Source organism: Pomacea canaliculata, linkage group LG7 (genome assembly GCF_003073045.1).
Source record: "Pomacea canaliculata isolate SZHN2017 linkage group LG7, ASM307304v1, whole genome shotgun sequence".
Lineage (NCBI taxonomy): Eukaryota > Metazoa > Mollusca > Gastropoda > Architaenioglossa > Ampullariidae > Pomacea > Pomacea canaliculata.
The window spans coordinates 22,433,003-22,502,121 of record NC_037596.1 but is presented as its reverse complement, the minus strand read 5'-3'; the positions used below and the strand labels follow the sequence as shown (position 1 = coordinate 22,502,121).

The window sequence follows — 69,119 nt, the reverse complement described above, 5'->3', positions numbered from 1 at the left end:
ATTATCAACTGGGAAATACTTGATTAGTAATATTTAAAATTCAAGCTAAATGATTATTAGATTATAATGGCTCTTTCTTCTTTATCTTTCGTATAGTGGTAGACTTCTGACACCGAGCTAGAAGGAACACAGTTAAAGGGAGGCAACTGTTACCGTAAGGTTTGTGCGTAAGAGCTACTTCCCTTAGATTATGTTCGGCTTGGTTCTTTAGTTAGCTGTGACAATTACTGTCCATAGGTTTCTAATCAGAATTACTTTAGTCTGTGGTGTGACTTACGTTTTATGCAACTTCAAAACTAAAGATAGAAAAATAAGTGGAATATTCAAATTTGTGAAAATGGCTGGAAAGGGCTTGAACCTGAAACAAGACAAAGAAAAGATTATGATTAAATAAATCATATTCCATTTATCGATCAATAATTATGATGATGATTTCTCTGTAAGTCTGGTATAAATTTGTCTCTTAAGTTTATTCCACAAATTCATGTCACGGGGCGCGCTGCTTGTGAATAAATTTGTGTATATACGTTTGTGCAAGACTTTTAAAGGGACGCTACTTTTGGCACCCTTTTGATTGAACATACAATGAGATTACCTCCCTTACATTAGGTGCCTGCAGTGCTACCTTGTGCAATTTTTGCTAGTGAGAAAGAATTTAAAACAAGGACGTTTATAATTACGAGTCCGTGATTAAACAATATAAACTTTGTTAGCATGTGGGACAGTGATTACTTTTGGCCAATGACTAAGAACACGTGGTCCAGTCATAATCCATTTTTATGTATTTTGTCTGTGTTAGTGTATCTGCAAATTATTTTCCGAAGGATATGGCTGAGTTTTAACATTTAATTCTACTGGTGAATTTACTTGTGTTACCTCTACCAAGAAGGCCAAAGCTTACTACTGACACAGACTGACGAAGTTTTTGGGTAGTAGAAGTAGGCTGCGATATTTCTATCCGCCAGCTCATAAAATACAGAGTAGCGTTATTTGACACTAACCTGTTCTGTGCTGTTCAACCTGTTTAAGGTCGTTATGTATTCTCTACGCATGCCCCCAACTGCCGGAGCAAATGAGTAACTTCACTGAAATGGGGGCTTGTGTCATGCAGTTACTTTACCGTCACAGGCCGCAGTGCCACGCACTTACCTGCCGACCCGCACTGGCTCCGCTGCAAGGTTGCGCCTACTGTCACGACAGAAGGATGTGCTGACAACAGCAGACGTGAAGAAGATTAACAATCTCAGTCTCAGGTTCACTCTTTCCGCCTTTACCCCCACCCCGCTGTCTATCCCTCCCATCCTATCCAACAAATCCACAACCCACCCATCCGCCTCCCCTTGTCTCCCCAGTGACTCTCAGCAAGTAATTAGTACTCAGATGGCAAGGTTCCCCTCTCCCCCCTTCCCGTAACTTCGGGTCCCTCCCAAAGACGACAAAGGTCATGGAAGGAGGAGGTCACCTTCGCAATGGGGACAAGAGATTTCCTCCCTCACCTGTCAGGTGTCGCCACTTCCTACAGACCGGTCCCCAGAACGTCCACCTTACAACTGCCTTTACGCCCTCCAGACTTTTCTATTGAGTGTCGAGGTCAAAGTCCTTCACCTTTGTGGTATGTTCAAGTGAAGAGAGACAGACATGCCAGCAAAAGTTATTTTAGAGATTTAAACTTTTTTGGTTTGTAAAAAGGAACACCCGGAGCAAGGTGCGGTCGAGCCGGGCAAGATGGTGGTGGGGAGAGATGGTGGTGACGGTAGTGGGACAGTAGCTGCGACTGACGTGAAGATAATTAGGTGACGTACAGCTGTGGCACAGTCGGGGATGGTGCAAGCAGTGCCGCTCACATTCATGCCAGTTCAGGGATAACGAACATTTGTCGGTTGCTTGGTGGTGCGCGTACTGCTGGTGGTGGTGGTGGGAGAGCGGTAGCGTCACGTGACCAGGTCGAATACGAGCATCGCCCTACTGCCATAGTTCCACCGCGTGCCTGTGACGTCACCAGCTGCACTCGTCTAACTTTTGATTCGTTTTTTAAAACAGCTTCATGCACGACAGTCTGTTTGTGTGTGTGAGATAGAGAGAAAGAGAATTGTGAATGATAGAGGAAGGAAAAAGGATTTATTGATACTTCGATGTTATATAGTAATAGTTGTTGTTTTTTTCTCTCCCTCCCTCCCTCGCGCGCTTGTGTGTATTCCCTCTCGTGTGTATGCATGGGTGGGATTGTGTGTGTGTATAGCGTGAATGTTTTCCACTGTTGTATATATTCATTAGTCTGCAGTGTTTGGCGGTCGTAGAGTTGGTCACCAGCGATTAATTATTGTGGCGAGAGTGTGGTTTCCTCCGCGGCACAATATAACATCAATTAACACACAAGACGAAAAAAAACAAGTATTAATCCAACAATGGATACACACGGCGAGAGACAACGCCATTACAGTAATGGATACACAAGATGAGATATAGCACTAATCTCTTAATGGATTCACAAGTGAAAAATAAAACCAGTCTGATAATGATACACAAGGGGAGAAATAACACACAATGTTGACACTCTTTAAGTTGCACTAGTCCATATCGTCAAGCATACTAAGTTACATATCATGTCACTAACACAGTGACATCTGAATGCTGTGCAACTAGGATGGCAGTGAGTACAGTGTGCAGTGATGGCAGTGTCTGAGTGTCAGGCTGTTAGCTGTGACAGTTACTGCCAATAGGTGTCAATCGTGTGTCTAAACCTACTGTGTCACCTTACATCTGTTATTTGATGATATTATTAGTATTATTTCTAGATGTATGCTTTCAAAGAGCTGAATATTTTGTCTATTCCAGTTGGAGAATCACTTCTCATTTATTGTAAACTTCCATCTCCTTTTTAATGTAAAGTGTGACAATAAATTATAAAATGTTCACGATTTTATGATTTTAAACCTGATTTTACAATTCAGTTTGATGAAAGGCTATGACACACAGCGCTGAAATGAATAGTATGGTCTTTCTGTTCGCGGCAGGTGGAAAGCAAAAGGTCAACATTTACAGCTCGGATAAAAATTTTTTTTAAAAAGTCTGCTGAGTTTCTGTGTGAAAAAAAAAAATGTGTACATTATTCAAAAGGTTAGGACATCGGGTCCTCACACTTGAATGAAGCGGAAGTTCCTTCGTCTCGCCGTTTGTAAGTCAACACCGACTTGTAACAAACCATGAAGTCGACAGACAGTGTGCTTGGCTAACGAATGTTTTTTTTTTTTTTAAATTGTTTGGAAATGATGTTTAAACAAATGATGTTGTGTATGACGGAGCGATATTATTTCACAAGTATCGCAAACAGAAGTGCTGTCCTGGGGAGGGAAAACATAAAAATAACTATAAAATGTGGGTTCGTTAATATGTTTTGTTATTTATTTTTGTTTTTTATAGTTATAAGTATATAAATATTGGGTAAACATCATGTGCATCAGGTGCTGAGTTCTCTTTCCAGCTTGATCTCCTTGACTAACCAGGGCACAAAAGTACTGACTTGCATTAGTTTTTGTTTGTTCGTTCGTTTATTCCTAAAGCCTCTCTCTCTCTGTGAGCTCACACGTGTGTGTGTTGCGCGCATGCGTACTTTTGACCAGCGAGCAGGGCCAAGGATTCCTGGTTCCCGTGTAATTTGTGACAGACGTCAGAAAGATGCTCCCCCATGAGACAGGCTGATAAACCTGTGATCTCTGACCTGAACCCCACCCCCTTGTCCACCCTCCAGCTATAGTCCCCTGCTATCATGTAAAATACCTGTAACCTGTCTCTTCAAAGGAAAATACGAAGAAAGTCACCAGCAAGGGGCGTCACGGGTTACGACAAACATCGTTCGCTCTCTTTCTCTGTTACAGAGAGAAGGATGGGTGGAGTGGGGTGGGGAGGAGATTGTCTACTAACCTGTGTACTGACGGGATGGTTGGGGGGAGTGGATGGAGAGGAAAGAGAGTCTGTCCTACCTTGTGTACTGACGTCAGAGCTACCTGACCTTTACCGCCTATGCTCACTGTCACGTGACCGGACAATACCGTTGCTGTCCTATTTAATTCTCTTTTAATGTGAGCACAAACAACACACAGGTCAGCGGAGGCTGACACCATGGAAACTTGACTCTTGGAAATGGATACACAGTTTGCAAGTGCGAGAGCGTGAGAAATAAACGTCACCAAGCGAACAGGAGGAAATGGCTTTTACTACGTCTGTGGACGTCACCACGTAATGGAGAGCGAGCTCCTCTGGTCTGTTTACGTCCTCATAAAGAAACAGATTTTAGGGCGCTCTGGGGCCCTCGTTCTACTCAAATTCACTACCTAGGGACTAGCTTTTCAGTCGTCACTACTATAGGTGGATTAATTGATTTGTGTGAAATATGCACAGAACCTCCCTCTGTCCTATCAATACAAAACTGCGTCTCGTCCACCAGCCTTTTACTCGTCTCGTGGAATGCACTAATTTTCAAAAACTAGATAAAACTGGGTACAAGATATTCATTGCCAACATTTGAGGGAATATCTGACTTTTATTCTGTAGATACATGGATATAACTATCACCTTGCATAAAAAAAAGGCCAGCAACATATACACCCAGATTGAACATGGATACGGGTACGCAGAAAGGCTTCACCCAAACGCAACATCACGATCTTGACCTCAGTTATTTGTACTGACCTTTATCCAATTAAAGATAGTAAATGTTGGTAATATTAATAATACAGTGATGGACATCGTGGGTAGATTGGAGGAATGTGTAGTTTGTTATTCCCAGCGGACAAAGATGGGTTTTATTTTTTGTATCTTTATTTTTTTTAATGTTTCTTTATGTTATGTTTATTGTTGTTTTTTTTCCTTTCTCTGTCTCTTGTCTTTGTCGTCTTTTGTTTGCTCTATATACTTTTTCCTTCCATCTTTATCTTTTCTTCCTTTTGTTTTTCTGGTCTGCTTTCTTAGCTGCCGTGATTGAGCTTTAATTACTGACTCGGCGTAAAACACCATTCCTCCCTCCCCTTCTTTGCTTCCTTAATTCTTTGTTCGTTTATACATTTTGTCTTCGCCTTCTGTACTATATTCTTCACTTTTTGTTGTTGTTGTTGTTGTTGTTGTTGTTGCTTTTTTTTTCATTCTCTTGTTTTCTTTCGTTACTTCTTTGATTTGTGTCTTCCTTCTTTTTGTATTTGCTTATCTTACTTGTTTGTTACTTTGCTTTTCTTGTTTTTGTTCTTTATTTCTTTCTTTTATTTTCATTTCTTGCTCCTCGTTTTCATCTTTAGCTTTCTGTTGTTATTCTACAGTTTCTTTTTCTATTTTGTTGTTGTTGTTTGTTTTGTTTTTGTTTGTTTTTGTATTTTTGGTTGTTGTTTTTTGTTGTTGTTGTTTTTGCTTTTACTTTTATTCGTTTGCTTATTTTTGTTCTGTATTCTTTGTCCTATTTGTTTCTTTGATTTTTTGTGTATGTGGTTTTAACCTGCTATCTGACCAACCTATGAAATATATATAGCCAACACTAGACCTCGGCTAGTCTAGGGAGCACATGAGAAGAAGCAGGCAGGGATGTCTAGGTGTCAGTTCAATCTACCCACTGGCACTGGCACTGTCAAATTCTTATCAGAGGGTCACTGAGCGTTTCTTGCTCCATTTACCACTTTGACCCTTACCTACCTCCATGCGGACCCCAAAGGAAATCGATCCTTGCCCCTTTAGAAGTCTATGACAGAGGAAAAGGTATAGCCGCGAGAAGCTCCTTTCACACCTTGATGTGGACATGTGATACCGGGAGACTTAAAATTAATTAGCCGTGTAAACCACGCGGCCCTGAGACCTGTAAAGGCTACAGTGACGTCAGAGGAACAGAAACTTGCTGATGCGTCAGACTACCCCCGACCCCGCCCCTCACCTGGCGCCCTCGCCACAGCGCGAGGTGTGAGATCGACGTCAGACGGGTCTCGCGTGTCCGAAGTGTTGTCCACAACTGTCGCCCTTAATTTGTTTGTGACGTCAGTCGACCTCTGCTGCGAGATGGTGACGTTGCATGGCACCTTCGTCCTGCCTGTGACGTCACTTCCTTATCAGCACTTGAGCAGATGTTTTAATCGATTGCGTCAGCGGGAGTTCAAATGGAGTCAAGGACAGGGACAGAAAAAGCACTCGTTACACTCTCGTTTTAAAGGCTGACCCAAGCTCAAACATGTAAGTGTAAAATATAGAACGCAGTCCTTGTTTTTCACAGCTGTGATTTTTTTATTTATCTTATTGTATTTATTAATCCAGGGTACTGTCTGCGTCCTACACTGCAGAAGAAGATGAAGGAACGAGTGAATTGACCTAAATTCTAAATTCTGACCTCATTTAACAAAAGCCACCGTGAGAATTCCAGGAAACGAAGCATTGCCATAGTGAACCTTCTCTAGAAGGTCAGAATAATGATGTTTGTCTCTCCCCACATTTTGGCCAGTGAGCAATGAACCGATCAGTCATTTGTACAAAAACATGAAAATAATCATAAAAATAATCCGCACTTCAGTTTGCCTTTAAATGTGATTTACAGTTTTGTCTGCTTTTTGAGTCTTGGTGTTGCTCTTGTTTCTTCTGATTTTCTGGATCCTTTCTACATTATCGTCATCGCTCTACGTGTCACATGTCATGAATATCTGAATGAATATCTGACTGCATGGGTGTGTGTGCGTGTGTGTGTTTTAATATCGATATGATGCTGGGAGAAGAGCAACTGATGTTGTAGTGGACAGGCCGCCAACTGGGACACCTTCTGAGAACATTATTATTATTAACTCCATTGAACCATTTCTGTCCATTCTTCCAGTCCATTACCGACATTCTTCTGTGGATTTCTGTGTCTCTTCGCATGGACTTCAGGCATGAGGTTCGAGATTTCCGCTCTCCTCCACACGCAATCTTATTTCTCCGATATCAGCAAGAAGCTCATTATTTCTTTATTCCACAGAAGTGAATGAGATTTGTCTTGCCCTTCGATTTCCCGTCCACCCTCGCACTGCTTCGTCAGCGCCACCCCACCCACCCGGCTGATGAAAGTGATCTTCAAGTGTCTTCGTTGTCTTCCGCGACCTTCACCGAGGAATCGACCCTCGAAACATAAAGAGTTGGTGACTGGCATGGGGTGGAGGAGGAGGGGGATGTAGCAGAATTTAATCGCAATGAGTGCAAGAACTTTCTGCATCGACAGCAGAAAGTTGAAGATGGACATTCCTACCCTCAGGTCACCAGAATACAAGGTGCATGCACCGAGCCAGGAGGTCCTGGCAACTCTAAGAACCGAAGCAAGACAAGCAGCGATTATTAGACGAGTGCCCTCCGCTTAACCGCTTGACGGATCGCATGTCAACTTGCTAGGTCCAACGGTTTAGCCCAGGTCGAAGCAATTGAATTTCCAGTGCACTAGGTTAACGGCCTGGCATCCTGGGGTGGGTTTGGGAGGTTGGCTGTGGAGGTGTCGGGCATTAGGGCCATTTTGGGCCATTGGAAATCGATCTCCAACATGCTGGAGGCATTCAGTGGAAGCTCTGCCCGCGCGTGCGCACGAGGGAGGGGGAGAGAGAGCATCTGACTTTTTGCGCTGAGCCAAAGAATTTTTGTGGTGGAGGGTTAAGGGAGGAACGAATTTTGCTTTAAAAGGACGATGATTGGCAGGGAAGAGTCGATGGCTCTAGAGAAACTTTGACATAGGCGCAAAAATGGCGGCCAAGACGAGAGGTCATGACATCGCCTCGGAACACAGAATCTCTGACGTCATGACCTAGCTTTGCTCGCCATCCCCACCTTCTAGGCGAGGTCATGATGTCATCGCCCCATCAGACTAGTACAGGATGTCAACGTCACTACCTAGCTTCAGCCACCGTGTGAAACTGTTTGCCTTGCCCCCTACCGAGTCCTCGGGTCTCACAAACTTCCACCGAACGATTTACTGCTGAATCAGCACAACGGCCGGCGCGGGACGTGGGCCAGGATCAGTTTCGTCGCCATGTGAATTAATTACCCCGTCGACTGCATACCGCTCACCTAATTTGCGACGACTTTAGGGTTCTTTACCAGGGTGTAGGGTACCCTGCACCCGTCACCTCAGTCTGGAGACAGAAGCCAGGTGACCTCTGCAAAAAAGACACTAGTCTTCCTGCAGACATTAATTGCAAGCAGGGATTCGATCCTTCGGTGCATGATCTTTTGTGGGAGGCTGTGTTGGGCTGGGGAGTAGGGAGGTCATAGGTCACACTGCAGTCGTCGACAATCACCTGTTCGAAACATGGATCGTGTTGATTGGTCTGAATAAGTGATCTTGGAAGTTCACAGGACAAATAAAAGTCAAAGCTTATTCACAACCATTTTTGCGGGCACTGAAAACAAACAGGACACTGTATATTATTAATAACATCTGGGCATGCTCTATTTAGAAAACATTTATAATTAAAGAAAGAAAAAACGCTCGTTTGCCAAGTAAGTTATAGAACTTATCAGACAGACTGTCTTGTATTTACATCTTAATTTTCCTGTTTTCCCTTGTGATATTTTTGCACATCATTCTTATGAAGAGAATCAGATTCATCCGCACATTCCAATTCATCGAGAGCCACAAAACAAATATTTATAGTCACTCGTAGACTTTGTTTACCAGTCTGAGAAGACAAGGTTGCTGACGTTTGTCGAGTCCTCACGTGTAGGGGACAGGCAACTGCATCAAGGGTCAGGTAAGAGCAGGTCATATCCAAGGAAACGCCGACACGAGGGGAATGGGGAGACAGATGCTGCTGCCAGGCTGCTGCAGACGCATGTCGCTGCAAGTGACTGTGGGACGGCGGGCTGCACGTGGCACGCCCTATACACGAGCCTGCAGCAAGACTTCTGCCTCCTTGAATGCCCTCAGAAAAAGCGGACACCTGATTCCTCTCCTTTATTCCTCTCTATAGCATACAACTCTTTTCATTTTGAAGTCTTCTTCAATACATACAATGGCTTTTGAAAGATTATTTTTAAATGAACCCGGAATGACTTGCACTGCAACAACTCGCATTCCCTTGTAGCCGACAACCAACATATTCTATGCTCAATATATTTTTAGTAGTCTCCATTCATGGAGAATTTCTCCTAACTAGCAACATCCTATAAAAGACGAACCGAAAGGACGAATGAAGTCAACAAGCGCCTTAATTTCAATGAGGAACATGTTTATGCGCCATTGTATTGCAGCCCCGGGTAGGTACCCCCAATAAACAGTGCAGCTGTCTTCATGTCAAACATTAGGAGAAATGTAATATAGCAGAAGACACTTTGCTCGTGTTAATGGCTCTCTCAAATAATTCATTCACTTGTTTGTCTCAGGCTGTTTCTTTGTTTTCGTGCGATATTCTCACAACTGTCGTCAACTTCCTCGTAAACTGTGTCTGCTGGCAGGCCTGCTGAATGGCCTGTCTCACAACCACTGTATCAATTCTTGTCATTTGAATAAGCTCGTCGGTGGGTAATTTATTAATTAATTCACTGAATTCATTCAGATTTCCAGCTGGGAATTTTTTTTTTTAAAATTACTATAATGATAACAAGTACAGTGGAGATTACGATATCAACATGAACATTCCAAAACCACAATCTATAACATTTTTATATCTGGTTTAACTCGGTTAAACTGAGTAAAATAGTTATGTCAGACACATACCCGGGATGTGACCACCCAAACAACACACACGAGGGACTAACTACCAACATGTCCTTCCGATGAGTTGAAATCAGTTGGAAAGGTCGGCGCAGGGGGGACTTTCCCTAAAACTTCGAAAGAGGATTATATGGAGTCAGTGAGATGGAGTTGGGAATCAGGTGGAGTATCTCAATCTAAATTCAGCGATCAAAATTTTTTACCCTCTCGATGAGGTCGAAGGTACCTGAGTGATGTCTGTGTGTGTGTCAGTGTGGTTGTGTGTGTGTGTCAGTGTGTGTGTGTTACGCCGACACCGTACGACAAGGCCTTTACACCTGGAGCAGCAGTGTCAACAACAAGGAGCGAGCTTTGTGTTTGTTGAAAGCCTTAAAGTGGGCCTTGCACACATTTTTTTTAAAGCTGCTGCAGCGAAACAAGTCCCTTTCTCCTGGGCAGGAGCTATGGAGCGAGGGCAAGGAAATTCAAGATAAGGCGTCTTGTTTCCTAGGTTACACAACGGTGTCCAGCTGGCATCTGGTGTTCTTACATCGAGCTGTAGTTACGAAGCGGTGGCCAAGATGTCCAGCGTTTAAAAAAAAAATGTGTCCACGAGGGTCTAGGCATCACATTGTAACTTCGGTAACAAGACACTTGTTCTTGAGTTCCCGACTTTGCCCTGGGGAAGGACTTGCCCTCACTTTGCTGCTACTGCCCCAGGCCCCTCTGTCAGGGGGCAAGCGGGTCAGTTTCACGGGGAACTCTCTTCATGTCTATCTTTTATTAAAGGGGAAAAAATAGAAAGACGATTGCCAGCTTTCGATCGTGAGCTACACTTACTGACCTTTTCACACTTTCTCTATTTATCCTCTCGCTTTCTCTATCCTGGGTTGCCACATGATTACAGGTCCCTCGACCAGCTCTATGATGTCATCAACAGGTGCTGCCCACCTACCACGACCACATCACAGCCACGCCTGTCTCTGTAACAACCATCTCAGCCCGCGGTCCCTTCTTTAGCCTGTCATAGACCATCGTCTACTGGAGATGTCTGTCACTCTTTGTTATTACAGCAACAGGGGATAGCCGGGTGGTAAATGTACCACGTGTCATGGAGCAAGGGTAAGTTGTTGCCGTGGGCAGGGTCGCCGAGAGCCAGCCCGGGCCCCGGGACAGACGACCTCTCCGGGCCCCTTGTACTTGTAATCGTAAATCTCACGACAGGCCCAGTACCCCGAAATTGTATTCTACAGACTTGAAACTCAACTTCTGCATGTGTAATGCTTGGGTGTTCTGTCCTTAGACCTTTCTTTAAAAGAAAAAGAAAAGGAGAAGAAGAAAAAAAATCCACTGACCAAGGCCGGGCCCCCTTGACAGCCGCGGGCCCGGGTACACCAGACCCCCCCTGCCCCTCCCTCTCGTCAGGCCTGGCCGTGGGTAAATTAAAGGACCTATCTCCAGAGTTACGAATCAGTGTCCAGACTCCGTGGATGTTGCTTTACCCCTGTGATCGAAGTTATGAAACAGTGACAACTTTCCAGGGGTAAAATAAGAGAAGAAATATCCCCAGGGTTTAGAGTCCAGCGGTTCTCAACCTTTTACATGTGACGACCCCCCTGACGAACACCGGTACGTCCGCGACCCCCCTTCGCCAGCTAGGTCGGTGGAAGAGCGGGGGGGGGGGGGGGCCCTAGCTAACCTCGAACTCCGCGTCGAGGAAATCAATGCAATTCAACAACAGAAGAACAAAGTTCGTATCTGCAAGAAGTATAACTGTTAATGAAATTTTACTAAAGCAAATGCTGTGGTGCTAATAAATATTATTTTATTGGACACTCACTTTGATTAATGAGAAGGTTGAGCCTGCTTGCTGTTGCATAGAGAAGCGAACCTGTGTGCGATGTTCGTACCCACTGCTATTCGCAGCTCAGCCTCTGCGTCCACACGATTTCTGTATTGAGACTTCAGTGCTGCCAATGCTGAAAATCCTTGTTCACACATATATGAAGTTGAAAATGGCAGAAGAACTTTCATTGCTTTCTCAGAAAGGAGAGGATATTCACCGTTGATGCTAATCCAGAATGTTGGCACTGGTGTTGTTTGGAAGACCATTTTCAGGGATTGGTCACTCGAAAGGTCGATGAGCTTCTCTTCTTCTTGCGTGGACAACCCGCTTGTGCTAGGATCAGCCAGAAATGGATTACGAATCCAATCGTATTTAGTCACATCAATTTCAGCGAAATAATGCTGAAACCTTTCTTGCAGACCGTTTAGATGGGCAATAATTACTTTCTTCACCTGATCAAGATTCAAGTTAACGTCAGCCTTGCACTTACACAAGCACGGAAACATATCAAAAATATTTTCTTGGAGTATCTTCTGCGTCCACAACGAAATGTTCCGGACGAAAGCATTCATCTTGTCAGTTGTTTGTAATATGGTGGTGTCTTTCCCTTGTCTGGTCATGGCCTTCTGTCAGGGACCTATAGAGTACTAGGACTGAGCACGTGCGAATGAAAGGGTGTGAATGATGGACGTTTCCTGAATGCGTGCCTTTTAGATGTTTTTTTAAAAAAAAAGAGAGGTGTGACTGGAGAGGGAGAGGGGAGTCAGCGATGAGAGATTGGGGAAGAGAGAGGGCAAAAGGTGAGAGGATGGAGATTGGAGGCTTAATTGTTGAGAGGGGGATTGTGTTTTGAGTTTTGGAAGTGAGAAGTCACTGCATGCCGAGACAGTGTACTTGAATAGGGAGAAGAGATTTGGACTTTGATCGCCCTCACCACTCGGTTACACAATGTAAACTAATTTCACTAATACCAGTATAAGAAACATTTTTAAAAAATGACCTCCTTCGCGACCCCCTTGTAGGCACGTCGCGACCCCCCAGGGGGTCGCGCCCCACAGGTTGAGAACCGCTGGTTTAGACAGTCCGTAGCAACTACAGAGAAGAGAAGTTATCTCCTGATTTTTACCATCCTACTCCTAGGATAACAACATACCCTCATTCATGACTACGTCCACTTTTCCATGTACTTCTCCAGTTGACTCATCTGTTCAATGTAGAGGACAGGAGAAACAATTCTGAAGAAGGAGAAATGAGTATCTCCCCCCGCTATCTCACTCTCTCTCTCACCTTGTCCCAGAGTAAGTGCACCATCCTTCTAACACATCACTTTCCAACTCATGAAATAGTCCCAGGCTACATTAACCCTTTTTAAAATTCTGCCGCTTTGTTTACAACGTTTATAGGGCGTTTGTCTAGCCATCATCTTTTACACCAGTCAATATTTACCTACTCCATGTACTGCCCCCCCCCTTTTTTTTTTTTTTTTTGAAAATTGTCCTTCCCTGTGAAATCACACTGTACTTAGAATATTGAAAAACGCAAAGAGATGAGTTTGTAATCGTCTGATGCTCTCTTGTTGTTTATTGTCTGAGTTCCCTTTCTCCATGATCTTTTAGAAGTTTTTCTTTAGCGTCAGTTGTCGAGAGAGAAATCTACCCGTCTAATGTCCGTACCCGAGTCAAAGCCGAATATTCAGTCTGGCTTTGTCACCCCAACATCTTGACCGCAACCACATTCCACACTTACATAAATAATGGAAAGTTTCATGACCTCACTACTGAAGGCGCTAAGGACATTTCATGGACTGAAAAAAACAAAACAAAACAAAAACAAACAAACAGATGTAAACAAAACAAGCTAAAAAATAAAATTCGTAGGGTTGGAGACACTGTTGCAGACACACCCCACGGTTCCAGAGTCTCGCCTGCTTCTTGAGAAGCTGTAAGCTAGCCCTATCACCACCTCACTTGAATGAGGAATGCAGTAGAAGAGGTTGTTAAAGGGGTAGGGGTGGGGAGGGTACCCCTTCATCAGGGCCAGACAGTGCAGCGGCTGTTGGAGGGCGCTTTGGTCAGGGCGAGGGGCCAACTGACGTCATGCTGTACGTACGTTGAAACCTTTTGGTCTCGGCTATTTCTTTCTCTCTCTCATCCAGACGTTTAACTTTAGACCAACTTGACTGCCAGGGCTGTGGTCCCTAAATGAAATTCGCCATTATTATTTTGGCTTCTGCTCAAACCTTTTCTCTTTTTCTACTCGTCAAACATTTTCTTTATCCCCACCACCACACCTACCCTCTTCTTTCTCTATCTCTCTCTCCCCTCTGTGTTTCCCTCTTTCCATATATTTAACTTTCCCCATTCCTTCCCTCTTATTCTGTCTCCATTCTCTGTTCCCCACTTCTTCCATCGTTCCGTAACTCTCCTCCATTCTATCATTGATTTGTCGCGCTCTCTCTTTCTCGATTTTTCTGTCATTACTCTCACCACCATTTACCCAACGCTACCTATATCACTCCTCTGGTTCACTATCTCTATTATCATTTCCTCTCTCTCTCCTTCTTTGGCCCTTCCATCTCCCTGCCCCACTTCCCTGCATCTGCCCTTTCATTCTCATCGTTTTCTCCGCCATCCCGGCCTCTGCCTGACTTGCCAGGTCTTCTCCGGTGAAACTTTAATTCTCTTTCAAGTGTCTGTAATTGTCTTTCGAGGGTCTCTAATTCTCTTTCAAGTGTTGGTAATTTTCTGTCGGAATTTCGATGTCGCTTGTTCGGTCTGTCTGTACGTCCGATTTCTTACCTCCCCTATTCTCTCTTTATCCGCAAAAGAGGTTTTCTTTCTTTCTTTCTGTCTGTCTCTCTGTCTGTCTGTCCTTTGTGCTTGTATTCGCGCAGTTGATCGACTGTATGTATAATAACATCTATGTACATTGGAGTTCAGTCAATAGATTCCATGTGTGCGTGCCTGTATCTGTGTGCTTGCGTGTGTGCGTGTAAGTGTGCATCTGTGTGTGAATATACACTGCGACTTTGAATACCTACTATCAGTATTAACTATTTATAACTCCGTGTGTCACAGAACACGCTTTCTCGAAACGGAAAGCACGTGATCTAGAAAAAAATATTATGAAGATGTTACCTAATAAATTATTTCTTTACAAGCATGGGCATGCGATCAGGAATGATGGAATGGAAGAGGCTGCAATAGGAGGAGGGGGCCGACTGTCACGTGACTGCAGGCTCCAACAACCAAGGAAGATGCGAGTTCATCGTGGGCCCCGGCTGTCTGGTCGTCACGCCGCAAAAGCCTTCAGTGACTGGGTGCAAGATCCACCCGACTTTAATTAATTATCCAGAAACGACATGACCCGCAGTCCGCATCCACACAGACAAAAAAAAAAAGAAAAAAGCTTGTTTGATCAGTCTTTCTCGGTCAGGCGCCATACAAGCAAAAGTCAAAAGTTAAATATGGAAACAAGGTCGATTTTGCAAAATCGCAAAACAAGGCGATGTGGGTGGGGTGGGTGTTGGTCTGATTCAAGTGTTACCAAGGTTACAGCGGTCTGACAGATATATCTTCACCGACAAGAAATTCGATTTCCCCCATACACACGCACACACGCACACACACTGAATCACATCAACAATCCTGGCCAGGGGCTGCAAAAGGTCAGACCAAACCAGAATGGAACAACACAACGAAGCGTGACATTATGTCATAGGTCATAGGTCACGTGGTGGGTCATAAAGTCTCCATGTGAATGGCAGTCATACTCTATATGCATGAGAGTGAAGCATCATTCTGTATGAATGAGAATTATGTATAGCTCCGCATGAATGAGAAACATCTTTATATGCATGAGAACGATGTGTATCTGTGTGATCATCTATATGTTTGTTTGTTTGATATTTACCAGGGGCTTACTGCATGTTGAGATGTCTTGCGCCGATCAGATTTCTTCTAGGGTTGAGACAATAACTGTAATATATAAATATATAATAATAAAAGGTCCTGTGCCTGTCAGAAAACATCAGCAACCAAAGATCTTATCTTTCATTGGTGTGTCGACAGCCATGTCTTCTGTTCGTTCCTGGTGGGTTGGACAGTCCTGGGTGGAACATGGACTGAGTCTCCAATGGCAACCCAATACATTTCCTCGCAGGTCATTTCGCTGACTATTGTCTTGGCCTCAGCAAAGCTGAACTAAGGGGTCTCTCAGCTTCCCTCCACCCTCTTCACTTCCTTCTTGCCTGTCTGTCATCTGCCTCATTGCCAGGGATACTGCAATGAGAGGGAACCCACTGGAAGACTGTTTGTTCAGTAGATTGTTGCAAGCTGCTCAAGGCTGATGTCAGGGCATTAAGCTCATTGCTCCGGCTTTTGAGAAAGCTTCCAAGACTGACATAGCATCAATAAAGATGGAGACTTTGTTGTGAGTATTTTTTTCTGTGTTGCCATCGAGCATCTGAGCTGCAGTCCGTAGTGCTTCGGCCATATAAGTACTTGCCTATCAGGAGCTCACTGTGAAGTGTTTCTTCCATCTCTCACCTCGACCTCTTCCTGTGGCCTCCTCCTCCGATCCATGTGTATACCTGGGTGACTGGGTCCATGGTGGGCAAGCTTGTTTGGTGTGCTCCAGGGTGATCGCTTTCTACATCTGATTGAGTACATTTGATTAAGATGCCAGGGATGTTGTTTCTGCCATCTCTAAATTAAGTTGTTCTCTCTACCTTCTCTAGCTGTTTCTTTTCTGCTTAGATGAGAGCTTTTTCATTTATATTGTTTTGAATTAATCGTTTCTTCCCAAATTTTTTTTCATGTTTTTTTTTCCCTTATCATCCAGTTCATCTGTCATTTGCCTGACTTGCCTATGTTCTTCGCTTCTTTGTTTAATTTGTCCACATTTTTTTTTTTTTTTTTGTGCCTGATTGCCCTTCGTTCCTTACCAGGACCCTCTCAACAGAACTGTCCCTCCTCTAAATCTTTACAAAGTTGATAAAGCACCTTATTTTTAAAGCATTCAGCTGTATATAACATATGATACAGTCCCTGCCGCTGGCTGGCAATGACAAATATGACATTTAATGTCAAGACTTTTTGTTATATGACGAGGGACAGGATGATGGCGGCTCAAGGAGCTGTGTGGCCGCAAAGTGTCCTTTATTGTCCTCCTTGTCACCAAACCCTGCGACCTGAACAAGGTGTGCTACCCTGCACTTCTCCACCAAGAACCCTTTTATTCTGATACCCAGTCGTGTTCAGTAATTTACGGTTCTTGGCGAGTGAATGCAATTCACTGTATGACGAGTGTTCGTAGAGGGCCTTGTTCAAAAACGAGTCACGTGACATAAGAAACGCTTGACTGCTTTACCATCACTAGCTTCTTACAAAGCACAAAGCATGTCACCTGCTCAAAGGTTTGCATTTAGCTCCGTGTCTTACTGTCTCTGCTCTCTGTTGCAAGGGATCGAGGATCAGACATTCTTTGCATGCCTTAGTCCTGTGTACTGTTTGGTGCGTGCGCGCGTTGTTATGTATCTCCCTTAAATGTCTTAACAGAAACTTTTACCAAATTTGTCAACCAACGATGATGGTAAGGAAATCAATCTAATACTGATTGTCTATAGGAATGTAGGAATATTCTTTTGTGGCATTTCGCAAACCTCACGCTTATTGAAACAACGAAGCAGTGGTTGACGAAGTGCAAAGGCCGTGGCCTGGCTTGATTTACACTATTTACACTATTTACACTATTTACTGTTTGCCTAAGTCGTCTTGTCCAGTTGTCCCTGTCTCGTCCACCCAGTACATCGTGACAAAAGTTGGGTCCGGCAGATTACAGGCGGCTCAGACCTTCAGGGATGTTTGTGTAAGTCAGGAAACAGCACAAGAACAACTACAAAACGAAAAGCTTGCAACTGTTTCAAGACTGACGAAACTTCAAAACGAAAGACTTCAATGTCATATATTTTGAAGTCAATCAAAATTACAACAGGACTTTGGAATGAAACGCGCGTGCATTTTGACAAAGTGTTACATTGTTTAAAACAACACTTCCTTTATTTTATTCTATCCTTGTGATCCCCCGTGTTTAGGATTTGCAATAGTGGCGAGGTTAGCGTTAGTTGTGAGGACTGAATCCTGTTAACACACATAATCTGACACTGTGCACCCCGCATGCGCACACATGACCCTAGACCCGGGTGTGTGTGGGGGAGTGGGGGTGGGGAAGGTATCGTTCTCCCACCCTCGCCAGGTCCTATGTCGACACCCGAAGCCCCGCGTCATGTGAAAGGTGGAAGAATTGATATTAATCGCGCGCTAGCACCAAAAAATAAAAAGTGTCGCGGGGCGGGTAGCTTCCATTTAGGGTGAAAACGCCAGCGTTGGAGCGAAACGAAAGGGTGGATCGGGGTCTCTATCACGATGACACCAATGCTCCACGACGACGAAGCTGGTGTAGTTTGGTGGAGTCAATGGGGCGCAGAGAGAGAGAAGGATGGTGGAAGAGAGGCCCAGGGTTGTGGACTTAAAGTACTTTTCCCAGTGCAGTAGCCCTCGGCGACACTCTAGCGCAGGGGTGGGCAACTTCTCCGGTCGGCGGGCCGGATATGGGGAAATGAAGTCCTTGGCGGGCCAGATTACTGGATCAATACCTTAATCGCGTATTTATCTACATATGCAAGGAATAAATTGTGTTTAATGTAAAACTCCCTGGTGCAATCGACCTCTGCAACACGGTCACCCAATCTCTTCAGTAGACCAACTTTCTTTCCTGTCAAAGATGGACAACCATCCGTAGTACTACTGACCATTTTCTGCCATGGTAATTGCATTGTATTTTCCACACATCTAAAAATATCTTCTCCGGTAGTAGTGTCTTTCATTGATTCCATTGACAGCAATTCTTCTGTGATTTCAAAGTTTTCTGAAATGCCTCGTACAAAGATGAGCGACTGTGCAGTGTCATCGATGTCAGTGCTTTCATCCAATGCCAAGGAAAACAGCTGAAATGAAGGTACCCGCCTTTTCAGTTGTGATGTCAGGTCTTCACCAATTGCTTCAATGCGGCGAACCCCAGTTCTTCTCGACAAACTGACTTCTTCAAACTTCTTTCTTTGTTGTGGACAGACTTGATCAGCGACATCGAGCATGCACTTGTTGACAAATTCACCATCACTGAACGATTTGCTGTGCTTGGCAATGTTGTATGCGACCACAAACTGGCATGAATAGCAGCTTTCTGGGCTACTTTGGTTTTTACGAATACATTCTGCTGCTTTACAAGTTTTCTGTCCAGTTCTGTTGCTCTTTTTTGCCGGTCCGCTGCTGATAAAAACCTGCCATAGCCTGCCATAGCCTGCACGTTTCGTCGCATCATGGCGGCTACCGTTGTACTCTTTAAACACGGCAACACTTTCACTGCACAACAAACATACTGCTTTCTTGCCGACTTCTAAATCTAATTCTAACTGAAAACAAAGAACCAAAGAATAACTAACAGTCACTATTATTTGACGCAGTAAGCAAGTAATTAGTACATGTAGTGGGAGATTGCGGCAGAATGTGGCCGCGGGCCACATTATCATGTACGACCAGAAACAGTCTGCGGGCCAGTCAAAATCCCGTAGCGGGCCGGATCCGGCCCGCGGGCCGTATGTTGCCCACCCCTGCTCTAGCGGCAGTGCGGCCTGGTACCTTCATTTCATACCCTGAATAGCTCGCAATCGGGTATGTAGGTCCGTGAGCACGGCGAAGCACAACCTTCCAACCGGAAGTGACGTTCCCACCAATAGAAAAATGTTCAGACTCGACAGGCGGCTCTTCGATCTCCTGAGTGACGTCACGCAGACGAACCTAATGGATGACAGTGATGACTTCACTCGCTGGTTGGTGGGCTATTGTTTTACCCGTCGAATCAACAGTTGAGGCTACATCACGGCGATGATGATGACGACCACGGCAAGAATTTTGTAGTGGTGACACACGACGATAACGTTCATGATGACGGTTATGACGGGTGTCTTGGTATGACGAGCAGTCTTGCACGAGAGTTTTTATTTCGATCTTCGCACACGCATCAAGAAACCCTGTATCTATATTTCAGCAACTGATGAGAAATCCACAATTGCTATTGCTGCGAATCGAAAATGGCGACGCCAGCGTTCGTGCACTCCTGCCTACGACAGCAACGACAAACGTTCGCCATCGCCACTCGACACGTGGCGCTCGGAATTTCGAGCCGATCTGCTCTCGACATGATCAGTCGACTTTCCAATCTTCTCCTGTCAGATCTTCCTTCCAACGACCGCACGGTTTTTGCTGATGCCTGCATTTGCTCCACGAGGTCCTCACCCGCCCCGTGGTCATCCCCGCCAACAACCACGCAACACTCCATCAGCGGAGCCCGTGAGCTGGAATATTTATGAGTGTGACGGGTGCGCTCCCAGGAGAAGGGGCGACGGGACTTGTTAACCTTCATTATCGGAATAACTTAAGTGGGTGACGGGGTCTGATACATCCTGTAGAATGTTCGCTGCTGTCCAGATAAGCCAGGCAAGTGTCATCTGAACGAAGTTTACAGCAGCTCTGCAAACGTAACGGTTTGTGCCGTTGGAGAGCTCGGAAACGAGGGTGTTCTTCTCAGGACAAATATGGACACGTTTCACCATCCGTGGCGAAGTTTTATAACCGACAATCTTCGCCAAAGTTGCTGAGATATTTGTCAAGAAGAACAAACAGTCTTTAAGCTTTTTCCTCACTCATTAATATTTTAATTTAGTTTTCCTGGTGTGTTTCACTTTTACTCGGCATGGACACATGTTCATGTCTTCCCGACACTCCCTTCTCGTTGATAAATTCCTTCCCTGACATTTATGTGAGAGAGAGAGAGTTTGTCTGTGTGTGCGTGTGTGTCCTGGCCATTGTCATTGGGTTAGACACACGTAGATTCATGAAATAAAGAATCGCAGGTCTGTGCGATGCCATCGCCGAGGGGCGATAACTCAGGGCGATGAGCGTAGCACATGGAAGGACAGAAAGAGAGAAGGATCTGAGACAGATTCTTTGCTAGTCACGACAGGCAGAGAGCTCTCACATCGATGTGAAGGACAGGAAAGGACGATAACAGAACGGCCTGACTTTGAAGTGCACCTGCCCGCTTCCCTCCCCTTGCTATCTCGCCCTCCTGCTCGCCTCGTGTCCTCGCAACGTCACGGCGTGTTAGCAGAGACAGGAGGGAGAGACAGAGAGGTCAGAGTGAGGAGAGACAGAGAGGATAGAGAGAAAGGAAGAGATGGGGTAGTGAAAGGGGTTGGAGAGAGAGTGGGACGATAGAGAGAAGAGGGAAGAAAGCGTGAGAGAAAACATGAGACAAGAAGACAGACAAAGCTGGGTGGAGAGAGAGGGATGCGGGGGTGGACGGAGAGGCAGTCGGAAGGGGAGAAAGTAAGAAGAACCGAAACTTGTATTGAATGCGCCAGATTAAGGAATGAAAGTGAACAACAAACCATCATCTTTAACACCTTCATCATTATTATCTTCATGATAAAGGGCGGAATGTTAAAAATGAAATTAACTCGCAAGAGTATCATTATGTATCGCACACACAACAACAATCATCATCATTATCATCTACTAGAACATCAAGATTAGATGACATACTTGTACTATAGTCTACAAGCAATCAGCTTTACATACATGGTTATATACACAGGGCGCTTAGACTGCAGGAAAAAACTACAATGAATGTGACTAAACCGGAAGCTTTGTACACACCTGCCTCGTTTTAGTAGTTAAATCGTCTACCAGCAGTCCAGTGATATAAGTTCGTGGTTTGAGAGACAGAAGTGTCTTTATTCAGAGACGGAGAGAAAGTGATTGATGGACAGAAGGGAGTCAGAGACGGAAGGAAACTGAGTAAGAAACAGGGGATAGATGGACAGAAGGCAGAGGGTTAAAGAAAGAGTCGGCACAGGTAGGAAGGATGGTGGGTGAGGGAGCTGTGTGCTAGGGGACATCTATTTTCAGCTCTGCATGCGAGAGGGCGACAGAAAGATAAGGACCTTTGCGCTCCACGGAGGTCACGTCTGCTCAAGCCAAAGACTTTATGCGACACTTCCTGTCAGCCCGGCTTGTGCACGCTGCACATAAATTGTTTAATCCTCGTCAGGATCGCCAACAACGACCTCTTTGTTTCCTTTTACGCTTAAGAGGAGAGGGCGAACTCCATGGAACACATTTTGAGGCTCGAGCTTTTGCTGATGTTGGTTGTTGACTTGGTGAGCGAACCACCCGCCACCTTACAACGATTTCCTAACTCAGGAAGGGAAAGAGTTATTCAAGGGGAGAGAACTTGTGTCGATCAGGTGCAAAAGAGAGAGAAAAATGAGTAGCAGACATTGCGACTCCTTCATCTACATTTCCTCCTAATTAACTATAGACACATGCTAATTTTAATTTATTTAAAATGTCATAAAATGAAAGCATCCACCGATCCTCGTTAGTAAAGTAACAAAGTAGCATAACGACTGTGGCAGTTTGCGCATGCGCGGGATAAACTGAGGGACAGGCCATCCATGCAGCCGCTGGGTGTTCCTACCTGGTGTCTGATGACCTTTTAATGACAGCTTTCACATCCACCCGTAACCCAGGCGGAGACAGGGAGCTCTGCTTGCGTGGTATTCAATTGTAGTCGCTGCATCTCTCAACCTTAATTTCATTATTCTCGTCGGACAGGTGTCGGCTGTCAGATGCTGTGGTGTCTGTTGTCGGTGGTCGTGTCTCAGGCGTCGTAAACTGCGGGTACGAACCGGCGGTGTGTGAGAGATTGGTCACAGGTCGGAGCGCAAAGGCTAAAGGTTAGAGGTTACAGAGCTGCACTTACTAAGGTGGTCTCATGCAGATTATTTTTGAGGATTTCTTTTAACCGAAATTGTCTTCACGTTGGCCCTTTAATGGTGGAACAATATTTCATATCATCGCTAATAAGTGATAACAGTGGTAACGATGATGCACATTTGAGGAAAAACTGATTTGTGGAGAAGTAGAGTATCCAAGGGCACGAAGGACGTGTGACTGGCAGGAGGGGTGGGGAAGGAGCTGTGTCCTCCACACTCCCTCCACACCTTTGACCGCCCGGGCTAGCTGGTCACGTGACTGGCACGCTAGCGTCGGTTTCACGCACCTCGCTCCCTCTCCCTCCCATCCCACCCCACTCCACTCTCGAGTCATCACTCTTATTTTCTCTGAGCTTCTCCGTGTCTACCTGTGACACTCCGAGGGGAACGGGGTCATTTCCCACTGTATACCCCGCTCCCGTCCTGCCAGTACACACACACACATGTCCTGGTGTCACTGTGTCATTGTGTGTCACTCCTCTGACACCTCCACCCTCGCTGAGAACCACGAACAAAGTACCCCACCGCTCCACTTGGTTCTGATGACAATTTTCCCAGCACGCGCTCTCTCCCCCTTCATCATCTGGGTATTGTGGTGTCCAGGTTCCACCCCAGTGTCGTGTTCGTGTACCCTGACCACCTCGGGTACCCTCCCCTGTACATTGTCCCCTCCCCCTCACGCTCCACAAAGTCTTTCATTTGACCTCCGCCCGGCGTGTTGTGTGACCCCGGTCGTGACATAAATAATCAGGAGAGGCACAGCGAGGGCTCTCACACTAAAACTTTTCTTTAGAAGGAAGAGGATTACAATGCCTTTCAAATGTTAAAATAACAAAATAATCAGATACACACGTCTTTCCCTCACATCGCAATCTTGAAGCGTTGTATAACGGCAAACAACAAAAAATCACAGAAAAAACTGGCTTTTGACTGACAACAACTGTATGTGTGCAGAGACTAAAAAACAACAACAGAGTAAAGTGGCCAGTCAAGGGTCACGTGGAGTCAACATCGTGGTAAAGCTCGTCTAGCCTCGTAAACAAATGTCACGTCCAGAGTTTAAAAAAAAACAACAAAAAAACAACACGTGCCAGAGACAATTAAGCTTTGAACCCACTACTCGGTGAGGAATTACTTTTATCTCTGCGCCGCCGCCACCATTTTGAGAGAGAGAGAAAAAAAAGAGAAGATGTCTGTATATGTGTGTGCATTTACTGCGACCATAAATTTATTATTTTACAATGATCGACAAGGACTCTTGACAGAAGAGTTGTTCTCCAGTTTCACACCCAGTTTCTCGACAGCGACGACAGCCACCCCTACTCTGCCTTGGACACGTCTGTGCGTGACTAGTTTTCACTTAACGGAGACAATAGCAGTCATGAAAGAGGAATGAAGGTAAAGACAAGAACTGAAGGGAAAAGAAGAATCAGACGATAAAAGTTCAGGGTTTTCTCACTGTAAAATCACAGACAGCATGGAATCGGTGGAACGGCATGTGGATGACGATATGGTTGTGGTGGTGATTAAAAAAAAATTCTCCCAACCTATCACCTGTTAAGGGGGGTGGAGTATAAGATGTTAGAGACAGTACAGTGGGGTCAGCTTTTTTCATGAAGGTGGTGACCATTTTCGCTGCCTTACCTTCTCCAGTTCTCTGTGGAATCAGATGCCCATTCACAACCTTGATCATCAATTTCGAACCGGCAAATTTGATCGCACAGTTTCGGATGTTGTCTGCTTTCCTATCTGATGAACTCTAAATTCGACATTCTTTATTCTTTTACCTTCTGAGGGGTACTGGACTATTCAACATATACATTGACACATTCCTATCTTTATGTACATGATCTCTCACTTACTCCACCCCAAACACATTCCCTGATCGATTTGTAACAAACAATACATTAAAAACAAGTTTTCTGTCTCGCTCACTTGTTGATCGAGTAGCAAAGCCGCAGCCTGCAAGAAGAACTGGCTGAATGAATGAATGATTCTGACAGAGATGACAAAACATAGTTTTTTTCTTTCTATTTTTTCAAACGCGTTTCCTCTTCATTCCGCGAACCAAGTGTAATTTATTTTTTTTTTAATCCTAAGCCGACAAGTCTGATCCTCAGGTAAGAAAGGTGTTTACACCAAGATGTGGACAGGAGAATGGTTGACGTGTGGACAGAAAAAAGAGAATTATGTCTGATGACCTTTTTGATTGCAGGAGGAAAATAATATGAAATTTAGCAAGAAAAAGAAAAGGAACCGCACGGAGCGGCTGTGACGTCAGTTTTGACCTATGACCCTAGGTCACGCCCTAGTTCTTATTTTACTCAGCAACCAAGGTATTGGAGGTCGAGGTGAAGGTCAGCAGTGACGTCATCGTTGGTACGGTCCAGTGGACAGTATGTTTACCATCCAACCATCAGGAAAAGAAAAAAGGACAGGGGGTGGATGAGTGTGGAAGCATCTGGAGAATGTGTGGTGGTGGTAGTGGTGATGGAGGGCGTGGTAGTGGTGGTGGGAGTAGAGATAGTTCTGCTTGTAGGAAAACTAGTAGTCGCTAAAAGGAGACCGCAGGTAAGGGGGGGGGGACAGAGATAGGAACAAGGAGGGTGGTGTACCCTGCAGCATACCTGAGCAGGTAGAAAGTCAAGGTAGTCCAACCAATGTCTTGTGTCACTAACAGCTTTTTACTGACCTGGCAATTTGCATCGGTTAACGCTCTGAATTAAATTTAGTTAAAACATTCTTGGAGACCAACAACTCTTTGACAGAATGGTTGTACCAATGCATCCATGTGTGACCTGTCCAGTGTCTACAAGCGACCCTTGTCTTGACATGTCATCAAATGTGGAGCGATCCTTGGTGAAGGCTTTGCATAACCGAGTGATTTAATCAACTGCCATCTGACATCGACACCTAACAGTCACACATATGACAAGATTTCTCCAGGAGCAGAACTAGCAACTTGGTTATCGTTTGGGGGAAAGGACGGGGTGGTGGTGGTTTGTATGAGGAATGAGGGGTAGGGTGGTGGTCCTGGAGTGTGGCGCAAACTATCACAACCCAGGCAGGGAGATAAAGATCGGTTATCATGTCATCAGAGAAAAAGACAACGAAAGCTTTAAAGTAAAACAGATAATAAAAGTAAAGTCTAGGAATGCCCAGTGCCGCAGGTCATCAATAATGCACGGAGGTCTTATGTAACGAGCAAGTCATTCTTATCTTTGTACAAGCCTCGTTTGAAGCATGGGAACCTGTCAGCTTGCCTCCCTCTGTAGGCTTTGCCCAGCGGACCCAGTCAACCCTGACGCGGTACACAGGGATGATTAATCACGTGACAAGCCTGTTTGTGACGTCACACGTTTGCGGCTCTGCCCTCGACCTCCCTTCCTCATCCTTCCATCTCCCCGTTGGCCGCCAGCAGATTTCCTTGTGACTGTTCATCGTCAGGGACCGTGACCACATCCGTGTGTTCAGTGAAGCGCCTTCTTGCCCGCGCTGTTGGTCCATGCGTGGCTAACAGGTTGAACAACAACAGGTTGAAAGGTTGTGGTGAATAATTCTGCTCTTCACTCTCTCTGAACTCATCTCTCTCAACCCCTCCCTCTCTGTCTCTCTCTGTCATGCTCTTTCTTCAACCGACACCCAGCCCTGTGGACAGGTGTCAAATACCTTGAGTGACCCGAGACGAGGTCTGAACCCCGAGCCACGTGGTGACAAGCTACCTGGCGCACCCAGTCCCTCTGTTGTGGTCTCTCTTTCTACCTCTCTCTACCTGTATCATCGGAAAAAACACTTGAATTGAATGTGAGTCGGTACTTAGATATAGAGAGGGACGAAACAAATCGACTTACAGCTCAACATCATTAATAAATCATCTACACCTCAACATCATTAATAAATCATCTACACCTCAACATCATTAATAAATCCTCTACAACTCAACATCATTAATAAATCATCTACACCTCAACATCATTTAAATATCATCTACAACTCAGCCTCATTAATAAATCATTGCCAGCACTGTCCACGTGGACAATAAACCCTCTACAAATGACCCAACATCAGCAATAAATCGGCCGGCAGATCAAAGGACGTAGAACTACGTCCACGTCGGCTCAACGGACCTCACGGCGCAATGTCATCGATCAGGACTGAGCGATTTTCTACATCGCCGCGGAGGTCTGCTCCAGGATGAGTGGCGCTCACCGCCTCCTGCCGGCAGTGGGTCTGGCAGGGCGAGGAATGTCGTAAAGCGTGTGTCGGCCAACTGAAATAGCGGGGAGAGGGAGGGGGATCGTCGGGTGGGGGGCAGGGGAATAGAGAAAGGCAACCAGAAATAGCATGCAGGGCTGCCACGAGACACGGAAGTGGCAGCAGGCACGTGCTGATGCACGTAAAGGTGAATGGTTCCGCAGCCGCTACCCCGACTCCTGGCGGCTCCCATAAACTTTGGTATTTGCTCGGGCTTTCACCTCGCCGCCTGCTGCATATCTGCCGGATCGATAATCGATCAGAGCTTTCAGTAAGAGTTGCAGAAGGAGGGAGGTGTAGAGCATGGAGAGAGAGAGAGAAATGGAGAAGATAACGACGACGGGTGGAGAAGAGACGATGATGATGATGATGATGATGATGATGATGATGATGATGATTAGGAGAAGGAGGAATTAGGGGTGGGGAGCAGGTAGATAGACTAAAGACAAGAAGAGAAGGAAGCGAGCAAGAAAAGCAAAAAGAGAGACCAAAAACAAAAAAAATGCATACAGGAAGAATAAAAATGAAAGAAGATGAGAAAACTGGGGAGACGAAAAAGTAGCGGTTTGGAGAATTGGTGTTGTTTACCGAGCCAGTAACTAAGGAGATACATTACGGTAAAGCCACCAGCCCTGTAAACAGATGGCACATGAAGAAAGAACAGCCTGCCCGAGACGAGATTTGAACCGCGGACAGCAAAACCTCATTTGTATAATCATTACGTTCACGACCTGTCTAAAAATAACTCAAGCACTAGATGGTGGCCGCGTCCGGAGATGGCGAAGGTCAGGCGGGAGGGACGAGGATGTGGTAATATAACGGTTGAAAGCAGCCAGCCACACACTGACGTCATCACAGGGCCGGTCGGACACACGAGGCGAGGACTTTTGGCGGCATCCAAAGTTTTCCTTGGCCTCTACGACGAAAGCAGATTCGCCTGGCAGAAGTCTAGACGGGGTGAGTGGGGAGGAGAGGGGTGGGGAGTCCTTACCCCGCAATTTCAAGTCCTAGCGCCTCCAGTACCCGCCCCTCCACCCCAACATCCCTCGCGTAGGGCAAAGAGGCAAAGTGGGCGAGGGGTGGGTCTGAAAGCCGCAGGCAAGACACTGAGTTGATCGATTACCTTGTCAAATATTTGCCTTTTGGTACCCCTTGGCCCGAAGTCTCGCGAGCGCGCGTGCGCGTTCTCGTGGAGGTTGGCGCTAGTCGATTGGGCAAACAGCTCGAGGCACGTGCCGCATGTTCTCCCTAGCGGCGCGTCGTGAGGAACGACACACGACAAGCCGAAAACGGTTTGGCAAACCTGCTTTCCATCTGTTTCACAAACCGGTTTTGGGGAAAGTTTGGTTCTTGCACTGTCTGTCCGGTAGGTGGCTGAAAATCGTCGCAGACAAGAGGCGGAGGAAGTGACGTCACAATTCTTGTACCTGAAACCACAGCCTCGTTCACAGGTGTAGCTCGAGACTGATTACTTATGTAGGCAATGAGACAAAATGTCCGAACATTTTACACATGTACCGAGCAGTGTCAAAGAGTCAAGTGAACACGGGGTAGGTGACGCAACACAAATTTTCTTGTGTAACTAGCAGGCAAAATGCGGTACCCGGGGTGCCCTGTGATGTAGTTGCTTGTTTTCACTGGGAAACTCATTATGTGACAACTGTTCGCAGAGCCGGCGGCCCTTGGGGTAGTCTGGTTTCCTCCCTCTTCCTTACCCAGTGTGATGTCACCGCCAGGTGGAAGCACTTTCCTGTCAACTACCCAGCATCCTTGTTCTCATGGACAGGAGGCCACAGATGTACTTGCAGAAAATAAACAAACGCCAAACTGCTTAACCGATCACAAGGTTCAGACTATTTTGGAAGAGAAGCAAATTTGATATAAAGATAATTTATTGTTTTGAACAAAAGTACATTAACATTTTGTTTGCTGCTATTTTGTCTGACTACACGTGTTTGTTTTCTTACTGTAGCATTGTTAGATATAAAGCTTGTGTTATTTGACCGTTTCATTTCTTCCTTTGTTTGAGGATGTTTATAAGCCACATATTTCCGTTTGAGGATTGGCCTGGCCACGATGGTGCATAAAAGAACTTTTATTTATCATTTCGAGATCCCGGTTCAAACCAAGTACAATAACTCATACATCGAGGGCTGGGAATGTTCATATTTATCTCCGTGTCCTGTGCACATGTAGATAAAATAATGTTGGTGGTAATTACAGAGTCAGTAACCCGTTTCTAGGTCCTGCAAACAGTTTGCTGCGCTGGACGGGTATTGAACCTGCCTGTGTGTTCGTCTTCAGGTTTTGACACCAATGTCCTAGGTAACCAATAATTGGTAATTGATCTATGAACAGTTATTGATCAGCGCTTCCCTTCTTATGTTTATCTCTGTTGTTTGTATGCCTGTGTTTGCAATCTCGGCCTGTTTATCTGTTTTTAAATAGATGATGATCACATGAACCTGTTGCCTGACACACTCCCACGACATTGAATAGAAAGAAAATGTCATCACATGTGTCCAACAAACACGGATGTACGAGGGAAAGAAAAATTCAGTCGAGACTAGTGACGTATAATGATCACGTGACCCAAACTATCGGATTCTGCAAAGTGTTGTTATATTACAGCATTCAGAGCAGAACCTGTGCTCGACATGAGAAGAAAGTGCACGAGGCGTCACGTGATGTCGCGTGAGTTCACTTCAGTGGCACCAAGCCGATGCAGTTACAACGGCGACAGTGTCAGGTTCTGTTTGTTTTTTGTTTTTTATTTTACAACCACCACGGAGAGTGAAGCCGTTATATGAGATGTAGGAGACAGTGCTGACGAACCGTGAAACGGCCGAGGACGTCAGCACCAAACGGTGGTTGAACATCAGAAATGGAGGGGAATGAAGGCAGCCGAGAAGGGAGGGTGGGTGGCAGTGGTGTTGTTTAAAAAGCCAGGAACCGAACCTGTAAACAAGTTAGGTTCAAAGAAATAGCAGCGTGCCGCAGGCGAGGCCTGAACGCACGACCATAGACCTGACTGTACTGGCAACAGTGACTAATGGCAGCGGTGGGTACACGGGCACGCACAGAGAGAGAGAGACAAGCACAGTGTATAAATATTTACAGAGTTTAGAAAGAGAGACAAACAGGGAAAGAATACACGAAGGAGAAATGGAGATAAAGGTCAACGGAAAAAAAGAAGAAATGTCGGTCAAAGGTCGGGCAAACAGAACCTGAACAGGAAGACAAAACGACAGGAAAGAATGACCATGGTGGAGAATGGTGGTTGTTGGGGAACATACCCGGGGTGGATGTAGTGTAGCACAGCGGAAAGCATCGATAAACACAGCGCTACCTGCTGGTCTGGAAACGCGGCCGCCACCGCACGCGCTCTGACGTCATCCGTCGCTGCAGGTGCCAGAAGCGCGGCCCGGGGGCATCGTTACCTGCAGCAGACACCGCCGTCAGCTCCACCGCTCTCACCTGTCTAAACACAGGATGTCAGGTTTGTCGCTGTAGCCAAAGAAACAGGTATCAGAATGAGGAATGAATGATTTAGAAAACATTCTGTGGACGAAGACAGAAACAGAAGTTATTCTAAACATTCACGGGTTAACCTACGACCTGAGGGCTGCAAATAACAAGGAAAATATAAGGCTACGACCTCCCTTTCATCGCCCTTCCCCTCCTCCCCCCAAAAAGAATTTGAAGAGAATTTTGTTTTTGCTTCTGGTGTTTGTCGATTCTTCCAATCATCGTTGGTATTTCTCACACCAAAAACAGACTTGCTTTTCAGGCGAAGGTTGTTTTTCAGAAAGTTTTAGACAGACATCAAAGCTTTCTAAGTTCTCTGGAATCAACTGTCTTTTTTCTGTGTCTGTCTGTGTGTCAGTCCTTTCGCGACATGTTTCGACTCAATGTGTTCGGATCCCATTCCCCACCCTTCGACATTAAAAACACAAAGAATTGTAAAGACCGAGGCAAGGAAATTATCTTGGAGACACGTGGAGACAAGTTTTATCACTACACTTGGTGCAGCTGCACTTTCATCAGCCTGCGATAAGACTGCGAGCTGTTGTTTTTTATGTCATCCAGCAAAGTTTCTACAAGACCTCCTGCACCTCATCAAGGGAGAGAAATCAAAGGGCATTACTCAAGCCAAAAACAAACTGAACTAATTTCATTTGTTTGTTTTAGTTTTTTTGTTTTGTTTTTTTTTTGTTTGTTTGTTTGGTTTTGTTGTTTTGTTTTTGTTTTTCTTTTTTTGTTTTTGTTTTGTTTTGAGTGATGCTATGGAAACTCAGGATAAAATACAACATACTGCTATGTTTACGAAATACTAAATTCTCATTGTCAGCAATGGCACTTTTATTTTCCACGCCAAAAAATAAATAAACAAATAAATTCACGAATTTCTCTCCCACTGAAGGAAGTGTTAAACCTGGGAAAAAAAAGCTAAAATATTTGTACCACCCGATTAACGATTCCAATACTGTATGACTTATGACTGGTTACATGGCACAGAATTTGATTGTTTGCTCTCATAGTCAAGGTTGCGGGGCAATGTGAATAAACACCTTTGCACGCATCTTGTTGAAAAACAAAATTGACTATCGGAGAATATATTATAATAATACAATAAGAAATAAAGTAAAAAAGGTAATATTTTAATTGGAGTGCTTGAGCGTTGATCGTCTCGCCTCGAGTTTGACCTGAAGTGCAAGGCACCTATGTGGGACACAAACTGTGGAATATGGTGGTTTCCACACGGAGGGGATGTTAGCCGAGCAGGAGGAGAGAAGGTGGGTCAGTCTCTTGTACCTGGCGGACTACACTCGGCGACCTAGGGACTAGAAAGAGCCGGTCAAAGCAGCCTACAACTGGTGCTGAGCAATGGAGCATGTCTGAGTAAACGGCCGCCAGTTTCGCTTTCCCAGGAGTTTCTACGCAGCTGCCATGTCAACCAGATTTTTCCAGTTGCTTTCAAATGGTTTTTCTGTCCTAGCGACACCAGGGTGGTGATATAACTAGTTTCGTCTCCTGTCCTACTTCACTGGTCACCCCCCACCATTATCCCCCCATCATAAACATTCGAGGACAGTAAAACTTTTTTTTTCTCAGAGATGGGGTTCAGCATGTCTGATTTTGAAAGGTTGGTGACGTCACTAGAGTGGTTTGGTAATTCATCTCTGGCCGCGCTGAGTTAAAGTGTTTGTGGATGGCGCTCCAAGTAATTCAAATCCTTGCTGTGTAACCATATTAAAAAATTAAGGTAGGGTAGGGTAACGACAAATTATGTACAAAATAAAGAATAAACACTGTGTCAACAACCAAGTAAACAGAATCTTTACACGCACGCGCTCGAAAAAAACAAAACAAAAACCACGCACACAATGTTTTGGAAGGTATGATTTCCTAACTGGCTACAGAAACATTATATGCTCAATGTCTTCCCCATCACCACCACCACCACCACCACCACCACACAGAAATGACGGCAGAGTTCGGTTGTGAACGTGAGCTCAACAAAGCATCCTCCAACCAGTAATCTCCCAAGTGGAAGCCACCAGCACCATCGCCTGCGATCCACACCACCACACAAAGCCAGTCCAGCTTGACATCGAGTGCAAGCCGAGGGTGAAGCAGCAAAAGGTTATCGAAGGTGAGATGCTAGGTGGACTCAGGTTGCAGTGGAGCTGTGTGAGATCAGGGAAAGGTTTCCGGACCTGGATACCGCCGGGTGGCCTCTTAATTCAATTAACACGTCTGACGTCACGAGACTAACGGGCGGGTGGGCCTGTGTGATTTACCACTGCAGCTTTTTCCTTCTGTGTCAATGGGCGCCTGAAGCTGGAAGCGGTATCACTTTGCAACCTTGTGACCTCTTCTCTCCGTTTCTCGTCCTTTGAGTAAGCTCAGGACATGGGTACGAACAGAAAGAATATCTTGTGTGAGCGGAGATCATTGAGTTGTAGAAACAAGCGGCAAGTGAAATGCAGCGGATTTTGAGGCTAAGCCAAGATGAAATCCAGATTTCATTCACAAAAGCTAAAGGTTAGGATAGAAACGACTCAACTACCCGATAAGAAGGCGCTGGCCCTAGCTAAGTCGCTCTAGTTGAGGCTGTTGATGTTTGTGAGCTCAGCTGATGGAGGGGAGGGTATGTGGGCAGGAATAATACTACTACTCCTCCAAGATTTGCCTTGCATCTGTTACCACAGCATACACATAGATACGAAAAGGTTGTACCAACAGATGGGCAGCTGATCCGATAAACATGGAGGAGCCAGAAATAGTTGGGAGATGTACGTCACGGACACTGTGCGCACTCGCCAACCTTCGGACCGCTCCCGACCATCTGTCTCAACGTGCTTTGTGCGTGCGGGTGTCCGCGAAAATGCACGAACACGAGTTTTTTTTTAATGTATTTATTCTGCGGGATTTTGGCAAAGGGACAAAATGTCTGGAAATGTTCCTAAACCCATTCGCCATAATGCACTCCATTCGAGTACACTCGTCTGCCCCGTAACAACTTTCCATCGCTGTTCGATTTTAGAAATTCGTGAAGTTCATGACCTATCGTCTTGGTCTTTCTCTCCCCACCCACTGCTCTCTCTCTGTCTGTATGTGAAGTTTTAGCGTATACATGTCTAACAGTCAACCCAGTCACTGACTTGGCGACAGTTTTGCCAAGCTACCGACATCTGGCCAACGCCGACAACGAGGTCGCTGCAAGTCTGATAATCAGCCGAGTGGCTGCACCCCATTGCGAGAGTCACTCGTGGTTTGTTTTACCCCCTTGGGGTTCCACTGCTATCCGCGGAGAGAAAGCAGGTGAACACCTGTCATGAAAACCGTTTTCAGGACTGAAGCTTGAGTTGAGCGCACGACATGCACGTGACGTCACGTGCTATCGCTTGTCACGGATGTCGGTCATGTGCAGTTCACGTGGTACACGTTGCCCTCTCTTGCATGTGTGTGTGGTTATCAATGAAGTCGTAGCAATGTAATCTGTGCACGTGTTTCAGTATTGCGGTTGATTCCTGGTACATTGGTCCGTTGTTAGAGAAGGTCTACACTGAACAGTGCTTCCGTCAGTGATGGCTGCCTCGACAGTATTTTTTATGAGGGGGCGGCTGTCCCCACCCCCATGCCTTCTCCCTGACCACGGGAAAATTTTTACAGCGAACTCGATCTCCGTTCCTCCATCATATACTCCACTCCCGAAAACAGACTTTAAACACTCGACCAAAGGGAATCGGAATGGACCTCGCAAACAGTAGCAGCCTCTACGAATCATCTAACCCTGAAAACAAAGTGCACACGACCTTAACACCTTTGCTAATTTACATGCAGCACACGAATCACTATAATATAATATTATTTAATAAAACAATTTTATTTAAAGCTGAATGTCGCACAACGGGATACGACCACCTGCATTCAGAACAACGCTGAATACAGGACCTCAGCTTGCCGCTGTCCCAGGTGCGCGAAATTAGTCATTCTCTATTTATTATTCACAGTCAGGCGACATGAACATGAACACACCTCTCCGATTTCGGAATTTAAGATCTACAGAAACAAGTGTTGAAGAGATAGCCGTTATTTACTGCTTCATGCGCTGTAGTGACACCCGAGTTGTGTGTGCGTGCGTGTATGTTTAACGACACCCCGTGTGTAAATTTACTTCCAAGTATGTGCTGTGTTGTAGGGCTCTCGCCACACTGCTTTGTCAGTGATGTGTCATTGGGAGAGAGAGAACGAAGATCAAGGAGGGTAGCCCATACTAGCAGCTAGCCGATCGACACTACGGAGGATGTAGCATGGCGACAGGTCAGCCGACCGGCCGCTGCCCACCAGCTGGGAGTTAGACACCGACAGTTCATCGCACCATCGATTAACTGACTCTCTAAACCTTTCAGCTTTTTTTTAAAGAGGAGGAAAAAAACCCAATAGTTCAATCGGGGTTGACCGCGGAGGAGCAAGGCGATGCAGTCAGGTCCTTGCAATGACATTGGCGAGACTGAGGCGCCTCCATGCCAGTCTTTATGTCCCCACAACAAAGGGCTTAACTGTTCGCGAGACTGACATGAACATTAAAACTCTTAAAATGTCTCTTCACCGTGCAATGGACAAAAAAAAAAATGTTCAGTCATTTTTGTGAAAAAGTAGAAGGTATGGTAGGTCATGCTAAGCCCTCGCGGCCAGCCTCAAGCAATGAACTTTAGGTGACCTTGATCGAGCAGGGGACGGAGGGCAGTGGGATAAGAAAGTTTGGTCACACAACCTGTACCTGCACATCCCCTCGCACATTAACTGCTGTGCACACAGACCTGCTGCATGTGAACCACATGCACTCACTGTTATTTCGATTACTTGTGTGTGTGTGTGGGGGGGGTATTTTTTCACCCCGGTGCAGATTTGAACGAGCGAGGCGCCTGCACTGAGCTCTTGCCACCCCAAGTCTGACCCAACCGAACTGCACGGAGAAAAGGGTGAGATGATAGTGTGTAAGGGGTAGGTAGGGTAGGAGGGAGACAGAACGATCGTCACTGTGCGGCAGGGTACAACCACCTTTACCGTGAGAACGTTTATTTATTTATTGGTTATTTATTTTTTTTGCATGCTCTATCGCGACAAAAGATTGCCAGTCGAGAGAATCACATCGCTAAAGATAAACAAATAAAATGTCTGTGCATTCGCTAGTGGTGGCCTGTGTACCCGACACATCGCACTCGTCGCCCCAGTCCCCGCTCTGGATACCCGAGGACAATGACACGTGTACCCACCAAAGCTACATCATGCTTCCTCCTCGCTCTCGTCTGCCGAGTAGTCAGTCCGTTAGTCTTTCAGTCGGGAGTAAATAACAATACAAAAGTTGTATAGTAGTTGTACCCAAAGTAGGAATCTTTTAACGAATTTCTCTCTTTAGTTGTAAGTCGAGTTGGTTTATTGTGTGTGTGTGTGTCAAAGGTGGCACATACATGAATGAATGTTTGCACCTGCAAGAGAGGGAGGGAACGAGGTCTTCCATACAACACAAACAATTATTTCTTGAATGCAGCTGGGTATTTTTATCGACGAGTTTTAAAAATAGCATATATACGTAAATACCTACCCTCCTGCTCGCACGGATGTACGCACTTACACAATACAAACTTAGAAATAAAACCCATACATACCCGCATATATCTTTGATTGCTATTACATACCCAAACGAGCGAACACACACACAGACACACGTGCGCGCGTAAACTTGTTGAATGGGACCTAAGCTCGACTTGGCGAGTGTGTTTTATAAAATAAAGTGAAGAGGGTGGTGGACTGCTGCTTTTCCACATTTAAAAGTTTTGTATAATCGAGAAGCTCGTGATGTTCGGAAATGGTGCTACATGCCTTTAGTTGAAACATTTCAAGCCTTTCGTATCTTGTAAAACATTGTGCTTTCTTCTATTTCACGATTTGGGTAAAATGTTTTTTTAATCGCAACATATTTTGATAAAGTTTACAAATTAGCTTTAAGTCCAAATATCACGTGCTTCTGTTTCGTGGAATAACAGTCTCGGTGGTGGAGTGGTCGCTCCAAGCTTCATTAAGTTTGTCGAGTTGAAACTACATCCCAAGTCAAAAGAAAGCTGGTCCAAACAGGAATGCTTCGGTGGACAAAGAGGTCAAGGTTCAAAGGACAATAAAATCACGAAGCGGAACGCTAGCCACAGGGTTAGCCCCGAACCAACAAAGGGCCAATAGGAACACATGACAAAGTACACTTACAGGACTCTTACAGTTTCCGATATTTACTACCGCCCCCCTGCACCACCACAACCAACAACAACCTCAGGGAAGGTGTGTTCGAGTCTTTGTTGAAGATGGTGACTCAATGCCGAGGGCTGTGTTCCGATTCCCTACCACCACCAACCCCAGGGACGGTATGTCTGTTGAAGATGACTGAACGCCGAGGGCTGTATTCCGATTCCCTACTTCTGTATTTCCGTTAAGGCTCAATCAAATGTGTTACAATCGTATGATGCACACCCCTTCCCCAATAACAATGGCAATCACAAACAGCAACATATGCAATAATTCGTGCACATACGGAAACACAAACTAACCCAAGCCTCACACCCAACAACAAGCAACTAGGCCAAAGCCAGACTAAAAACAAGGTGGAGCCTCCTCGTGGAGAGAGAGAGGACAATGAATGTTAATGATTTATTTTAACACAGTAAACTGGGAATATCTCGTCTGCAGCTTTGATCCTATGATTCCCATCACTCATGCAACATGACCCTAACGGTCACTGCTAAGAATATTGTCGGACTGTGTCCACTACAACATGACATGTTGTGCAGTTACATCATCACGTGCAAGACAGACCTAACCCTGTAACGAAGGTATAAAATTATTTCTATTGTTACCATTCCCAAAGTGCACCGCGACCTGGAATAGGTCATATATTTATTGACCTTTGTATTTACACCTTATAACACCACCACCGACAACAAAGCTCCCATGGACAGTGGGAAAAGTGCTGCATGCACGGCAGGGGGTCGGTTGGAGGGGGCGGTGAACCGTTGTAACTGTGTCGTCAGTGACGTCACTACAGTGACTTCTACTGCGCACATTCAAAGGAAAAATTTTCCGTCTCCCCCCAAGCCCACGGGTCACACCACCGCTAACCTTCTGTTCCCCAATTAAATAGGCTCTCTGTTGGTAAACAATTCTTCCTTTGTACGATTGTAATCAACATATTGTCGAGATCCCACCAAAGGGCAGGTCGTGCAGTCAACGGCTAGAAGTGTATTGTGAAATTCTAAATTCAGCAAATGTCGTGAGCAATCCTACAAATTTACAGAATAAACCGTCAGACTGTGCTGGCTTTGAGGTTCACGCATGATAATAACTCGGGTTCACACATTATTGCTGTAAGGAGTTATAAATAGAACTGTCGTGCCCTCGCCAGTCCACAAGACCCACGACGGAGGCAAGTGATAGTAATCCTCCACTGGTCATGGGTCACGCACCAAAGGCAGTCACCGACTCTCAAACTTGCCGCAACCACAAACTCACAAGACTCCTTACATAACCCTCGCCCTCCAGCCACTCCACCCTCTACTACCTTATCGACATTCATCCCCAGCAGACGACAGTTACGTACAAAGTCGTTGCAATGACGAGGGTTAGCCGCAAGGCAAACGAAGTGGAAATGCAAATGAAAGGTCACGCAGAACATGAATCGTCCATGTCACTTCCTGTCTGTATAAAAGTCGCGATTTACCTACGGTTGGCTCCACACTCACACACACCGGCGGTCGTACGAAGCCGGCCGACACCCGCCATTGTGTAAGGGAGACGAACTGGAGGGGGAGTTGATCACGTGACTCGGCTGTGCCCGGAACGTCCTTTACGCAGGATTTCCAGTCTCCGCTTGGGAGAGAGACTTGGAACAGTTGTGCTGCAAGATTTTGTTTGCTTCGTTGGATGTGCCTTGTGATTTGATAAATATTATCGTTTTTGCTTTCGTAGACTTTTATTTCGACATCCCACTGATTGTGTTTGAGTGACGTCACTTGATTACTGTGCTCGGCGTTGCTGTACCTACAAAGCTCTCGCCGTTGAGTGGCCTAGTTCAAAATGGCTTCAAAAGCAGCGAAATCGGTAAGATGGCTTGTCCTCACCATTTTTAAAGTGAAGCTGGGGATATTTTCACTTTCTTTGTTTATAAATTTCGCAGCTTAAAACTCGTATTAAATTCAGGTCTGGGTGTTTCGTGTGAAGGGCATTGCTCGAGTGCACACCTTCAAAATGGCGTTGAACACGGAACTGACAATTGAGGTGGCGTCGTCTTGTCACAGCCAGCCACAATGGATGAGATTAAGATCTTTTCAAAAAAAATTTCAGATTTTTTTGAGAATGGGATATGAACCAGGCTTTTTTTGCTGTAACATCCGACTGCTCACAGTCGAACTCATTAATATTAATTTTATATCGTGATTCAGACTTAATTCTTTTTCTAGTCAGTTTCAACTTTAATTTTTAATTTTATTTTTCACTTTAGTCCTTCCTGACTTACACGAGTCTGTCGAGTTCAAAAAACGAAGAATTATATCAAAAAGTTTGAGTTATTTTTAAAAGATCGCCAATTAATGTATTTGTCCTGTCGTGTGACCTCTGCTCACTTACCTAGCAATAACATATGCCTTACAAGGCCGAGGGATCTCGTAAACAAAATGTAGCCTCAGCTTAGGTGTTGGTGGTGGCTAGCGTCCACAGCTGTGACGCTGTGTCACATATGTGACACACACAATGTCTTGAAATTGTGATTGACCCAAAGTATTATAGTTGCCACATATCATCACTCAACTAATATCGTTTAGACCTAAGAAAGGATTTCCGGATTGTAGACTACTCGGAGAGTAGCACTTAGTGAGGAAGGTTGCATGGAGACGGTTATTTAAACATAAAAATTAAAAAAATACCTGTGATAGCATACTGGCTAAATGATGGTAATTTACTGTCATTTTTCTTGAGACAGTAGAGAACTGAAGTTTTCGTGTCTGCTCATTTGTGACCAGTTTAGTGTTTGCAGACAGCATAGTCAAACTGATAAATGACCACTGGAAATAGAAGTTAATCAGTTTTGAGTCAGGAGGCATGAAAAGGTTTTGCTTGATTCAGCTCTTACAAAATCTTTTTCATGGCACTAACCAAGTCTAGTGATTCTTCATCATTAGGAAAACTGTATAAGCACGAATATTTGTGAGGTATTAACAGTGTGGAAGCTTATCACTTTACAGTTTCATGCTCCCTGAGTACAACATGGTTTGTCTAGAAATATAAACTTGTAAAAGGTAGCCTCCATAGCATACATCATTGTGAGGCCATGGAGGCTAGATAAATAACGTACAGATATTGTGCAAGTTATTTTAAAAAGTCCTCAAATGCATAGTCGTAGAGTATTGGAACGGAAAGCTGCCATTTGTCAAATGGTTCTATTACAATTTAGAAGGTTTAAGGTTCCAACAGATAAAGGAAAGTTTAGGGCTTCAAGTAAAGTTTAAAACTGTGACACAAGACTTTCAAATAGCTTCACCAATCCTTGAACGCGATTTTTTAACATCGGTCGTTGACATTTTCTGCCAAAACGGTCGAAAGGTTACATAGGATGTTGCTGATATTTCTGTGATACTGTAATAGGTTAAAGTAGAACTAATACATTCTCTTGAAGGGGCTGTGGGCTTCAGAAGTGTGTAAAATTGCTCCTATTCTTTCTCAAATGATGCATGGTGAAGTGCCACATGTTGCTGGGCAGTTTTGAGCTGTTACATTGTCACTGAAGCTGGCACTTGGCCAGGATTTGATAAATTGCTTCAAACAAGAATGAAGTTGTACTCTGCTGCTGAGTGTAAGGACTTTGAGAAACTAAAGTTGACAGATAATCCTATAGGGGGTTCAAGAAAAGTTCCTTTCCTTTTAATCTGAATGGTTTTTCTTGCGATTAAAATAAAAAACAATTTTATATTTTTGCAAGGTTTAGCTGCTTTTGACTTTGTTTGTTCAGCACAGTTGTCAGTAACATTTATGCCCTTTATATTCGCTAAACGTTATGTAAGCATCAGCAATGTACAGGTTTATGTTGACACAATTTAATTGACCTTGCGGACAAGATGTAATTGATTGACCTTTAGTGCAAGGATGTCAGTTACGCAGGTTTGGATAGGATTAAATTTCTCCTTTCCTGATTTGCAGCTTGTAGGCGTGCATGCCTTATTTTTGTAATTCTCATTTTATGAGACAGGAGTTATCCTTAACTTGATTTTCTTGTACACTCTTTAGTATTTGTCAACTAGAAATTTAGCTGTTATTAACCTTTTACATAGTATGCACGAATATACTTTATGAAATTTTGTTTTTACTTTTCCACTTCAATGATCATGATTTGTGGACATGATAAGTAAACTTGTTTGATAAATGCATGCAAACGACAAATGTATTGTTCTTATGTTACAGGATGGCAAGCGGCAGGAAAGCTACCGCTATGCTGTTACTCCTGGAGATGACAAGAAAAAGAAGAAGAAGAAGAAGGGAAAGGAAGATTTGGACGAGCTCAAGCAAGAGCTGGAGATGGACGAACACAAAATCCCCATCGAAGAACTTTACGAGCGACTGGGCACTGATCCCAATTCAGTAGGTTCTTTTTTGTTTTGGTGGAAGAACGTGGATTTCATTTTTGAAATGTCAAAAAGTATAGAGCATCTCAGATTTAAAGGTTGGGCTTGGTTTGGATTTTGTTGAATCCGAAGTCAGAAATAGCACAGATCTTTCAAGAGGAGGAAATAATTTGTTTTTGAGTGAGGGAGGGAGCTGGAATGCGGAAAAGAAGAAAACGGTAATCGTGGATTGCTTGATTCTTGCCCTTGTGAAATAACCTGCTTAATAAAGCATTGAAAAACAAAATCCGCAAGCGTCTAATGTGAAGTTATTTCATTTTTCTAATGTCATGATGTTGGCTTTCAGGGTTTGTCCCCAGAAAAGGCCAGAGAAGTATTGTTGCGTGATGGTCCTAACCAACTGACGCCACCAAAGACTACACCAGAGTGGATCAAATTCTGTAAGCAGCTGTTTGGAGGGTTCTCCCTTCTACTGTGGATTGGTGCAATCCTTTGCTTTATTGCCTATGGCATCCAAGCCTCCGCATATGAAGATCCCCCGGGAGACAATGTAAGTTTCTGTGAAGGGCTTCCTCTTTTACAGGCTTTAATTAATATCTGAAAGAAAGCAGAAAATCAAATTATTTTACTGGTGGGCATATGGATGAAAGTCAATTTGATTTGATTTCCCATTGCAGCTTTACTTGGGTGTTGTGCTAACAGCTGTCGTGGTTGTGACTGGTGTCTTCTCCTATTATCAGGAGGCAAAGTCATCTAGGATTATGGACTCCTTCAAAAATTTGGTTCCCCAGGTAAGATTGTGATATTTATTTAATTATTTTATGAACAGTATTTGTCGACATAATCAAGACCCTTTTTTCCCTATCTATTGACTACACAGTTGCGCAAGAAGACCCCCCAAAAAAATCAAATGTTCTGTAAATATCTGCATTGGACTGTAGGCTTGATATAGAATAAAAGGAAGGAGCACTGAGTAGCCAGTTAACCTGCACTCATCATGCTGCACAGGGTGTGACTGGCTCAGTGTATGGAAATGTGAAACATTCATTTTTTTAAATTGCACAACAGCCCACCATTGTTCGCTTAAATTGAGTTGCAGCATCAGGAAAAACGATTTAGCCTGACTATATTTATTGAGGTCATGCATATAAAAGAACGTATAGCTGTTGTTCCCTAGCCATGTTTTTTATTTATATAGACTGATACACATTGTTACCTAAAATTTATGCAAGGGAGAGATAGAATCTTCTCCATAGGAAATGAACTGTGCAAATTAAAAAATACTAGCTTTGCTGGTTTCCTTACATGCATACCTAATAAATTATTCTATAAATACATGTCCTTAGTATTATATAATATTTGCTGTTGTCTTTCATGCCTTTAAGCACAATATTGGGGTATATATAATAGTTTGTTAAGATGTCTTGTGTGGGTATATAAAGATTGTATGGACATTAATATATTTTTTTAGCTATGCCAAGTTTTGTGTGAGTTATTTTTAGCAACATTTTGCGTGGGCTGCTGCTTTCCAGTGAGATTTTTTTATCTTTGTTGTGCGCTCTTTTGACAGTTTGCCGTGGTGGTACGCAGTGGACAGAAGTTGAGTGTCAAGGCTGAAGAGCTGGTTCTAGGGGACGTAATAGAATGCAAATTTGGTGACCGTATGCCAGCTGACATTCGTGTCATTTCTGCTCATGGATTCAAAGTTGATAACTCATCGCTGACTGGAGAGTCAGAACCACAGACACGCACAGCTGAATTCACTCATGAGAATCCTCTTGAGACTCGCAATTTGGCATTCTTCTCAACCAACGCTGTGGAAGGTATGTTTCAAGCTAAAAGATGGGGTAAGGGGTATTGAAACATATGGCTCAAAACTGTGCCATCCTTGAATTAGTTTGGTTTTAATTCTCAAAAATATGTCAGAAAAATAACGAGACTTGCAATATTGTGCATCATACCTTGCTGGATAAACAAATAGCTGCATTTCGTAGTAAGGTGTATCATTATTTTAGGTCATCACTGATAGCACTAGTCCTTTAAATTTCCCCCAAAGGCTCTGCATAATACTTAGAGAATTTTTTCAGGTACCTGCCGTGGAGTGGTGGTGAGAACTGGAGATAACACAGTCATGGGCCGCATTGCTAACCTGGCATCTGGTCTTGAGGTTGGAGACACACCAATTGCCAAGGAGATTGCACACTTCATCCACATCATCACAGGAGTTGCCGTTTTCCTCGGAGTGTCCTTTTTCATCATTGCTTTCATTTTGGGATATTTCTGGCTAGATGCAGTCATCTTCCTTATCGGTATCATTGTTGCCAATGTCCCAGAAGGGCTGTTGGCTACTGTCACTGTAAGTTTATATTGGTATTACCATGCATTTCACATTTTTGGTTGGGTAATGTGGAGCTAGGGAAACCACTAAAACATGCCAAGCATACTAAAGTGCTGCTTGTGTTGACCCAAACATTGGAACATCAGTCGGGATAGTCTGAGGTCAAAAGACGCTATCTTCTTTGCTTTTTGAACCATAACTGGAATACTGAACAGTTACTTAATGATGCAAAACTTGTTTATGTTGGACAAAGAGTTCTTGACATAGTTAAGAGGTTGGGGAATGAAATAACATACAGGGCATATCAAAATGACATCATTCAGCATACAGTTACACAGTAAACCATTTTTAGGAGCAAATTCAAATTGAAGGTAGATGTGAGCAGTCCGCAAGAACTTGCTTGTTTCCATACCCAATTTCCTTGTATTTTGAGGCTGTTTCCTATAGATTGGTTATGGTCTGTTACCAGGTGTGCCTGACATTGACAGCTAAGCGTATGGCTCGCAAGAACTGCCTTGTGAAGAATCTAGAGGCTGTAGAGACACTTGGCTCAACATCCACCATCTGCTCCGACAAGACTGGCACACTGACGCAGAACCGTATGACAGTAGCGCACATGTGGTTCGATGGGCGTATTGTGGAGGCCGATACTAGTGATGACCAAGCAAGTGAGTAAATGGTTTGAAATTTGGGAGAAATGAAAACGCAAATGTGAGGCCTCCTTAAAATTTTATTTTTGGCTTATTCATTGCATAATTATAGGTTAAGTTCTAAATAGTTTGAGCATACAGATTAACAAGTGAGAATTCTGTGCAGATGCTACCTATGGTCGTAATGATCCAACATGGATGTCCCTGGCCCGCATAGCTATGCTTTGCAACCGTGCAGAGTTCAAGGGTGGCCAAGACAATGTACCCATTCTGAAAAGGTGAGGACTACCTGGTGGTAAAAGAGGATTTTTTCTTTTTAGGAATCACTTTGAAGCTGTATTTCTGTAGGCATGTTAAGTATGGAAACCTTACAGAAGTTAAATGACAATTTAAGACAGCTTTTTTCCACCATCTCACTTTGTGCCTTCCTGAAGGTGACTCGCAAAAAATAAGTTAGAAGCTAGTGTGGATAGGGAATTGATGTAAAATATAAAAATTTGTCTTGAGATTAAAAAGCCTTCATCAAAAGGGGAGATTATGAGTTAATTGGTAAACCCAGACCTTATTTGCTCTTCGTAAACCTAAAGTAAGGCTGTTAAAAATGTCTGCAGCAGCATTTGAGTCATTGGATAAGGAAATAAATGGATTATGCACTGTGCGGCATTATTTTAACAGGGAATGCAATGGTGATGCCTCCGAGTCAGCCCTACTTAAATGTGTGGAGTTGTCCATTGGGCATGTCACAGAGTTCCGTCGCCGCAATAAGAAAATCACTGAAATTCCTTTCAACTCAACCAACAAGTATCAAGTAAGTTGTTTGAAATTCTTCCAGTCATTTGCTACTATAGTTACAGCATTTCATTTGCCTTAATGTAATGGAATGCTTTCTTTGTATTTTACCATGTAAATTTACTGTGATGCTCTGTGTGAGAGAACCTTACCATTAAGTTCAAGAATTTTCCTTCAGCTACTTTGCATATAGTGGCATATAATTAAAAAAATTTTTCTTACTTTTTTGGCAGCATTAAATCAAATTAAATTCCTTTTTTTTTTCATTGTTGTTGTGATGAAGGTAGGAATAAATGGTGGTTCCGATTGATTTCAGACTGCAAAATTGATTTTTATCATACGAGACTTTCTAATCCATGCAGTTACATACCTTTTTAGGGTATTTGTTGGCCTATTTTTGTTTTCCCCAACAAAGCTATTAAGATGAGACTGAACTGCAGTTGTCTTTAACAAACAATTCACTCTGCAGGTGTCCATTCATGAGACTGAGGATCCCAATGACCCTCGCTATCTGCTGGTGATGAAGGGTGCCCCTGAGCGCATCATGGATCGCTGCTCCAGCATACTGCTTCACGGCAAAGATCAACCTCTTGACGACAACTTTAGAGAGGCTTTCAACTCTGCCTACCTGGAACTGGGTGGGCTCGGTGAACGTGTTTTGGGTGAGTAGTCATAATAGTTGTCACCCATTTTCTTAACTTCTAACAAGAACAGCGTATTCATAAGGCATTTTTTTAGAAACCTGACTAAAATATTAAGATAAAAAACAAATTGTTACTAAATTTCTTGATTAATTAATGCTATATATGTACTTGACTTTCCAAATGTCTTTGCAAAGATTTACTCTGATTTTCTGTGTTTTTCTAATGTGCAGGCTTCTGTGACATGTACCTACCAATTGATGAGTTCCCCCCAGGCTATGAGTTTGATCCCGATGGACCCAACTTCCCTCTCACTGGTCTTCGCTTTGTGGGCCTGCTGTCCATGATTGACCCACCTCGTGCTGCAGTGCCAGATGCCGTGGGCAAATGCCGCAGTGCTGGTATCAAGGTCATCATGGTCACTGGCGACCATCCTATCACAGCCAAAGCAATCGCCAAGGGTGTGGGCATCATCTCTGAAGGCAGCCGCACAGTTGAGGATATTGCTACTGAGCGGGGCATTCCAGTAGAGGAGGTTGACCCCAGGTGAGATTCAGAATAGAAGCATTAAGTAGAGCAAAGGGAGTCTGTCAATCTTAATTGACTTAACAAAGCAAGATGTTCCACATGCTGTCTTTCACAAACATTGAAAAGTAGCATTGGTTTTTTTTTCTTTACTCCATTGTATTTACAATCTCATGTACCCTCAACTCTCCACTTCAGCTAGAACAATAAATAGTGTAATGTTTGTGGGCAAAATAGTTAACCACTTGTTCAAATGAGGCCAAGGCAGACTGAAAAAAAAAGGCAAGCAGTAAATGGTTTCGAGATCTTGAAAAAAAAAGTTGGTGGCCTTTTAGTCTAAGGTATTGTTTGCAAACTGGAGTGAGTGTCAGCTGCTGTTCAATTTATTCAGGGAAGCCAAAGCTGCAGTCATCCATGGAGGTGACCTTCGTGATATGACCCCTGCACAGATTGATGAAATCCTACGCAATCATGCAGAGATTGTGTTTGCCCGTACTTCACCCCAGCAGAAGTTGATCATTGTTGAGGGCTGTCAGCGTCAGGGTCAAATTGTAGCCGTGACAGGTGATGGCGTCAATGACTCGCCTGCTCTCAAGAAGGCTGACATTGGTAAGTAAAGCAGTTTTTTCTCTGTTGCCGATGCCTGTAAAGTGACTACAATACTGTCATACATTTCATAAGCAGAGATAGTTTGGTTGCTGATAATTTAGTCAACAGATAATGAGCACCTTGTGCTATGGTGTCTGCAGGTGTTGCCATGGGTATTGCTGGCAGTGACGTCAGCAAACAGGCGGCTGATATGATCCTGTTGGATGACAACTTTGCCTCCATTGTTACTGGTGTTGAGGAAGGTGAGACATATTTTTGGTGAATTTGCAGGACAATACCGTGAACTCAAGCAGCTGTTTTTGTTAAAGCTGTAAGGGCCAAGATGTATGGCAATGCTAACCAAGCTATTTAGTACTAAATTTCTTCAGTATATTCTGGTCAGAAAATATCAATGTCTCAAAATCTTCATTTCAGGGCGCTTGATCTTTGACAACCTGAAAAGTCCATCGCCTACACACTGACATCCAACATCCCAGAGATTTCGCCCTTTTTGTTTTTCATTCTCGCCGATATTCCCCTGCCGCTGGGTACAATCACCATCTTGTGCATCGACCTTGGAACTGACATGGTGCCAGCCATCTCTCTGGCTTATGAAAAGGCTGAGAATGACATCATGAAGCGCCAACCACGTGACCCTGCCAAGGACAAATTGGTGAATGAAAGGTCAGTTTCTTGGAATGTTGAGGGTGGGAAACTCACTACAACAATGTAACTAATTAAGTTCTTGCATATTATCACCAACAATCTTCCTGATTATGCGCAAGACGACAACACAGGTATCTGTGGACCTTCACCAAACAACTAGAGGACTTGGACTTTGCAGATGACATTAGTCTCCTATCTCATTGGCAACGACAAGCACAAACCAAACTAAGTTCGCAGAGGAAGCAGAAAAGACTGGCTTAAAGATCAACAGAAAGAAGACCAAAGTGATGAGAATCAACAACAAGCAGGAACTCCCAATCCAACATCAATGAGAGAACATCCTGGAAAAAGACCTCTTTATGTATCTGTGGAGCATTGTCAATGAGGATGGTGGAGCGGACGATAATATCAAAAGCGGCATCAACAAGGCCAGGCATGTTTTAAACATCCTATGCTCCACCCTGAACTCCTGAGCATTATCCTTCCGCAGCAAGACCCGATTCTTCAACACCAATGTAAAGGCAGTTCTACTGTATAGTTCTGAAACCTGGGGAGGGACAAACACAGTAGAAAGTGAGGCAATGGACATGTGAAACCACATGGACCCAACTGAGAGGGCCTGCCCAACACCGGGGTCCGCTTGCGAGGTGGTGTTATGGCCCTATGCTCCTCGAGGAGTAACAAGGAATAAAAATAAAGTTCAGCTTTGTTGCATTCTATAAAATGTCATTGATCATTTATAGACATATTTGCTACCCACCACCACCACCACTTAAGACTGGTAGAAACTTCAACACTTGACAAATGGCTGTATAATCTTTGCAGACTGATCTCCATGGCATATGGACAGATTGGCATGATGCAAGCTTCTGCAGGATTCTTCACCTACTTTGTCATCATGGGGGAAAATGGGTTCTGGTACACGCGTCTGCTGGGCATTCGTATGCAGTGGGATTCCCGTGGTGTCAATGACCTGGAGGATTCCTATGGCCAGGAGTGGGTAAGTGTGACCACTAGCATAAATGTAAACTAATATACTAATGTTGAACACTCGTCTATTTGATTATGTTATTCCTAGATTTTTTTTTTTTAAATGCCCTCGTGGAATACCTGAAAGCTAAACAGTTCCCACATTTTGTCTTTTTTTTCAGTATCTTCTATATGCCAATGTAGCACCAAAAATGTTTGGAATTGACTGTAGTAAAACCCCAGTTCAATAACTTTAGAAGCACTTTATATGGTCTATAGAAGTGGCTTTGCATTGCTTTGCTGTAATCAAATACTCAATATCAACAGACATATGCCCAGAGGAAGAAGCTGGAGTACACCTGCCATACAGCATTCTTTGTGTCCATTGTCATCGTTCAGTGGGCTGACTTGATCATCTGCAAGACACGCCGTCTGTCCCTGTTCCAGCAAGGCATGAAGTGAGTTAACCAATCGGTGATGATTTTCTGTGCATGTACTTATTAGCACCAGTGAAAATAGCATTCATAAATTATTTACACTTGTGTAATTAACAAATTTTTGTCCCAGGAACCACCACTTGACCTTCGGCCTGTTTTTTGAGACTGCACTCGCAGCCTTCCTATGCTACTGCCCAGGTCTAGACAAGGGTCTACGCATGTACCCACTGCGGTCAGTACATAAAACAAGAATATGGACACAGTAGTGCTATAAAATATTACAACATTTTCCTGCTTGTTTGAAATGCATGCATTGACCAGTTGCATGCAGATTAATGCACTTATGTTATTCTTTACTCATATGAAAAGGATTGAAATCAAACATTTATCTTGTTTAAGACAATTATAGTGCTACATTTGGCACTTTTTCTGCAAAACTGATTATTTAAAATAAGTTTAAGGCCCAAATGTTTTAAAAAAAAATGTTATGGTTATCTGGTCCCTTCAACAACTTTTGACCCTTTAAAGGAAGGAGGGCTGTATTAAATAATTTAATTTACATTAGTTGAAATTTATAAACTTGAAATGAGTTACTTTGGAAGTAGTAATGTATAAGATGTTGCAAGATGCACAGAAATTTTCAATGGCTTATGTTGGATTTGCAGGTTCACATGGTGGCTAACAGCGCTGCCGTTTAGCGTGGCCATCTTTGTGTACGACGAATGCCGGAAACTAATACTGCGGCGAAGCCCAGGTGGATTTGTGGAAAGAGAAACATACTACTAGCACATGCTAAGATCTGGATCTGCTTGTCATCCGTCGCATGCCATATATTGTCATCTAGGCATCGGTGCATTATCATTTGTTTCAACATTTAGTTTGTCAGTTTATTTTAAATTAAGAAGTTTCCTTGTGAACATCTGCATAAAACGTTACAAAGGTTCAAAAGAACGCAACAGCTTAAAAACCATAATGCATTCATTTGAAACATCGGATTTGGATGGTTGTCACCATTTAAACACTGCATTTCATAGCTATGTGGTGAAAATTAGTTAACGATGGTAAGTACAATTTTTGTTTTAGAAACTAAATTTGAAGTGACTTTGGTTTATGTTGTTGTATGTTCATACTCTAAATGATCTTACCTTTTAGAGTTGGGAGACTTTTTTTCCTTTTTTTTTTTTTTTGAAACCTTTTTAAGTTCCTGTTGAATGTTAATATTGTTGTGAATTTCAGTGACAAATCGTTTATCTGTATGTAATATCAAGACTCGAAAGCTTTGTGAATGCAGAGTTCAGTACAAAGAATGAATTGTGTGCATGATCTTCTTCCCAGCTTGCAGATCACCACTGCAAGGCTGTAGAGGAACAAAAGTGGAAAATTACAAAACACGTGCAGTGTTTCTCACATTCTGTTTCAGGATGTTTTGTGTACATTACTGCAAAAAAATGTTACCATGATCTTGTGTGAAGAATTCACTGTACAAATAGCATTCAGCATTTTTTGCATTTTCTCCCCTTCTTTAGTTTACTTATGTTGTGAGCCTGGAACCAAGAAGTATGTTTGTGTGAGAAGTGAATGAGATGCCACTGGTGTTACATTTTCAGTACTCAAGTTATGTTATCAACAATTACATTATATGCACTGATCTGGGATTTTTTTGTGACCTGAGAACATTATATAGCTAGCATCTTCACAAACCTGTAGCACATCCTAACATGTTTACCGCCTCTCATTGGAGATTGAACTGCACAGGATGCAGGTTATTGTTTTTCACATATTACCAGGGTGGTTGGAGAAAGGTGAAAGTAGTGCGACAGATGGGATGGTTGCATTTGTGATGCTTCCCTACTTTCACGCTACTGTTCAGAGCCAGTAAATATAAAGAATTGAGCTGCCTGTAAAAGATCTGGGCTTGGGTGAAAGATACTCACTCCTGCCTCACATTCCAGTTACCTAAATTTATTTTTTCCCTTTGACTATTTGGTGTGTAAGCAGGCTTGTACCACAAAGTGCATGCGGTTTTTACCTTTGTCATGGGATCAAGTCATTTCAAGCAAAGATAGCCATCAGTGGAGTGGTCACTTTCACTATGTCTTTACTTCCACATTCACCATTTTAGTAGTTTTTACAAATTGCAATTTTTACCTTTTCTGTGGGATGCCTCGGTCTTCAGAAGTTCTCCGCACTTAGTAAATTTGGGCGTAATAGGAAAGAAAAGCTGTGTTTGTAAGCTTGTTGAGATCTGATAAAATGCTCGTAAGATTTGAGCTTCTGGGAAAGGGTGTGTTTAGGTTAAAGTTGATGCTAGCTGAATCTGGGTGAGGTGTTTTTGCCCAAAGCCAGACTGCTGTTTTATTGCTCTTTTGGCTAAACACGCCTGAAGCCTTTCTTCCTGCAGAATGCGGAGGTCAGCAGGGGTCATGTGATAAAATCCTCCTTCCCTCCAAAACCACAATGGTTGTACCCGTGATTTGAGGATCCTCCCATCCGGTATGGCCTGTCAGGTCACATAATGGAAGCTGTGAAAATTCCTCGGCAGCCATTTTAGACCAAGGAATTGGCAAACTGAGGCCACCAGTGGTGGCTAAGGATTCGCTTGTCAGATGGAGTGATGTGTTGTATACGGATGAAAATATTTACTGTTAGTTTTAAAAGCATTTTGTACAGATCATGCGATTTTTTTTTTTCTTCAAAGTTTCCTAGTGGAGCTCTAGCAAATCTTGATCCCATCAGTCACCTTTCTGCCCACAGTCCTTGCATAGATTTTTATTTCGACCACCGTATTTTGCACATGGAAGAGCGATATGTAAGTGAAGTTTGCAGAGTGGTGTTCTTTTGCATCCATGGTTCTTATGTGTGTAGTTCAAGCATTAGAACCCTGCACCACACATGCAGGAACAGTTCACCTCGAACCATTATGCAATTGTGACCGTGGGCCAGACTGTACGTAACATGGATCAGAGGGCCAGCAGACGAACAGTGTCCACATATCACACGTTCTGAATGTTAACGCTGTATACATGCATACAATTTTATGGACAAATTTTTATAGAAATAAATCTTTTATCTCCCCATTGCATATGAAATAAAGTTTAGGTCAAATTACTTGCTGTTGAGACTCTGTGACTGAGAGTGTTGATGGAAGGATGAGCCATTTATGCCTTGCTGGAACAATTCTTTTTCTTCAAATTCTTGTTCTTTGAATATCTGTAGGTCACATGATAACATTTAGAAATGTCAACCTCCTGCGTGAATGTTCAAAGACTGCTTGACATAGTCACAAATAAACTGTTGCTCAGTCTGTTATTTATAGTCTGATGAGACCACACAAGAACAATACATGGCCATTGGCCAGTAAAGGACTAATGCTGCAAGCTGTTTTTTGGTTGTTTTTGCCATTTTATTACAGTTTATACTGTTGGAAGATCATGCAAGTTGGCAGACGGCTTATCTGAGAAGTAACTATAAATAGGCATGCACACAAATGGACTGGAAAAGTATCTACAGGAAAGCTTACGTCTCTAAAGCTGACCTGGGAAGTAATTCGAAAGTAAGGAGAAAAAGTGCACGTGGCATTACTATTGCGATCTCGGTTCGATGCTAGTTGCTTGAAAACGGATGACTGAGCAAGCAGACGATTCTTCCCACAGTTCCGATTGTCGACCTTCACTTTTTCTTCACCTCTAGATTCAGCCTTGACCCTAATTGCCTAAGGGAGGGGAAGGGTCATCGCCACAGCGGCTTTCTGGGTGCCTGGGGTTCAGTGGAAAATGTGATTATGCGCGTGCGTCCACCGGGGAAGGGGTGGGGGTGATGAGGTGGGCGAGGGTGGCAGAAGGTACCTGTCTGGATTAGGTTACTTTTCAATCGGCAGCAGGTAAAGGTCGTCCCCTAACGTCTTCTTTCGGGGCCAGGGTCACGTGAGGAGGGTACCAACCTCCCCCCTATCTACGTTACCTTCCCCAAACCGTCTTAGGAGGTGAGTACCTATTCCAGACAGCTATGTCGACTTGCTGCATCATAATGGGTATCGAGGTCTGACACAGTATTCTAACCATTCGACTATCCGCTTCCCCAAGTTGAGTAATCAGAAGCAGAAGTGCAACTGGTGCAGGATGGAATTGCTGTCTTGTGTACAGGTGTTTTCCATTGAGCAGACGAGAAAGAAAACTGGTAGAATTCGCCACTGCAGAACGGTTAACTTAAAAAAAAAAATTCCTATGTAATTTGCCGTAATAACTACATTTCCTGTTTCGTTGATTTAAATACCAAATTAAACACTTATCAGCCCCAATGCGAGAAAATGCATCTTGAAAATTTGTCCAAATATACCGATCTGAAGCACTGATATCATTGTAGCCAGAGAGACCGTGTATCTCACATAAGTCTTAATAGTAAAAAGACGGTTTAGTCACAGAGGTGTACAGTGGTTTATGAAAGGTGGGAGGAAGAACAGGTGAGGGGAGTGGTGGTGATCGTTAACACGTGAACAAAAGCTCGTGGCTAGAGTTCCTGAAGCTACAACAGACGAATGCCACAAGTACCGGCCACATCCACTGACGTCACCGCTCACCTGTGCCGAGATCAAGTCTCACATCGGGTCAAGAGTATCACCTTCGCTGTTCGGTTCGAGTTGAATACATTTCCCATGAACAGCGTACTCTGTCACGATGCTTGTGAAGAAAAAAAAAAAAGAAAAAAGAAAAAAAAGAAACCTTCTATAAGTTTCCCCTTGACGATTGGATTAGTCCAATGGAGCTGGGTCATGCTTTCAGGAGGTACGGGCCGTTTTGGGTCGGCTTCACCTACAAACCCAGGCTGTGTCACTGTGCTGTCCCACGGCTGTGAAAGTTAACCCGACATGCACACATACACAGTGCAAGGGTTGTCAAGGCTGTGAAAGCATAAGCACACAAATTAATGTAGTGACGGTCATTTAGTTAAGCAGGTACAGGTAAAACACTTTTGTGAAATTTAAACTGCTCACATTAACGGTAAGCAGTTCCCACAGACGTTGAGCCTGTGACCACGAACTTGAATTACACGTCCGTGCTGTGACAAAGGGGTTGTGGGTGAACAGGAAGTGTAGTGGTGGTGGTGGTGATCGGACAGTAGGATTGGAGAGGGGGAAGGGATTGCAGTTTGAGGCTTGTCTTTCGCGTTTGAAAATACATGATGTGATCTCAGATATAAAGGATACAATTACAAAAACATCAAATCAGAATTCCTCCTAGCGTATATATCAAGAAACAAAAATACCCGCTTCAACCGCACACTTAGATTCCATATTTATAGTACATGTACTATCCATAAATATCCTCCACGGATGAAAGGGAATGAAAGAATAGAAAAAAAATCTAAATAAAATAAAGATACAGTAAATTAAAATTTTTTAAATCTTGCTAGAGACCTGCCATTCAACAAACGTAGCTTAGTGGCAGTATGTCATAAAAGTGTCATGACACTGATATGTCGTTCAAGCAAGATACAGTAGGAAAGACACGGACGCTTGGTTAACGGTGTAAGGGAACTAACTACTGCTTTGTTGAATAAGATAACATTTGTTATCTCCCTTTATTCTTCATACCGGCATACGTGTGCTGTCATGTCTTTACGAGGTGGTAGTGGAGGGACTCTATTTAGGTGACCGTATCTACATTTGAGTACGACACGCATAGATATTGTTGCCAAAACAGAGAAAGATAATAAATCAAAAACGTTTTCGAATAGCCAAACACTGTCAAAATTAATTTGTTTGCTACTAATATTACTTTGAATTACAGTTCAACCCTGTTTTCACAAGGATTAGGAATCAATGTCCACCCCATGCGCCCCCCCCCCATGCAAAGAATCTGTGAATAACCAAAGGCTAACTATGGCCTCAGGTGGGTCGACTGGGGTAAAATACATTGCGCCACACAAGTATCGAACCTCTGTTCTGTGGATTTAGATCGCACTGTTCTTATCACTCGGCTTCTGTTTCCCCACTCAATTGTGCTGTATTGCAAACAGTATGTTTCATAAATTAAAAACTTAAGTCAATTAGTTTTGGAGAATCCCCAAACATAATACTCTGTCGGTATAGTTCCTTAACCCATTAAAACGTTTTACAAAGTGAAAGCCACGAATTTTAAAGGCCGCCTGCAAATGCCGGGCATTTTTAAAACCATTTTTGTTTAGCTTTCGACATAAAATAGAAGTTTTTTAAAAATGGTTTTGATTTTGTTTATCCCAGATGTAACTGAAATGTGTATCAGGCTGACGGAACTGCCAACCCAAGGGCAAAAACTACTTGACTTCTAGAATTGTGTTGCTGGAGTAGCATCCCTTTTCGACTGTCCCGTTCTATTTCATAGGGCATCAGTTAAAGTCGTTCTCAGCAGACAACGATCAAATGAATTGGTCTTACGTGGTCGGAAAAAACCTAAGCCTTTACACTAGAGAAAAAAGCAGCACTTACTGAAGCTTTCAACAAGTACCCACACGACTTCTTTGGCACAAGAAAAAAAAAAAAAGAAAAAAAAAAAGCTGAGTGACTGGTGGTCAGTGTACACGCCACCCTCAGTGAAGTCAGGGTATGTGACTGAATAAGAATGATGTAGATTGCCGGGGTTGGTGTCACCCTCGGTCTCCTTGAGGAAATGTTTTGCAGCCGCGATATAAAAGGCTTCCTTAACTCTCCCTCTGTGGAACCCCAATTGGTCTAAGATGGCGACACTATCAGAGAAGACATCCGCCATTTTGAAAATGTTCCCCCACCGAGAAGACTCCCTTCCATGTTCTTTTAGTCTTAGTTTCAGTTTTCTCTTCTCCGTTTCTTCCACATAATCTCGGTGACAGTCACGGCACTCGATGTTGTAGAAGATAGATGACCTGTCCAGTTTGTCATTCTAGTCTTTGGGTGCCACTAGTCTGTCGTCTATGGTGTTGCACGGTTTAGCATGGACAGCGACCCCGTTCTTCTTGATTATACGGTTTCTGTGATACCTTTGAGCTACTGGATAGTGACACATTCTGGATGATGCTTGTTACCACTGGGACCATAAAGCTGTCGCAAAGATTCCCTGGGGTAATACATGGACAACATGGTCTGGACAGTGTGTCTGGTCAAGGAGACAAGAATTAAGAAAAACTTACCCTCTTTTCGTGAATACGGCTCCCTGATATTTTTACTTTCTCCAGCGTGTCAGTAGCTAGCTCGTATTTATACATACTTGTGAATGCATTAGTCCCCATCCTGACACTGACCCCTATGGGGTGGTGGTGGTGTTGGTGGCGACTATTCTTCACGGTCGAAAATTCTTTAGATTCTTTATGTTGTTTACTATGTCCAAGAACAACATTTGATACAGTCCTCACTAATTTCAGGAAGGTAGCATCACATCGTGTACAACCAAGGGCGGGTACTTGATGCATCAGAACACAAACACTGACAGGTGTTCACGCTGACCTGTAAAGACAAACAAGAATGAATATATTGATACATCAAATTACAAAACATGCGACTGTAAATACATCATCAAAGTGCGAAACAGTGTCCAGCACAGACAGAGAAAAGTGCAACTAAGAATGATTTTCAATATACCACAGGATTTAATTAAGAGAAAAAAAAAATTAAGAGGTCAAAAGGTTTCGCTACTGAACACAAGGCAACGAGAGCTATCATCGTAAGACGAAATCCAGATTATTATTCTTCCTTTTTTTTTTTTGGTAACCTGCGAATGAAGATCAATAGTGTTCAGAAAATATATCATACAAGACTCAACTCCATTGACTGCTTCGTCGCCAGTTTAAGTCGCAGATGCACAAACAACCAAACCAATTTTTTTTTTAAAAACTGCTACAGGTGTCAGGTCTGACGCCGCAGTGACCTATTCTGCCTTTAAGTTACTTTAAAAAAAATCAACAGAAAGGTTTGCCTGTCGAGACCTGAAATTGCTTCTCTTTTGTTTCATTGGTTTCTAATTTTTTCTATAGCGAGTCGTTAAACTGAAATCCGAGCTATTTATTCCTGACAGCTCGTATTGCCACTGACCGCTATGTTAAGAAGTCTGCAACCAAATCCGGGTGGGTGTAGTGTCGCCCTCTTCTAGAGTTAGCAAAGCTTGACGTAAATAGTGTCAAAGATTCTCTCTCACGTTCTCTCCTTTCACGGCCGTTTTCTTTCCCGAGGGCTCAATGGTCAGGCTTTCTGACTACAGACGTCACCAGAGAGTTACGTTCCAAAAAAATGTTCGTAATGTGAACTGTTCGTAAGTCGTTATTTTCCAATTTAATAAAAAATACTGTAATAATAAAACTTTCATTACCTTTCAAATTGTTGCTATAAATTTGAGTTGATATATGAGAAGAGGATAGGAGGTTGCGTGGGGCGAGTGGAGGAGAAGCTCGCCCACTGCACATGCATTCATCTCTTTATCAAAGGCTTCGTCAGTGATTCGTTAATGTTGGTTTCTTCAACATCTGCGAAGGCTTTTGAGGTAGAAGGCGTGGTCTGAAGAATTTGTCCAAGGAAGTTTGCAGTGGGTTTTTTTTTTCTGCTCTCCGTAAATAAGATTGTAGCACAGAATATCGTCGTTAACGCCCGTTGAAACCTTTGAGAACATCTGGATGCTGGGGTCCTGTTGCTCAAACATCCTGAGACCCCTCTCTGTAAGGAAAATGCATCAGCCATCATTTTCGTCTCAAACTTCTTGGGTGGAACAGGTTCCTCTTATTCTCGCTTTCCTATCGCAACAAATAGTTTTTATTACACTGCGTCTGTTCGTATGTCCAAATGTTCGTAACTCGAATGTTCGTAAGTAGGGTGGCGTCTGGAGACAGTATCATGGGTCCGGGGTTCAAATCTTGCATCCGGCATTCGAATCTTTTGGATGTAACACTTGCTTAAAAGGGTTGGGCAATAGGGGAGTGACAGTGTACTCAAAGAATGGTCTATTGCTCGAGTGTGCACCTAAAAATTGTTTCCTGGAATAAGTGGGCGCCTGATGTGCCATAGAAGTTGAACGACGCCGACACTGAACCCTCAACGGTCCTTTGCATTGCGCAACTGGTTTACCTGGATGAGGTGACATTAATAAAAGTGTTTCCATCTGAAAAGATTGCAAGTTGTTGTGCAATCTCTTACAAATAGAGCAAAGTGTAAATAAGGGCGGATACTACTACAAGGGGGACTGACATTCGTTTCACGTTGGTTGATTGGTTTAGAAGCAAAGTGCGTCAATTTCAGGTGTTTTCACACTATGGGGGTAGGGATGGAGGAGACGGGATGGAGAGGACACCGGTGTACCCGGAGAAAACTACTGACGTCAAGTCCTGCGACCAGGTGTAGTACACAATGTCAAGAGACTAGGTCTTGATACAGACCCTCTCACTGCAGAGTGTGGGTGTGGGTGTGGGTGGGTGCGGGTATGGGTGTGCGTAATTTCATTTGTCATATTTTAAATCTTTGCTCCCGATTTACAGGACATCCTGTTTATTCTGTGCACGACAGCTTAAAATTTTATGTTTGTTTCGTCTTCACCAAGTAGAGAAGATCTAGGCCAGCTGGTACATTTACACCTGCAGACAACTCCAGTCAAGTTTGTCAGTCTACCAAAGCTATATTTCTATTTTTCAGCAGTAACATAATTTCCTTTCCCAGGTCTCATTTACTCACATTTAACCTTCTTCCCATTTCACTTGAAAAGTTCACAAGTCACCACCCGTCCCAAAGTTCCCAGAGCTTCGCGGAGGCCACGGAATGTCCAGCGACGCTGGAGAGAAATAGTTCACATTCTTCAAACCATCTGCATACAAGGTACCCACTAGAACCCTGGGGATATTACAAAACAAAATACGCGATGCGGGACTGGAAGGTGATCAGCTTTTTTTTTTTTTTTTTTGTGCTGAATAAGACACTTTTATCGAAAATTTCTACTATCGTGCATGGAATGAGAGAGACTAATCAACCATCTCATTATACTGGCTTAATATTTTTTATTATTAATGACTGACGCTCACTGATACTGGTATTTTCTTGGCGCAATAGTCGGAAACGACCTGTCGCACGAGGATGAAGTTGGGTGGGGGGGCGAGGGTAGGGTGTGTGACGATCTCAAGGAGTCGTTCTTGAAATACCGAAAACACGGGATTACTAAGCCTAACGGTCTAATGACGTAAGCAGGCTCCTCCCCTCCTTCCGTTCCAAAGCTACACCTGCACACATCAACACAGGAAGAGGTCACAGTACTGATACCATGTTTTACGAAAAAAAATAAAATACGACTAACATTCTATGGTTCCACCTCCACTTTGGCTAAAACCTTTACAGCTGTAAACATGTCCATACACAGTCTTGATGTCTGTGTTGTTGACATCCTTCTGTGTATGCTGATGTTTGTAGACTTGTATCTCGAGAACAGAGTTCACAGATTTGAGGTAATAGCAATCTTGGCTCGAGCTTTACCCAAGTCAAGATCCATTTCACTAGAAACTTTTGACTAAATTTTACAAAGGAATGTTCACCCCAGCAGGGACACAAACATTCAACGAGAGGATCAGGATAATTCTTGGTTGGCAGACGATTGATAATGTAGTGTAAGAACCTTTTCTCTGCCCCTCCGGAGTAACTCAAGTTGAATTTCCTTTCTGTTTTTTTTTTTGTTTTTTGTTGTTTTTTTTTTGTGTGTGTGTGTGCATTGTATTGTAATGCATTGTGCAAAGCCCACAAAAAAAGACGGGCGAGGGAAAAACTGCTTCGCAATAAGGTCGACCTGTTTGCCTCTCTAATGAACAACCATTTTAAAGGACATGGTAAGTGAAATGAAAAGTTGGGCACTCGTGAGTGATACCATGGAGTAATATATAGATATAGAGGGGAACACTTTCTTGTTTGTTTATTTGTTTGTTTCTTTTTTTCTTTTGCCTACCTCTTGTTTCTTTTTTTCTCAATTAAGTATAAGTACAGACTCCTATGATTTAAACTAAGAGGATCAGCTTTAATGAGCAAACACCAAAGCTAAGCTACCTGAAGGCTGACGGCAATTCACTCAGGACTCGGCGCCACCCGAGGGCTCGCATCTTGTTGTCCTCACGTGCACTGTAGCTTGCTGTGTCCTCAACCAATGTACGGCTGATATCAATCTGACATTTCGCAAGTGCATGTCTTCATAGCATTCATTTAAGAGTTACTTACAAGTCCACTTGATCCCAAGTTTATGGCCAAACGACATCTTATCCACGGCCCTCGCTGAAAGGAAGCGGCGATTAAAACAGCGACGAGTTCTCACGGCCGACCAGACACATAAAAGCTTTGTTAATCCCCTTAACCCGAGAGCAACGTGTGCACACGTCAGACGGGTGGTCGCCTTTCAATTATGGGATGTAATTAAAGACATGAAATAGCAGCTCCTGGCAAACATGTCAAACGGGGAGGCAATAAAGGTGCAGAGAGTGCGTCTAGGGGAAGTAACTCCCCCAGATGTCTGCTGAACTCTTTTTGCCTGAAGATCGCAATCAGACCTGAGACCTTAGACTATGTTGCATCATAGATGAAAGACAAGTGATGACTCACTACTATCCACCCCAATCACATTCCACCCCGACTTCCCACCAAGACACCAACAGTCAGCCAAGTATAAAAATCTTCAATATTTCATTTCATGTTCTGTCATCAAATTAAGTTCTTTTTCCGATGTGTAGAAACTATTAAGTTGTGCTGTTAAGATATGCTGCCCAACCAATCTTTAAAAATTAAATTAAAAAAAATAATTTCAACTTTGAGAACTTTCTGTCTACACTGGCAACAGAGACCGACAGGACCAGTAAAATTTGAATACAGCTGGAATATGTGGCACAGTATTTAATAATTTATTAAATTATTTTAAAACTTCTTGGGATTTATTTTCAGCTTGGAAGGTCTTTCTGAGTATGTGCTCGCGAGTCAAATCGTGACAATCATCACTTGGATTATGTAATTATAGATACAGCATTTGAATTATTTAATTGCTTTATTTAAAAAGATTTGTTATAGATAAACATGAACAATCATGCTTAATTAATCATGTATTAATTAATCGCTACCTTTTTCCTTGCATATAAATGTGTGGGTTTTTAAGAACACAAATTGTGATCATAGAATCGGAGTAAATTTATGCAAGTCAAGGGAAAAGGTGAGCAGGGTTCAACCTACATCTGAGTGTAATTGGTCTTCTCGACGTTTTTCGAAAATTTTCCAACCTCTATCAGACGATTGAACAGCGAGGGAGTAGTGGGGGCAACCATTTAGCCCTAGCATCGCCCAGGCTGGTATCTAAATGAGTAATTTGTAGTTTTATTGCTGGGAGGACTCCATTTCCTGTCTGAAAATGTCGGGTCGCCTTTCACGGTCCACAAATGTCCTTGCTAGTGGAAAGAGCCATCTTGAGTGTCATGGCCGAGAAAGCAGAAGGCGGACCTTGAAGGATTTTGCACATCTACGATTGTCACACATCCTTCATTCCAGTTCAGAAGCAATCACATCACTTCCTTCGTGAGTAGCCTTTAACCTTTGACTTTTTATATTTTATAACATTTTATTTCTATCTCATGGCCTGGTTACAACAACATTTTGAGTGAAGGGAATCATGGGTGAGGCGAGGTGAGGACGGTATAGACAGTCAATCACAGGGTCCCTTGTCTCGCTTCAGGTGAGCAAAGGGCACTCAGGTAGAAGTAATGTGTGGGCCTGCCATGAGTGACACCTGTTGTCGGGGCTCGTATCAAGTGGCGAGTACAGATCGCTTGACAGAAAAAAGACAACAGCGCTGGTCGAGTTCTTTTCTTCAGTTAAAAAAAAAAGCGAAGCTGTAGAAAGGTAAAGGGTCAAACGAGCCTAGTTTCCGCAAGGACAGTAAGTGGTCCACCGTGTCTAGGCCATGGCATGTGTTGAAAAGACTGCGGAACCCAACCTTATCAATATCTTACCTGCAGGGATAAACAGGTACACAACTATGACGTCAAAAGGCAGTCAGTCCCCTTGACCTTTCGGTCGTTGAGGGGTGATAGGTTAAAGATTGAACATTTCTCCGGGACCAGCTTTTCGAGACGGTGATAACATCTCCCCTCCCTGACTTACTTTTCTGAAACATCTAGGAAGTGTAACAGCCAGTCAACAGGTGAGTCAAAGGAAGTTGGCTGCGCCACGCAGGTAGACTTGGTGATCCCGCTTTTCTGATTGTGAGCAGTGGACCGTGGAAGGCGCGAGGGGTGAGAGGTCTGATCACAGACTGGGGGGGGGGGCTAGGAGTGGGGTAGGGGTAGAAGCCTCAAATCGTACGTCGAACACCGAGAGAGAAAGGGAGGAGTGAGAGAGAGAGAAACAAAGATTTTTTATTTGTGTTTTATGAATGATCAACCAGTCTGAATTATTTCTTTCTTAATTTTTTTATGTATTTTTTTTTTTTTTTGGAGGGAGGGGAAGGATACAATGGGTGAATATTACAGAATCAGGAGACGCTAACATCACAAACGAACACCGAAGACTTACCCGAGTCAACGCTGCAGTTTATCACACGCTCCTGTTATTACAGTTTTTTTTCAACATACGTAGCACATTTTTAAGGTTAGTCTTTTTTTTTAAAAAAAACCTAGTTAGACTAACCTAAATCTCTACTTCTTGCACTGTTTATTGCCCTACTGAAGTTCATAACAGTTCAGAGCTTTCAGCTTAGACTGTGACGTCATTGAAACAACAGGTGTTGACAGGTGAGAAATGTAATGCTGCGTAGTTTTCTTCTTGTGAACGAACTGGAATTTGTTATTTTTTTCCCCTTTTTTTGTATAAGGGTAGAGGTGTGTCAGAAGGGACAAATTAGAGGAAAAGATAGATATGAAGGAAACACAATTCCTATACACAAAAAGAGAGGGTTAATCCCAGTTGTCATGAATGTAGACAATTTCAAACAGTAAACAGTCGATTACGGTAAATACCAACAAAAACTAAACAAAACTGGGTTCAGAGTTGTTGGTGTTTACTGTCAGGAACTGTTTGTAGTCTGTAAACCATAGGAAACATTTCACTATTTCAAAAATATTTGCTTTCTAAACCTATGAAATTGTAATTCTATTAGAAGCCAAACCCTTCGTTTTTACAAGGCTAATTTTTAAAAAAAAAACAACAGATATAATCACATTTGGCAATACAATATGACGAAAAATGTTAATTTTAAAGATTTTGAGATTATGTCCCGTTATAAACGCTCAACATGTCCTTTATCTACTGTGTCTGACTGTAGTTTGCCATAAAACTGTGTAGAAATAATGTCATTGATTTTGTCGCTAAAGATAAAGACTGATTTCATTTCATATTTCTTCTTGTTGTCTCAATATTAACGAAAATAGAAAAGAGAATAAAATTTGGGATATTGGAACACTTTCTTTTGAAAAGCCGGACCACATCGCATACTATCAGGAAGACAATTCCTTCATCTTTTAAAAGAAAGCCCGCTCAAAGTCAATGAAAATCTCCGTGTGAAGATTCGCCCAACAACAACAACAAAACAACAACAACAACAATTAGTAAATATAATTCTGCTGTCGAAAATCACCCTTACTCTTGAGTTAAGCGGATCGAGAAAAGAAATAAAAGATTTGAATTTTGCTGCCAGTTATGATAACAAGTCAGGACCAGGTGTGAATCAACCTGTAAAACTTCTGGTCGATGTTCTTTGTGGAATGTAAGGAAACTGGGCTTTCCATCGGTATTTTCACAAACTTTACAGCGGATCTTGTATATTTGTGAATTTAGTCCACGTGTTACTTTCCGAGGCTAATCATTAGCAGCATGGAGGACGAACATATTTCTAACAGCTGTAACAGTAAATTTTTCTTAAGGAAGAATATAGAGTAACAGGTACCCACAATTTTGACCAAATGTCGGCAGATTGAATATATATATATATTTAGAAAATATATAATGAAAATAATGAAAGAACCAAGGAGATACTTTATTAAAAGAACTGCATGTTGATATCGCTACAGTCATCTTTATAAACTATTAACTAAGAAAGATGATCGCAGAGTGTGCTAGTGGTGCTTATTAGTTGAAGTTATATGTAGGAAAATATTAAAAGGTGAATGTACTTTTTTTAAACACCTAAATTAGCTAACAGGTTGAGATGAAACGGATTTACTAAACTTTCCACATTTCTTCGCTTGTTTTCTGAATTTTTGTGATGTTTAATCTTCAGAACCTTATAACTTTATATTTACAGGTGATACAGCCAAAAGTTTGGTTGAGTCTTTATTTAATTCTAGCTAAACATTTTGAAATGGACTTAATTATTATAATAGTAGTTCAGTAGTTACAATGTTCCGATTTTTTTTCTTAAATGTAAGCTTACTATTTTGTAAAGGACAATCACAAAACTATGTAAATTGTTTTTTCTAAGCATTACAATGTAGATCTTTCCTTCAGTTAACAATATCAAAAACATTTTGAGTTTACTCACAAATTGTTGTTACTTGATTGTTATGGCTCCTTCTTGGGCTATTTCATAGCAACCTTTTGCGGGATATGTGTAGAAAAGCATTTTGATGTTTCAATCAAAAAAAAATGATATAAAAAACCCGAGATATAATAAATATTTATTTTTCATGCTTAAATATAAATAAAAGTTGTAAATAAAAAATCCTTTAATTTTAAACTAATTAGAGTGCTATGGAAAATTACAAGAGTTTCCATCACTTTTATTCTGCATTAAAAATCCTGAATAAACTTGTGTACCCTGGCATTTCGCTCTCTCTCTATATATATAATTTTAAATCTTTACCCAATTTTTTACTTATTTATTGATAAGTTTTTTTGGTATTTTACTTACTTTTTCATTTATTTAGGACTTTTGTTAAGTTTTTCGGCTTACATGAAAATTATGTTCCTATGTTTCCCTCTCAGAAAAATCTCTTTTTTACTTTAATCTTATGAAGGTCCATCGTTCACTCTTCAAGCGGGCTTCGCACTGTACATCGAAGTAAGTAATTATAAAGTATTGCCCCATTGCTTGCAGGAAAAATATTTTTTTCAATTTCAGTAGAAATCGCAGATAGCAGGAGTTTCTGGATCTTTCATTCAGTGGAAATTAAATTTGCCAAGTTTGTCAACTTTTTGTTGGTTCGAGTCTCTTGTGTGAATCTGAATTTATCCTCCAGCTCGGAACTTTTTATCGACAATGATCGTGAATTAGGAAAAACATCTGCCGACATTTTGTAAGACCTGTCGTCTGATCACGATTCGGCTAACTCTCGTCTAAAAGAAGGAAAGAAAATGTTCAATGAATGGTGAACACGTGAACACTTGGGCGAACTACGGCTTGTCGCAATTTTATTTTTTATTTTATGCTTTTTTTCCCCGAAAAAAAGTTGCTTCAACGTGCCTAGAACCTATCGGTAAAAACGAATTGTCATTTATGAAGACGAAATCTTGGGCAACAATAAGAACCCCAGATGTATTTAACCAAGGACACGAACGCATGTCGATTCACTCAGTTTTCTAATCCAAACCAACCTCAGGTTCAGACAATGAGACTTTTTTCGTCCCAGGTGGGCGACGTCCATGGTGGCCGTGACCTGCCCTCCGTCCAGTTCATTGAAAGGCGCTCGGTGGCACCCAGCTGAGGGTCGAGTCCAGGAACACGTCTGTCAAACCGCTACCCCCACCACCCACCTCCACCTAACCTCTACCTTCATCCTTCTCCTCCACCTGGACAGTGAAAATTCCTGCAACTACATTGAGCTGATGTCTGTAATTACTGCCCCTGTGGTTACTGGTTACCTCCCTCAGTTCTTTGCCGCCCAAATCATTGTAGTTATTGAGTTTGTTCGTCTGTTTTGTAATTTTGCTCTTTGCCCTCAGGTGATTCTTTAAAAATTTACCCTGGAGCGATGTCTTCAAACCCGCATAATTTACGGGTCGATTTAACTACTTTCATGGAAGATGTCGAGAAAGCATAAGACTGACCGCGAACTTCAAGACGGACCGGAGTCAGAAGCTGCTAGTCCCAAAACTCCTTTTTTTTCAAAATCGTGAGACATTTTGTTATACAAATTAGAGGTTAGAATTACACAGCACTACAATGTCAGTGGTTAAATCGGTAAATGGTCGAGTTGGCAAAAGGTAAACTCGACTAGTTCTCTCATGTACACGGACAATACCAACCCTGATCTGCCGAGATGCCGAGGTGAGGGTGGATTGGAGGACAATCGAAGTTCTTCCCACGACACGTCGGATGAAGGGTCAGTCTCGTATCCTCCACATCAAAATATTCACGAGCGGTCACTCGGAGAATGATTGAACCAATTTTTTTCCAGCAAAATCCCAAGTGAATGTTTCCCCGCTATAACCCACTAAAAGCAAGAAGATTCTAGATGCAAATGAGGAAGGTCAACTTGACTTGCCCTGATTGGTAAGCTTGGGGTAGGTAGCCAATGATTGTCCTACTCATGCGTCACACCCTCTCGTGGTCTAGCTTTCCTTTATGGCAGCGCGCTAGAGGGGACAGGGCAGGGTGGATCCACGTGACCTAACGGGTGGCGTATAAAAGTCGTCAGAGCTAAAGCCGGGTGTAGTTTGTGTGAGTGGGTACATCAGCCTTCTCACAGGATTTTTAACCCTCGTACACTGGGACTTGAAAAGGTTCAGACCTCTGAGAAGATTTCTGTCGGAGGCTGAAGTTTGGTGCCTGTGAAGGAGGGAGAGCCGATAGTCTGCGCTTCGCGGAGCATCTAACGGTGTCACACACGTACACGTACACGTACACGTACACACATACACACGTACACACACATACATACACATACACACGCGCGAGCACCGGGTAGCCAGCCGGACTTTCTTGGTGTGATCAGACAGCATCACCCTTCAACATGTCGGTAAGTGACCTGTGACCCTCGCCCTCTTACAATAAGCACAGATGGATAACGAAGACAGTTTATATTCTTCCTTCATTCTTTTTTTTTTTGTTGTTGTTTTGTTGTTTTTTTTTTTTTTTTTGTTTTTTGTTTGTTTGTTTGTTTTTGTTTGTTTTTATATCTCCCAAAGTCAGTTTTTTTCCCTCATTAGAATTTTGGTTTTGTATCTTTTATCCTTGTTCCTATGTGTGTGTATGTGTTTTGTAAGGTGGAGGTGAATTACCGTATGAGTGTATACTTATTGATATTCCATCCACTCTTGTAGCCTTTCCCTGTTTTCTTTTGAGAGTTTTGTTTTAGATTCTTAGTTTTTTTTTTCTATTCTCTTTTTTCCTCCCTCCGTTTAGGTAAGCAGGAATTAGCTGTGTCTGATGGTAGTTTCTGTGCAAGCGCCATGCTATCAAAAAGAAAAAAAAATAAAATAAAATAAGCGATAGGATTTCAGTCAGCCAGTATTGTTTTTACTAACTACTAATCAAGACAAGTGGCAAATGTTCACTGAAAATATAATAATGATCTTTCCACTCGTGCATACGTAGGTCAGATAAGAGCGCGACTTCTTTCTGAACAAATTTCAGTTTTGAAAATTTTCATAGTGATTGAGCCACACTGTCTTGTGATGTTGTGCTCCTTCAGTGCCATCAGTTGCTGTTCATAGAGTGTTCAAGAAGATCCTGTAAATACTGACCAACAGTGCGATAGATAACGACCTGGCTACGGTCGAGTGAACCCAGCTATGCTAATGGCAGAATGGAGGACTTTCTTCACACTTGAGTGAACAATGACGAGTCTTGACCACTGAGCGCTGGTGGCTGTCAGAGGAGAGAATGAACTAAAGTCTACTTATACATACGGGTGGCCACGACCCTTCTGCTATGTCACTGAAGATCACTGAAGACAGGGGCACGTTTTGCTATCTCCATAGCAACAGTCGAGAGGGGGAGGAGCGAGACGCCACCCACGCGTCCACTTATAGTGCCCTTGGTTCAAAGGTCAACGATAGTTCCACTAACCCGGAATGCCTTTTATCCAAAAAAGCGGTTATTGTTAAATGGAACTCATAAAGAATTTTAAAAAAAAAAACATTCGGGACGTTAAAGGCCGCTGTTGCGTCATTCGCACCTGTAGGAATCAGGACACGATTCTTACCTTTAAAAAAAAAGTGTAGACGTTTAACGATGCCAATTGAAGCGGTATGGTCGAATGTTTTTGTAACAACACACAGTTCTGCCTCAGTTACCGTCAATAAAATGTAATTATTACTAAAGTGATTGAGTTTCGCGGGTATTTAAATTGTAATTAAAGTCTGTAAATTGCACAGGTGCAGCTCACGTCCTATGAGGGCGTCTCGCGCCGGCGCAGTTCGCTGGGGCCGGGGCCGGGGAAACCCTTCTCCTCCGCCCAGCAGCAGAGAGTACCTGATGTATCAGAGAAGGTAAAAACTCTTTAATCAGGAAAGATTTAAGGATGCTTGATTTAACAAGAACAAATGTAAATGGCAGCAAAAGGAGAAAGCTACCCCACTTTCCTCGAGCCTCCCAACACTCGCGTTCACCGTCGGTAATGCGGCATCAGAGCGGACTAAATAAAATAAATAAATAAATATAAATAAAAATAAAAAAAGGCGTCGTGTAGCTACCTCTTCTATTCATGACTTCTACAAATAACAACGGTTTTCAGTGATGACCAGAATTTCTTCCATCATCAATTTTCGTATTAAAGGCTATGGTCTATTTACTCATTAGGAAAATGGTTCTTACTTAAAAAAATTCCTGGTCTACGAGCCAGGGAATAATAATTAATAATTTAATATTAAAAAATGTAGAACCATAGTGACATTGCACATGTGTTTGATCGAGGACACAAGCAGAAAACCTAAAAATAAAACGATAAACATAAAAATTGAAATATCAAGCAAAACGAAGCAGAATAACTAATTTATCCACTCTGACCACAGGGTGCTTTTTGACAACAAAACTGTTATTTTATTTTTATTCGGAAACAAAACGACCAATGGGATTGAGCGAACTCAAAGGGTACAGTGTCCTGCCTGTATCTATGACTTACATATAGTTGACCCCATGACCCCTTTTTGCTGTAGCCTTTTAATTAAACTTGCTTTAAACCTTTTTCTCTGTCTCTCTCGCTCTCTCTCTCTCTCTCTCTCTCTCGCTCTCTCTCTCGTCTCTCTCTCTCTCTCTCTCGCTCTCTCTCGTCTCTCTCTCTCTCTCGCTCTCTTCTCTCGCTCTCTCTCTCTCTCGTTTTATTGACGATTGGCTTCTTCACCACAAAGCCAGTCACAAGACTCGGGCATGAAACCTTCATAATTTTTTTTTTTTCAGCATCGAGCCCAATATGAGGTTAACCCAAGTGCTGGGGTCACCCGGAAAGACAAGAAGAAAAAGAAAAAGAACAAGAACAAGGAGCTGGACAGCCTCAAGCATGAGATCGAGATGGACGAACACCGGATTTCCCTTGAAGAATTGTACAACAAGCTTGGCACTGACCCTAACTCGGTATGTGGTCACGGCACTGACCTGACATGACACCTGGCACAGTGACCGGAAGTCATAAACCATTATAATCTATATTGTGATTATATAGCTTCGATACTTTATTGTTTTGTAGATTTGAAGCACACGATAAAAAGTTAATTAATAAAAAAAATAAATAAATAGAAAGAAAAAAATATTGTTTTCAACGTAAATAAAGAACATCTGTCAATGAACATAAAATCAGTCTGAATATAA

The 69,119-nt window shown here is 43.1% G+C and overlaps 2 protein-coding genes and 1 long non-coding RNA gene across 3 annotated transcripts in view; 2 read left to right on the top strand and 1 right to left on the bottom strand.

The window, feature by feature from the left end:
• Positions 1-25,017: 25,017 nt before the first annotated feature.
• Positions 25,018-38,079, bottom strand: LOC112567691. Its single transcript, XR_003099858.1, has 4 exons — positions 37,946-38,079; positions 30,020-30,151; positions 27,794-28,471; positions 25,018-26,188 (listed from the first exon to the last, which is right to left on the bottom strand). It is a non-coding gene; the product is annotated as an uncharacterized LOC112567691 (long non-coding RNA).
• Positions 37,984-51,549, top strand: LOC112567690 (sodium/potassium-transporting ATPase subunit alpha-like). The gene is given in 19 exon segments (XM_025244436.1): positions 37,984-38,325; positions 40,678-40,854; positions 41,185-41,388; positions 41,516-41,629; positions 42,409-42,661; positions 42,926-43,194; positions 43,646-43,844; positions 43,993-44,104; positions 44,502-44,634; positions 45,085-45,277; positions 45,490-45,802; positions 46,173-46,390; positions 46,531-46,632; positions 46,805-46,825; positions 46,828-47,053; positions 47,861-48,035; positions 48,332-48,462; positions 48,572-48,673; positions 49,107-51,549. Coding segments are annotated over 19 exon segments (3,087 nt in total). The 5' UTR covers positions 37,984-38,301; the 3' UTR covers positions 49,228-51,549.
• Positions 51,550-65,984: 14,435 nt separating this feature from the next.
• The window catches only part of LOC112567977 (sodium/potassium-transporting ATPase subunit alpha-like), a 22,455-nt gene continuing 19,320 nt past the window's right edge, over positions 65,985-69,119 (top strand). Inside the window, 1 exon segment of the mRNA XM_025244935.1 lies at positions 65,985-66,330. Within this exon segment, the coding sequence (XP_025100720.1) occupies positions 66,325-66,330 (6 nt within the window). The 5' untranslated portion in view covers positions 65,985-66,324.